At 36.7% G+C, this 72,089-nt stretch overlaps 1 protein-coding gene and 1 pseudogene across 1 annotated transcript; one reads left to right on the top strand and one right to left on the bottom strand.

The window, feature by feature from the left end:
* The first annotated feature begins 2,797 nt into the window (after nt 1-2,797).
* LOC138924527 (olfactory receptor 2W3-like) lies at nt 2,798-34,851 on the top strand. Its single transcript, XM_070269226.1, is given in 3 exon segments — nt 2,798-2,990; nt 4,551-4,704; nt 33,897-34,851. Coding segments are annotated over 3 exon segments (1,302 nt in total).
* A 29,556-nt stretch (nt 34,852-64,407) lies between these two features.
* Nucleotides 64,408-65,334, bottom strand: LOC138924528 (olfactory receptor 2T27-like; annotated as a pseudogene).
* Nucleotides 65,335-72,089: the final 6,755 nt, after the last annotated feature.

A 72,089-nucleotide genomic window follows, 5' to 3' on the forward strand; every position in this document is an offset into this window, starting at 1 on the left:
ATTATACCTAGTTACAGATAAGGAGGTCACATCAGTCTTTTCAGGGAGAAATATCATATAAATATGACTTAAAGAAGTCTTAAAAGAGCTACAAAGGTAAATAAGAGAGAACAATAGAAGCAAAATACGTTTGGCCTTTCTAAAGAAAATCAATAATAGCTTTTTCTAACTTTTCTCTTATGGAGATTAAACCATTGCAATTTTTCAATTTCTGACACGTTAAATGCTACATTGTAAAAGTCCTTACTAACAAGAAGGATATTTGACACTTCTTTCTGAGAAAAGTTTAGAAGTGGTTACAATACAGGCATATTTCAATTTCCGAGTTTCAAATACATCTTGTACTCTTGAAATAATTTCAAAGACCAATTACTGTATTCAACTTAATAACAGTCTCATGTTCTGGGGCACTGAAGCATTAGACAGCACTAAAAATGAATTTGATGTCAATATAAATATCCAACAAATCTGGGACACATAGCATTAAAAAAATATGAGCTTGTCAAATTCCACCCCCACTGGCAAATGAAAGCTGAACCCTTAAAAACAGTCCAATAAACACAAAACACACTTGCTGACTGGGTCTATGTTTGTTGTCATAGTGAAACAAGGGCCAGCACAGTGACTGGCACATGCATAGACCTCAAAGTTGTTTTGTGAATAAATGGAGGGGGAGCGGGAGGGCCGATGGGAATTCTGGGCAAATCTTTGTTGCATTTTGGTAAATAGCGGTGACTGTGATCAAGCCACACCAAATAGCCCACCTAGGACACAAGACAGACAAAGGAATACTGTGGACAAGGGAACTGGCCTCCCTGCTCACTCTTAGTCCCCTCTATCTAATTCCTTGAGTTTAATGTAAACAGCTTAGTGCATACTTAAGTTGAGGAATTATTAATAGTGAAGGTAGAAGAATATTGAATCTTTATTTGAAGCTGATAGCATCTCAGCAATTGTCCTATTGCTTTAGCACATTTTATCTTCCCCAAGAGCCTATGAGGTACGTACTCATCGTATTATGTGCCTTTACAGATAAAAACAAATGGGTTTCCAGGGCATCTGCCTACTATCACACAACTAGGCTGATGGAGAACCCATGTCTCAGCTCAAGTGTGGATCCAAGAGCCTGAAATGCTGCCTTAGCTCTCCAGGAACACAGTCCTCCCTGCACAGTCTACACTGTGGGTATTAGCCACTTACTCTCTGTTTCATCTGGAAAAGACAAATATGATTGAGACATTTATTTCAGTGTTCTGACTACCAGAAATAATCCCCACTCAAAATAAAATAAGACCCCCTTTTCCTGTAAAATTTCATTCTCAATAAAACAAAGTTATTGTCCAATAATATAAGAGGAATGTATATTCTTTTGCTCATAGACAATTGGAAATCAATAACTGATTTATGAATAAGTTGCAGAAAATAAGTGATATATAGAAGACTAAAAAAGTACAAATTTTTTTCACCCATAAAAATAGGTGGTAGGGAAAAGATCCGGGAAATATGGTCAAGAATTAATAGAATGTGTCAGAAGCAGAAGAGGAAAAAGCAATCATTACCATTTTGCTCCTGTGGTTCTGTCCTCCTACCTGATTGAACCCAGCATCAAGTGATGCCACAATCCTCATCTAGATGAGCTGCTGGAGTGTGGCTGTTATTAACTCTATCGAGAGAGTAAAGTGATGTCATCACTGGTTTTATTACGCCCATTAAAGGAGTGGATGAAAGTTTTCTGTTGATAAATCCCATATGGGACTTCAAAAATGAGTGCTATTAAGACAGCTGAAAAAGCTAGTAAACATGTCTGTTCCACTTTTGTGGTTTTCTTTTCATGTCTTTTTTCTTTCTCCTTTTATTGTACACTAGAAATATTAATCAATATTAACAATAATCTCAAATCTCACCTGACCAATAAAATCTTATCTATGAAATGTATCTTATTTTATAGATAGCCTTAGACTTTTTCACTTACAACATAGTTTTCTTGTATGCATGTATATATCCTCATTTAATCTTCAAAATTATTCTGTGAAGTATTGACATTGCTCTTCTCATCTTTCACAGATACAGACTCTAAAACTTTTAGTCTAATTGGTGCATCAAAGACAGCACCACTAATCAGTACTGTGGCTGAGACTAAAATTGAGGTGGTCTCCTTTACACCTTTGTCTGGATCACTCTTCATTAGGTTACTTATTTTCCTCTTTCTTCTGTCACTCAGTTAACAATCAATGTTGTCCTAACATTGCGTTGCATATTAGGGCACTTGTTTTTAATTTAAATGTTGAATGCTAATTGTAGAAAAATATAAACGCACAAAAGATTACTCCCTCAAAATTAAATCAACCATAATGCAATCACCCAGACAAAAATCATGCCTTAAATGTTATATCTTGCCTTCAAACTACAAATATTTATGGAGTGTATACCATGCACCAGGCAGTTGAGATAAACCCGGTAACAAAATAGAAGCAAACCCACCCTCATGGAACTTGCAGTCAAATTTCAGAGCCTTTTTTGTATGTGTGTTGTCGAACTATGTTGATCATTTTCTCATGCCATCCTTTGTTCATGATATCCTTTGTTCATGACATCCTTTGTCCAGGTTGTGACTTCTGTTTGTAAGGCCCACACTTGCAGTATGGAGCCTCCTGTGTCCTCCCGGTTTCAGCTGCAGATGGTTCATCCAGGCCCCTTCATCAATTGGTTTCCCATAAGTCTCTAAATGTACAGTCCTTTGGGAGCACTGAAGAGTGGGAGGAAGAAAGAAATTGCATCTTTTTTCCTGTTTCTGGCGATGGTCTCTGGCTGCTGCAACAGCTCTAGGCAGCTGAAGCCTGTGCAGCAGCTGTGGGATCCAGCACCCAAAGGCAGTTTCAGTGGCATTGGTGGGATGCAGGCATCTGGGTTGCAGCATGGGAGGGTCCCAGCAGTAGCCCCAAGAAGAGAGTCTCATTGGCTCAGCAGTGAGGGGGATGTGAGGCTCCAAGGTTGGCGAGGACTCTTTGTCCTTGGATGACAACACTCTCCTTCCTGCTTCCCCAACCTTCTCTCCAGCCTTTTGCCACCTCTGTAACCAAACTCCTGCATTAAACCTCTTCAGTTTGAAATGTGTAAAGTGTTTGCATATGATTGGACATTAAATAATGATGTTAATGTTCTATCAAATTAATTATACCTCAGTTACGATCCTCCCTAATATTGAATAATGACATTTCATTCAGATTTCTAAATTATAAGTTTTGCTAAAATAAAAGTGCTTATAAATAAAGCATTCTCTGAATGTAACTTTTCCTAAGACAATTCACTGGAGGGTACAAAAAGTTTCAAGTTTTTTCATACACAAAACTGAATTGCTTTCCCAAATCTTCTTCAAATTATGCTCTGACTTCAAAATTCACCTGCACTAGCATTAAATTGTATGTGCCTTTTCATCTCAGTTAATATGATAAGAAAATCCTTGTTTAATCTGCCTTTCTTGATTATTAATGTTTATATGGTGTTCATATGTTTACCCTTGTAACTACTTATGTGAAATATCCATTTATAGCTTTTGTACATTTTTCCTATTGAAAGCTTTTCCTTATACATATAAAAGTGTTTACATATTAATAATCATAACTCTTTGTGAGTTGTATGAATTATAATATTTTAATTTCAGTTTTAATTTTGATATTTTGTTCCATAAGATTTTAAAAAAATGTTTAGTCTAATACATTCACTTTAATGATTTCTTTCAGCACCTTTGTGTTTAGAAAGTCCTCACACATTTTCTGAGCATTAAAATTTTCATCTTTATGTATTTTTAAGAATGAGTTTGAGCATATTTTTGTAAATTTAACTTCTAACGCAGCAATAACTTATTGGAGATGTGATATGAAATAGGTTTCTAACATGATTGTTTGCAATTAGAGACTAATGTAAAGTGTTAAATGATCCTTTTTTCATTCATTCATTCCAAAAATATTTATTAGTATCAGTTATGTTCCAACCACTCTTCTAGGTTCATGATGGTGAAAACAATGATTCTGCCCTCATTCAGCTCATATTCTACTGATAAATGAAGACAATCAACTACTGAATACACGATATTATGCCAGGTATTAATAACTACAATGAATAAAATTAAAAGCAGGGTGAGAATCATGAGGGAATCTATTTTATACAGAATGTGAAATTTCATCAGACCCATCAATGAAACAATGGAGTCAGTGATTAAACATCTGGGCAGGGATGTTTAAGAAGAGGGAACCGGAAGTGTAAAGACCCTGAGACAGAATCTCACTTGCCATGTGTGATGAGCAACAAGAAGATCCGTTCCCACAGGTTATGGTGAGAAAGTTAGAGAAACATAGAAAATCAGGTTACACATGGAGCCAAGAGGCAGGTCCTCCAGGATTGTGAGGGGGCTCAGAAGGACCAGAGATGATCAAGATGTATTTAGGGAAATGGTTAACAAAAGACATGTATAAAACTCAAAAGAGTGTGCATTTAGAAAAGGAAAGAAAATCACAACCAATCAATGGTCTCTTTCTTCTATTATCTCTTAGGACTGTTTACTAGACATGCTCACACTGTCTTATGCTCCGACTGCAGTCTGGCTTGCCCTCACCACCACAACATGCTACAATTCCCAGCAACTGCCAGTACTCACCGAGCCTCACAGAGTGCAGAGCCTCAGAGCTTTGACTCTCCTGCCTCTTGGTAAATCCCACTCTGAGATGTGACTGGAGGATTTAGAGAGAGGAAAGGCATGATAGGACTTAGGTGCACAAGCATCACTGAAGGCTTTATGGAGAAAAAAGTCCAGGGATCAAGAATGCAGAGAGTGGTTTGAGTGAATCCTGGTGAGAGACGTGGTAGCTGAGTGAGGGGGTGGTGATGTTAGGTTGAAGTGCTATCGATGCACTCAGGACACTGGGGCTGGGCACGTTGGAGAGGAAACTTAGAACTGAGTTTGAGACTCAAATTTCCCAATAGACATGTGCATGGAGATGAGGCAAGGCCACTGGGTGCCTGAGTCAGGAGTTCAAAGGGGAGGACACACCTGAAGTCATGGTTTAGGGGATAAGCAATGTGTAGAAGAAGGAATTGGATTGCATGACTAGGGAGAGTGGGTGTCTTACACCAGAAACCAGTGTAGATGAGGTTAAATTTCCATCTCATCTCTTCTTTTCCAATCACCTAATGCCAAATGCCTTTAAAATAAACCACTGCACCACTGGCCCGGCCCCAAAGATCTAATAGAATTTTGATTAGAATGTAATTAAAAGAAATACTTAGGAAGGATTAATATTGTTAAACTGTTGAGGATTTTCATCTAGAAATATGCTTGTCTTCACAGGTTATTAAAATGGTTAGAAGCTAAACCTGACTTGTTAAAAATTTTTTCCTAAAGTTCTTCCCTAGTAATTGTTGAGATTATTCCAGATTATTTCAAGATGTTTGTTTCATTAGCAGTTTGAAAAGAATATTTTCCAATTTGTGAAAACTTAATAAGCACTAATAGTGACAGAATAGCTATTGATCTTTATGCGACTGCCTGGTTCTTCATTTTTAAAATCTGGTACTGATTCCAATATTTCATTTGAATATTTTCATTAGATATTTTAGTTCAGTCTCATGTATTAATGCAATGTAGTATACTGTGAAATCTGTATTTAACTGTGGCAATAAAAAAACAACCCTCTGTTCCAATTTTTAATGTTTTTCCTCATTTTATGTTTCTCTTTCTAGAAACATACAGGGTATTGATTTACCATGTTTTGTCTTTAAAAATGTAAAACAACAAAAAATATAGTAAGGTAACAGGATATAAAATAAAGATACTAAACTCACTGTCTTCACATACACAAGAAATAGTGCAGTAGAACATATAACGGAGAGAAAATCTCATTTATAAAAGGATCAAAAATGATAAAACATTTAGGAACTAAACTCAGTAAGAAATGTGTAAGACTTATATGAGGAAAATTTGAAGGTAATCCTGAAAGATACAAGCGCAGATATGAAGAAATGGAAAGTTACCTGCCCAGGGCTCAGGAGTGGAGCCATCATTTCTGTGGACAAAAAATTGTATCAAAGAGGATTATTGTTGTCTGAAAACCTAATGGAATTTACATGGCTAGGTTTCTGACTAACTTCAGTCTCATGACTCCTATTTTATTTCTGATTTCTCACTTTTAGAATGGGACTGTCTATCCTACATCTGTCTCCTTATTATGTTTTGGAAGTAGATAATGTGTTATCTGGTTTCAGAGGTTCATAGAGAGAGAGGAATTTTTCCCCAGGATGAATTATACCTGGAAACTCTCTCAGACCTGGATACTTGGATGAGACTTTGAACTTAGAGTTGATCCCAGAACAGATTAAGATTTTCAGGGGTATTGAGACGAGACTAACATATTTTGCTTATTAGAAGGGCATGAATTTGGGGGAACCAGAGAGAAAATTTTATGGGCCAAACTACATCACCTCAAAATTCCTGTGTTAAAATCCTATCCCTCAGTGCCTCAGAAGTGATCTTATTTGGAAATAGGTTTGTTGCAGATGTAATTAGGTAAGATGAAGTCACACTGGAGTAGGCTGAGCTTCTAATCCAATATGACTATTGTCCCTACAAAGAGGGGACACTTGAGCACAGACACACACAGAGAGAACACCATGTGAATATGGGAGCATTGCTCCATAAGCCAAGGAACTACCACAACCAGGAGAGAGGCCTGGGATGGAACTTTGTCTTGCTCCTTCACAGGGAGCATGGTCCTATTGACACCTTGATCTCAGACTTGCAGCTTCCAGAATTGTGATACAGGAAGTTTACGTTGTTCTAAGTCACCCAGTTGGTGGTACTTGGTCACAGAATCCATAGCAAGTTAATATAATTTATTTTCTTCTCAGGAAGGATAATTCAACATCAGGAAGATGTTAGTTCTCCATAAGTTAATATTAACTTGATGTTATTAAGTGACTCCACAGCCAAATCTATTTTAGCTCAGCAATGGTCACTTAACTCACTGGAAAAGGTAGGTTTAGATAATCACATATCCCTTGATTATTTACTTGCTGAGCAAAGAGGCATCCGAGTGGTAGCAAACACCTCCTGTTGCACATGGGTAAATGCCTTCAGGGAAGTAGAAACACAATTACATAATATTAAAGAGCAAGAACATTTGCTACAACAAATTTCACCACATAACCCATTGTCTTTTGATTTATTCAGCTGGTTACACTTAAGTCTGAGCCCTGGTTTAGAACCATCTTGTAAATTGGGTTTATAGTATTGCTCTTACTCTTACTATGTATACTTATTGTAAAGTTCTTTACTTATTGCCTGTTGAACCTCTGTAAAAATGACATGTCCAATAAGGTGATGCTGGCTCAGCACTTCCAGATGATCTCCAAAGACTACCACCTTGGAGAAATGTAGACTTTAGATGGGAAATGCCAGAGAGTTCTCCCTCTCCCTTGTTACTCAGACATAAACTAAATAATTTCTGAATACTGTGCACTTTCCCTCCCGTGTTGGTCATGACAACCAGGAAGGGTCCTCCTTGGCACTGGGGGACTAGATCACTACCTGCAGAGAACCTGACTATTGATAAGCAATGCTTTTGGAGAAAGATTTTGATCAAAACAGGAAAATGTGCCAATTAATAAAAGAAACCTTAACAAAATTAGAGTTGGGAAGGCCTGCAGGGGGAGCTCTCATGCCCTATCATATATTGTCAATTACACTAAACAGGAAGAGATATTACCTGCATCTTTGACAGGAAATAAAACTACATTATTCTTGAAGGAAGATTTCTCTCCCCATCAGGCAACAGCCCAGACAATGAGAAATGCTGGGGGTCAGTCAATGAGAAGCCATTGCTGCCCTGAACTGTTACTTTCCTCCAATGGACTTTTGTTTAGAACAGCCCTCCCTGATCCTCATTTTTCTCTTTAAAAGTAAGTGCCTCTCCTTTGTTTTCTGGATTTGTCTGTGACTAGCCATAGTATGTGCATTCTGAATTTCAATTCTTTTAGCTGTTCCTGAATAAACTCATTTTGAGGGTAAAATAATAAGTGAATTTGCTTTTTAAGTTGATATGCCTTGCCTCCAAGTCCATGGAAAAATGGGAACCCAAATCCACCAGTCTTTCTCAAACTCTGAGTTCGAAAATTCTACCAGGCCACTTCTCATCTGAGTGGGCTCTTATTTCTGCATGTTGTTAAAATGCACGCAATCAGTTCAGAGTGGAGATTACTCAGGACATTGCATTCTCCATCTTCACTGTCCTATACATGAAGGCAGAAGCCAGACCAGGCACTGTGGCCCCATCATTGATGATTTGATTTACTGCATCACTCAAGGAGAAAGTGGAAATGCAGGGGCAGCGGTTTAGGTTGGATTTGAGAAATATCATGGCTTCCTGGCCCAAAAGGAACAACTGCAGCTGAGGTGGCTGGAGGAGGGCGAGTGAGCCACTGGGCAGAGCCTGCTGGAGATGAGGGTATTCCAGCAGAGCAGGGCCCTAAAGGAGCTGGCCTAGGGACTGAAGGGGAGCTGCCAATACCTAGTCCTGGGTCTTCTGGAGGCAAGGCTTGGTGCCTGGTGGGGAAGGGAGTGGTGGATATGTGACCAAGGGGACAGACAGTGGCTTTTGGAGAAAAACTACTTTGGTATTTATGCTCTTTAGGAAAAAGGGTGTCCTAGAACTTACATGGGAAGCCTCTTAATTTTAAATCCTACCATTAGAATCAGAAGGGACACCAGAGAATCATAAAAAATAGGTCACATTAGGGGCTGGCCCCGTGGCCGAGGGGTTAAGTTTGCGTGCTCAGCGGCAGGCGGCCCAGTGTTTTGTTGTTTTGAATCCTGGGCGCGGACATGGCACTGCTCATCAAACCACACTGAGGCAGCATCCCACATCCCACAACTAGAAGGAACCACAACGAAGCATATACAACTATGCACTGGGGGGCTTTGGGGAGAAAAAGGAAAAAAATAAAATCTTTTAAAAAAAAGAAAAATATGCCACATTAAGGACAAAAACTTAAATATTTTTTCTAAAAATTAAACTTAATTTTTTGGCTTACATAAGTTTAAACAGAAAAAGAACAACCTACTCTATGCTGACTGAAAAACACTTAAAACCTCACAGTCAATCTTTAAATGACTAGATTGGTGTATTCAGTGACAGCCAATGAAAATCATCCTTAGTAACTCATTTGACTCAATAACCAAGCATATAAATAATGCTTACAATTGTTCAGCTTAGAATTTTCATGTTAAATTTTAAGGCAAATGCTAATTTCCTTCCCCATGTCACTTGCCTATTCCAGACACAGGGGGAAGGAATTACAAGGGCTCCATGCAGCATGCTCACAATCCACTGGAGACTACAGAGCAAACAAATAACAGGGAAAAGGAAACAATTTTTTTAATCCTCCAAGAATATACTAAATCTCAATTGAATTGGGAAAGTCATTATCAATGGGCTTATGTTGTCACAATAGAAACCATTGCAATAGAAATTTTCTGGGCACACTTTAATCTATCTCATTCCTAATGAATTATTCAGGGATTTCTGAGCTAACTAATTCACAGCCTCATACAAGTACAGTGACTAAACAGCCCTGGACACATAGTGGGGGTCACTAAGTGAAGGAATTTACAAAGTCTTTGTGTTTAATTTGTCCCATTTTGTCCTTATTATATCTATTTCAAAATAAACTATTTCTTCTTCTTCTTCTTCTTCTTCTTCTTCTTCTTCTTATTGCTATGCTTATTTCCTTGTGAACAAACTAAGGGTCAGAAAGAAACTAATTTTCTAAATTTCACACAGTAAATACGCAAAACATTTGCACTTTCAATAATAAGTGTGATCATCTTCTCTTACCATAACTCAAAGTATATTTAAATTGGGCATTTATGGGCTGGCTCAGTAGCATGGTGGTTAAGTACGTGCACCCCACTTCAGCAGCCCGGGGTTCACCAGTTTGAATTGCCAGTGTGGACCTACACCACTTATCAAGCCATGCTGTGGTGGTGACCCACATAGAAAAAATAGAGGAAGATTGGCACAGATGTTAGCTCAGAGTCAATCTTCCTCACCAAAAGCAATAATAATAATAATAATGATAATAATAATAATAATGAGCATTTATTAGCACAAAAGCAATTTTAAAATGAGTTATAATACAAATACTTTGGAGAATATACTCTCAAATAATTTATTTTCATTTTTATACCCACTTTTTCCTTTTTTCCCCAGTACCAATAAGATATATTTTACCCACAATGGTCAAGACTAAGGCCTGCCAATTCTATAAAAAATGAAAGTAATCATTTACCTACTTTTTAAAAAATAATTTGACAGGGGGCTATTTTTAGAGTGATAGGGGAAATATAATACAGATGATTGATTTAATAATCTACTCTGAGATAAAATTTTGCCAGATATTAATACCTTTCATTTTTATCCACTTAGGTAACCTACTCATATATGTTTCCAGAGCTACGGCCTGCTGGCTCAAAGAATGAAGAATTGGGGGTTTTCTTAGGGACATTTAGAATAATATTTTATGTCTGTACGTTCCACTGTTTTTCAAATAAATTTAGCAGATTATTTTTATTTTCCTTTTTCAAAAAATATTTTATTGAAGTCATATTGGCTTATAACATTGTGTAAATTTCAGGTGTATGTTATCATATTTCAGTTTCTGTATTGACTACATCATGTTCATCACCAATAGTCTAGTTTTTATACGTCACCATACATATGTGCCCCCTTACCACTTTTACCCTCCCCCACTACCTTCTCCTCTGATAAACACTAATCTCTTCTCCTTATCTATGTGCTTGTTTATCTTCCACACGAGTGAAATCATATAGTATTTGACCTTCTCTGACATTTCACTTAGCATAAGACCCTCAAGGTTCATCCATGTTGTTGCAAATGGCACAATTATATCTTTTTAATGGCTGAATAATATTCTATTGCATATATATACTACATCTCCTTTATTCATTCATCTTTTCTGGGCATTTGGGTTGTTTCCATGTCTTGGCTATTGTAAATAATGCTGCAATGAACATAGTGCTGCATAAGTCTTTGTGAATTATTGACTTTATGTTCTTTGGATAAATAACCAGTAGTGGAATAGCTGGATCATACAGCATTTATGTTTTTAATTTTTGAGAAATATCCATACTGTTTTCCATAGTGGCCGCTCCATTTTGTACTGTCATCAACAGTATATGATGGTTTACTTTTCTCCACATATTCTCCCACATTTATTTCTTTTCATTAATTATAGCCATTATGACAGATGTGAGGTGATATCTCATGGCAGTTTTGATTTCCATTTCCCTAATAATTAGGAAAGTTAAACATCTTTTCATGTACCTGTTGTCTATTTGTATATATTCTTTGGGAAAATGTCTGTTTATATCCTCTGCCCGTTATTGATTGAGTTGTTCATTTTTTTGTTATTGAGTTGTATGAGTTATTTATATATTTTGGAGATTAACCTCTTCTTGGGTATATGATTTGCAAATATTTTCTCTCAGTTGGTGGGTTGTCTTTTCTTTATTTTAATTTAATTTTTATTGAGTTAATGATAGGTGACAATCTTGTGAAATTTCAGTTGTACATTATAGTTTGACAGTCATGTTGTAGGTGCACCCCTTAACCCTTTGTGCCCAGCCCCCACCCCACTTTTCCCCTGGTAGCCACAAATCTGTTCTCTTTGACTGCATTTTTAAATTCCTCATATGAGTGGAGTCATACAAAGATACTCCTTCTCTATCTGGCTTATTTCACTTAACATAATTCCCTCTAGGTCCATCCATGTTGTTTCAAATGGGACAATTGTGTTCTTTTTTATGGCTGAATAGTATTCCATTGTGTATATATACACCACATCTTTACCCAATCACCAGTTGATGGGCATTAGGTTGCTTCCACGTCTTGGCTATTGTAAATAATGCTGCAATGAACATTGGGGTGCATGAGACTTTTAGAATTGCTGATTTCAAGCTCTTTGGAAGATACCCAGTACTGGGATAGCTGGATCATATGGTAGTTCTAGTTTTAATTTTTTGAGGAATCTCAATACTGTTTTCTATAGTGGCTGCACCTGTTTGCATTCCCACCAACAGTGTATGAGGGTTCCTTTTTCTCCATAACCTTTCTAACATTTGCTACTATTTGTTTTGGTTATTTTTGTCATTCTAATGGGTGTAAGGAGATATCTTAGTATGGTTTTGATTTGCATTTCCCTGATGATAAGTGATGATGAACATCTTTTCATATGCCTATTGGCCATCCATATATCTTCTTTGGAGAAATGCCCGTTCATGTCTCCTACCCATCTTTTGATCAGGTTTTTTGATTTTTTGTTAGTGAGTTGTGAGTGTTCTTTATATATTATGAATATTAACTCTTTGTTGGATGTATGACTTGCAAATATGTTTTCCCAGTTAGTGGGTTGGTTTTTTTGTTTCAATCTTGTTTTCCTTTGCCTTGAAGAAGCTGTTTAGTCTGATGAAGTCCCATTTGTTTATTCTTTCTATTGGTTCCCTTGTCTGAGAAGACATGGTTTCCAAAAAGATCCTTTTAATACTGATGTCAAAGAGTGTACTGCCTTCATTTTCTTTTAGAAGCTTTATGGTTTCAGGTCTTACCTTTAGGTTTTTTATCCATTCAGAGTTTATTGTTGTGAATGGTGGAAAAGAATGGTCAATTTTCATTCTTTTACATGTGGCTTTCCAGTATTCCAAGCACCATTTGTTGAAAAGACTTTCTTTTCTGCATTGTATACCCTCAGCTCCTTTGTCAAAGATTAACTGTCTGTAGATGTGTGGTTTTATTTATTGGCTTTCAATTCGGTTCCATTGATCCGTGCACCTGTTTTTGTACCAGTACCATGCTGTGTTGATTACTGTAGCTTTGTAGTATGTTTTGAAGTCAGGGATTATGACGCCTCCAGCTTTGTTCTTTTTTCTTAGGATTGCTTTAGCAATTCGGGGTCTTTTGTTCCCCATATGAATTTTAGGATTCTTTGTTCAATTTCTGTAAAGAATGTCATTGGGATTCTGATTTGGATTGCCTTGAATCTGTAGATTGCTTTAGGTAGGATGGACATTTTAACTATGTTTATTCTTCCAATCCATGTACATGGAATGACTTTCCATCTCTTTATGTCATCATCCATTTGTTTCAGAAAAGCCTTGTAGTTTTGTTGTATAGGTCTTTAACTTCCTTAGTTAAATTCCCCCGAAGTTATTTTATTCCCTGTGTTGCGATTGTGAATGGGATTGTGTACTTGAGTTCTTTTTCTGTTAGTTATTAGAGTATGGAAATGCTACTGGTTTATGTAAATTGATCCTATACCCTGCAACTTTGCTATAGTTGTTGATTATTTTTAAAAGTTTCCAATGGATTCTTTGGGGTTTTCGATATATAAGGTCATGTCATATGCAAACAGTGAGAGTTTCACTTCTTCCCTCCCTATTTGGATTCCTTTTTTTCCTTTTTCTGGCCTGATTGCTCTGGCCAGGACATCCAGTACTATGTTAAATAAGAGTGGTGATAGAGGGCATCCTTGTCTCATTCCTGTTTTCAGTGGGATGGTGCTCAGGTTTTGCAAATTGAGTATGATGTTGGCTATGAGTTTGGCATATATGGCCTTTATTATGTTGAGGTAGTTCCCTTCTATGCCCATTTTGTTCAGAGTTTTTCTCATAAATGGCTGTTCAATCTTGTAAAATGCTTTCTCTGCATATATTGAGATGATCATGTGGGTTTTATTCCTCAATTTTTTGATGTGGTGTATCACGTTGATTGATTTGCGGATGCTGAACCATCCCTGTGTCCCTGGTATGAATCCCTCTTGATCATGAGGTATGATCCTTTTTATGAATTGCTGAATTCAGGTTGCCAAAATTTTGTTTAGAATTTTTGCAGCTACATTCATCAGCGATATTGGACTGTAGTTCTCCTTTTTCGTGGTGTCCTTGTCAGGCTTTGGTATCAGAGTGATGTTGGCCTCGTAGAATGCGTTAGGAAGTATTCCATCCTCCCTAAATTTTTGGAACAGCTTGAAAAGGATAGGTATTAAATCCTGTCTGAAAGTTTGGTAGAATTCCCCAGGAAAGCCATCTGGTCCTGGGGTTTTATTCTTTTGGATGCTTCTGATTGTTGTTTCAATCTCTTTTCTTGTGTGGTCTGTTCAGATTGTCTGCTTCTTGACTAAGCTTTGGGAGTTTGTAGGAATCCAAGAATTTATCCATTTCCTCTAGGCTATCCGTTTTGTTGGCATATACTTTTTGGTAATATTCTCTTATAATCCACTGTATTTCTGTGCAGCGTGTTCTTATTTCTCCTCTTTCATTTCTGATTTTATTTGAGAATACTCTCTTTTTTTCCTTGTAATTCTGGCTAGAGGTTTGTCAATTTTATTTATCTTCTCAAAGAACGAGCTCTTTGTTTCATTGATCCTTTCTACTGCCTTTTTTGTTTCAACATAAATTATTTCTGCTCTGATTTTTATTATTTCTCTCCTTCTGTTCACTTTGGGCTTTGTTTGTTCTTCTTTCTCTCATATAGTTAGATGTGGTTTAAGATTGCTTATTTGGGATTTTTCTTTTTTGTTAGGATGTGCCTGTGTTCTGATGAATTTCCCTCTTAATTTAGTTTTTGCTGTATCACATATGAGCTGGTATGGCATGTTATCATTTTCATTTGTCTCCAGATATTTTTTGATGTCTTATTTAATTTCTTCAATGAGCCATCTCTTGTTCAATAGCGTATTGTTTAGTCTCCACATCTTTATGCCTTTATCAGCTTTCTTCTTGTGCTTAATTTCTACCTTTGTAGCATTATGATTGGAGAAGAGGCTTGTCATTAGTTCAATTTTTTTTTAAATTTGTAGAGGGTTGCCTTGTTTCCCAACATATGATCTATCCTTGAGAATGTTCCATGTGCACTTGAGAAGAATGTGTATTCTGTTGTTTTGGGGTGAAGTGTTCTATATATGTCTATTAAGTCCAACTGTTTTAGGTTTTTGTCCAGCTCCACTCTTTCCTTGTTGATTTTCTGTCCGGATGGTCTGTCCATTGATGTTAGTGGGATGTTGAGGTCCCCTATTATTATTGCATTATTTTTAATATCTACTTTTAGGTTTGTTAATCATTGCTTTATGAACTTTGGTGCTACTGTGTTGAGTGCATAGATATTTATAAGCATTATTTCTACTTGATGAAGTCTCCCTTTGATCATTATGTATTGGCCCTCCATGTCTCTCTTTACCTGCCTTATATTGAAATCTGTTTTGTCTGATTTAAGCATTGTGACACCTGCTTTCATTTGTTTGCTATTGGCTTGGAGTATTGTCTTCCACCCCTTCACTCTGAGCCTGTGTTTGTCCTTGGAGCTGAGGTGAGTTTCCTGGAGGCAACAAATTATTGTATCTTGTTCTTTAATCCATCATGCCACTCTGTGCCTTTTCATTGCCGAGTCCAATCCGTTTACATTGAGGGTGATTATTGATGCATGAAGGCTTAATGCTGTCATTTTGTCACTCATTTTCTGGTTTTCTTGTGATTTCTTTTTTCCTCCTCCGTTGTATTTTAGCCTACCCAGTGACCTCTGCAATTTAATATGCTGGGTTATTATCTTTTTCCTTAGTTATGTTTTGTGTCTCTGTTCTTTCTTTTAATTTAGTGGAACCCTGCAGTTTGTATTCAGAATCTCATGCATAACGTAGTCCATTTTCTGGTGGCCTGTTGCTTTCTTAGCCTAAACTGACTCAGTCCCTTTCCTCCTCCCCTCCTAAATTATTATTTTCATCTCTTATTCCAAGTTGTGTTGTGAGGTTGTGGTTAGAGTGATAAGATTATCTTTGCTTTGGTGATTTTCTTCCCTTTATCCTAATGCTGTAGTTGAATATTTGCTATCCTATTCTGGTTCTATCTATTTATCTCCCTAGTCTGTATTTTGAGATCCCTTTCTCCCTTTTTTCCTTTTTTCAGGTATGAGGGCCTTCTTGAGGATTTCTTCTATGGGTGGTCTTGTGGCCATGAAGTCCCTAGGCTTTTGTTGCCTGGAAAAGATTTACTTTCTCCCTCATATCTGTAGGATATTTTGGCTGAAGATAATATTCTTGGCTGAAGATTATTGACCTATAAAGGTTTGAATATGTCATTCCAATATCTCCTAGTTTGTAAGGTTTCTGTAGAGGAATCTGCTGAAAGTCTGATAGGGCTTCCTTTGTAGGTTATTTTCTTCTGCCTTGCTGCCATGAGTATTCATTCTTTGTCATTCATTTTTGCTATTTTTACTACTATATGCCTTGGAGTAGGTCTTTTTACATTGACAAATGTAGGACATCTGAAAACTTCCTCCACACACGTTTCTCCCTCAATCTCTAGATTTGGGAAGTTCTCTGCTATTATGTCATTGAGCACACTTTCTGCTCCATTTTACTTTTCCATGCCCTCAGGAATTCTGATGATTCTTAAGTTGCATTTTCTCATGGTGTCTGGTATTTCTTTGAGATTTTCTTCAGTTATTTTTTAATTCTTAGTTCTCTTTCTTCTTCTGTCTGGAGCCGTTCAACCTCTCTATCTTTGATTATGCTAATTTTCTCCTTTAAGTTGTCTACACAGGCATTCAGGAAATGCATATTCTGTTTTATCTGATCCATTTTATTTTTCATCTCTAGTATTTCTGATTGATTCTTCTTTATAGTTTTGATCTCTTTTGTGAAGTAACTCCAGAACTCGTTGATTTGTTTCTCTATATTTCCCTTTACCTCATTGAGTTTTTTGATGATAGCTATTCTGAATAGATTTTCTCTTAGTTTACCTATTTCCAAGTCCTCAGGACCTACTTCTGTGTTTTTATTGTTTTCCTTTTGGTCTGGAGTTATTATAAATTGCTGGATCATAGTGGAGCAGTTTTTTAGCATAATTCTATTGTTCGGTTGCAGTTACAGCCTGTCACCACTAGAACGACGTTGAGAGCACTGTGTCCTGACCCCTCCACCTTCAGCTGCTGTGGCAGCACACACCACGGGTTCGGGGAGGAAGGGCAACTTCTCCCATGTGCAGACCTGGACTCTGATCAACTTTCGCTCTCTGGTTTCTTGGGGCTTTGGTTTGATGGGGTCCCCCCACGTGGACATTTTCCCCCATTAGAGGGTTTCTGCTGCATGGGTCTGTGGGAGTCCTGGACAATCCTCCGGATGCATGGACCCTCCACCACTCCTTCCCTCACAGAGCCTCCTGCAGCAGTGATCCCAGTCTCTAGGGGAGGGAGCAAAGTTCTCTCTTACCCCATTCCAGCTCTTCCAAGGGCAGCTCCAGCCTCTCTACTCTCCATCGTTTGGCTGCTGTGGGTCTCTGACGATTTTTGTGTTATTGGGATTTCTTTGGTTGGAATGTAGTTGCTCCCCTTAGTTGTAATTTGGAGGGGAGAGAGTCCTGGGCGAGTTCACTCTGCCATGTCTCTGACGTCACTCTGGGTTGTCTTTACTTTTTATTCATGGTTTCCCTAGACATACAGCAGCTTTTTATTGTGATACATTTCCATTTATTTATTTTTTATTTTATTTCCTTTCTTGAGTAGACACAGTCTTCAAAAGGTACTCCTAAGATTGATGTCAAAGAGTCTACTGTCTATATTCTATTCTAGAAGTTTGATGGTTTTAGGTCTCAGTAGATGCAGAGAAAACATTTTACAAGAAACAACATAAATTTATGATTAAATTTCTCACTAAAATGAGTATAGAAGAAAAGTACTTCAACATAATAAAGACTGTATTTGAGAAACCCACATCCAATAACTTACTCAATGATGAAAAATTGATAGCTATTGCTCTGAGAACAGGAACAAGACAAGGATCCCCCTCTCAACACTCTTATTCTACCTAGTACTGGAAGTTTTAGCCAGAGAAACTAGGCAAGAAAAATAAATAAAAGGGATCCAATTTTGAAATGAATAAGTAAAACTGCTATTATTTGCTGATGATATGAATCTATAGATGGAAATTCCTAAACAATCCATCAAAAAACTGTTAGAAATAATCAATATTGTATATTTTCAGCATACAAAATCAACATACAAAAATCGGTTGCATTTCCGTATACTAATAACAAACTAGAAGAAAGAGAAATAAGGAATACACTCCCCCCATAAAATAGAAAATACCTTCAAATAAATTTAACCAAGGAGTTGATAGACTTATACTCTGAAAACTATACGATATGACATAAGATATCAATTTTTTTAAATATTGACACCTAAGCTAACATCTGTTATCTGTTGCCAATCTTTTTTTTTCCTTCTTCCTTTCCCCAAAACTTCGCAGTACATAGTTGTATATTCTAGCTGTGAGTGCCTCTGGTTGTGCTATCTGTAACATTGCCTCAGCATGGCTTGATAACTGGTGCCATATCCATGCCCAGGATCCCAACTGGCAAAAACCTGGGCCCCCAGAGGGAAACACATGAACTTAACCACTGAGCCTTGGGGATGGTCTCTGTAAGACATTATTGAAAGAAACCAAAGAAGCGATAAATAAATGAAAAGATACTCTATGCTCATGTATTGGAAGAATAAACAGTTAAAATGTCCATATTACCTAAAGTAACCTACAGTTTCAATGCAATCCCAGTCAGAATCCCATTAATATTCTTCATGGAAATAGACAAAAACGTCCTAAAATTTGTATGGAATGACAAAAGACCCTGAATAGACAAAGCAATCCTGAGGAAAAAAAGAAAGGTGGAGGTATCACATTTCCTGAATTCAAAATATACTGCAAAGTTATAGAAATCAAAACAGCATGGTACTGGCAGAAGAACAGACACAGAGATATATGGAACAGAATTGAGAGTCCAGAAGAAAACACACACACACATGTTAGGACAGCTCATCTTTGACTAAAGAGCCAAGAGTATGCAATGGAGAAAGGAAAATATATTCAATAGATCATCTTGGTGAAAATGGACAGGTGCATACCAAAGAATGAAAGTAGACCGTTATCTTACATCATACACAAAAATGAACACTAAATGGATTAAAGGCTTGAATGTAAGGACTGAAACCATAAAACTCCTGGAATATAACTTAGCAGATATTTAGGATTGTGATATTTGTGAGAGGTCTTATAGAATAACAGAGTCACTGACACCCATATAAGCTACATTTGGTTAGAACATAGGGCTTGACAGTGCAGTTCATCTCATCTTAGCTGTGATACAAACAACACTATTTTCATTAAATCTCCATTTCCTCATTTATAAAATGTTTAATAACATATTGTTTGGAGGACTAAATGAACCATTTTTCAAAACAGAAAACAATCATTGATATCAAAGAATTATAGAGTATCAAATTATAATGGATTTTGTTTACTTTATCATACGTTAATTTGATGAGTTTCTTAAATTAGAGAATCAATAAAGCCAAAAATACTGAATCAATTACTTCTATGTAGGAACTAATGTAGTGTCATAAGTTACTTTGTTTGGTCTGATTTTATTCTTAAGACAGTTTATTCTCAATATTTTAAAATTTCTTTAATCCAATTTATACCAGAAACTGAAAACAGAATTTGGCTAAATAATGGTTTCACTACTTACAGGGAAACAGCTTTGTCCCATAATGAGAAAACCCATATTAGCTGTCCTTTTCAATGATTTAATCCATGTTCTGAAGGGCAGATGAAAGTATACCAGTTGTGTGAATTATTGCAAGTAATTCACTCTCAGAATCACTGTCCTCATATTTCCATTTCATTCCACTGAATTAAATAATTAATCAATTCAACAAATATTTTCTATTTTATGCCAGTCACTTTTCTAAGTGTTGGAATATATCACTGAGCAACAAGAACAAATTCCTACAAATCTATAGCTTTATTTTGCAAATATTTACTTAAATTATACAAAATGCACAGAATATTAGATGATACAGAACATTGAAAAAAGAAGAAAGTTAAGCATGACTAGAAATTTCAAGGGTAGGGCATCTAATTTTTAATTGATGATCAAGAGAGACCTCACACAGTAGAGGATGAGACAGCAAATATCTGATCTGGAGGAGGGCATTCTAGGCAACAGAAATGATGAGTACCAAGGCCTGAGATGGAAGGATGGAAGATGTGTTCTAGGAGCTATGAGGAGGACTGTGCAGCTGCAGCAGAGTGAGTGAGAAGAGAGTCAATAGTGCAGGAGCCTAGAGGCATGCCACTGTGAGTGTGATTATTCTAAGAGAAGTGGGAAAACAAAAAAGTTGTAAATGGAGGAATAAGATTGGATTAAGGTTTTGTGGGGATCTCTTTGTATGTTTTATTGAGAACAAGCTAGAGATGGTCGAGCCTTGAAGTAGGGAGTAGATAAGAGACTTTCCAATAATTCAATCAGAGATGATTGTGATAGTACTAAACGTGCTGAGAAATGGACAGACTCTTAGTATGTTTTGAAAGCAGTCCTGGCAAGATTTCCTGTTGGATTAGATATCCAGTGTCAGAGAAAGAGAAAAGTCATGAATGATTCCAAGGTTTAAATCTCCAGAGTTGGCATAATGAGATTGCCATTTATATTCAGGGGCAAAGCTGCAGGTGGCACAGAATGTAAGGAGTTGGGTTTTGGACAAATCAATGTTGTGATGAATGTTAAATATCTGAGTGTTGATATTTGATAGATTAATTTACAAATATGGAGTTTCAGGAGAAAAGTGTAGGCTAGAGATATGCAGTTGGAATCAAAGCAAATGAATGTAATTTAATTACAGTAATGAGCCAGCCAGCCCAAGAACACTTTGGGAGTGAGCTGAGGAAGAGGGAACAGTTCCAGGTCCTGGGACCATTGATTTCTCCAATGGGAGTGGTGAAGGAGAACAGGAGAAAGCAGCAAAAGAGTCCCAACAGGGTGGCAAGTAGACAGGGAGGGAAAACATGATGATTGGTTTCTTCAGGAAAGAGAAAGGAGGTTCTCAGTGGCATCAAATGCTAGAGAAAAACCTTTTAATGTGAACTCTAATGACTGTCCATTTTTCAGTGTGGAGGTCACTGGGAATATAGGCATGAGCAGTTTGGTTAAGGTATTGTTCTATCATGGTGAGCAATTGAGTTTAAGAGAGAAGGTATAAGGAGAGGAACAGGAGACAGACCTTATTAAAAGCCACTTCACAGATTTCTTATAAATGAAATAAAGGAGTGTGCTGGAGCAAGAATGGTGTTTAAAGACATAACATATGTTAAATATCCCTGACAATTCCTTGGATACCCACCTTTCAATCCCTGTTATTTAAAATTTCTAGAGTTTTGCAAAATCACATAAACTCCTTGACCCAGAATATATTCATCCAGAATGTGGCAATGATAATGACCATCTTGACTGTAGCTACACAGATTAGCATAGATGATGGACTATGTATGTGAGTCAGACACATTTGAATATCAATAAAACATCACTAGAAGTGCTTTAAAGACTAATAATAATAATTGTAGTAGTAGTACTTGTTATTATAATATTAAAAATCAAACTATGTAAATGAAATTTACTTTTTAAAAATATTTATGAAGAGAAGACACTGAATATTTCACATCCTCCCTTCTTTACTAGGGGGATTTAGACATCTATTAATTATGTCTACAAGTAGAATTTCACATCAATCTCCCTAGGAGGGAGATTGCATCAGTATCAGTATTAGATTTCTATTGCTGTGTAACAAGTTACCACAGATTTAGCTAATTAAAACCACATCTATTTATTAAATCATAATTCTGCTGATCATATGTCTAGGTGGGATCAGCTGGCTTCTCTGATTAGGGATTCACAAGATAAAAATCAAGATGTTGGCCAGGCTGGGCTCCTCTTAGCAGTCTTGGGAGGAATCCAATTCCAAACTTATTCAGTTTCTTGGAATAAAGCACTTGTGCTTGTAGGCTTGAAATCCCCATTTCCTTCCTGGCTATCTATTAGAGGTCACTTGTCTTTCTCATGTGACCCACTTCAACATCAAAGCCAGCAATGACACATCCAATCTGAATCTCTCTGACTTTCCCTTCTGCCACCAGCCCAATAGCCATAAAATCTTTTCTGATTCTAAAGGACCCATGTGATTATGTTAGAAGCACCCAGTCTCTCTCTTGTCATAAAATATAACACAGTCATGAGAGTAACTCAAGTCTGAAGATGATGGGGTCCATCTCAGAATTCTGTCTACCACAGTAACCCACTTTTGAAAGTGGTAAATTTCATATTAAAGAAATTTCCCTGTAGAATTTAAGAAGAAAAATTACATCCTGAGGGAGTTGTAAATTTTATTTTAACTGCAGAAGATCTTCCTAAGAGCACCTAAGTGCACTGAATGTAGATGAAAGGAACCTAAATGGTTATGCACTCAGTTTGTCATACCATCAATGGTCATGTTTTAATTGGTGTGAGAATGAGTGCTGAATTATGCAGAGGTAGCAGTGAAATGAACCCCAAAATAGTGAAGAATATACTTACTGGCTTTTAAGATGAAATACTTATTTTGTTTTCTCCAGGAATTATTAGAGAAAAATGAGGAACAGTGTGACTGTCTCCTCAATATAATGGCTTCCTAAGTTTTTACCAGTATATTCTGTGCTTTCAAGTGTCCTACAAAATTCTTTTCACAGTTGATATAAAGCTTGTCCCTGCCACAGCACATGATAGCCTCCTCTTTCTGCTGAACTGTGCAGTATGCAGGATGGGGAACTGTGAAGGAATGTCCCTGGCAACCCCAAGTGATTTGACACATGGCCCTGTATCCTGGGTTTGTATAACTTTTTATCAGAGATGCGTTCCTGGGAAGTCATGGTGGCAGAGAGAGCCGAGTAGGGTTTACATCTCTGTCAAGACCTAAATCGAGAAAGGGAGAAACTATACTCTCTCCCAAGAATGGGGTATGGGCCATGTGGTTCTGGAAATGGAGTGAGTACATGGTCCTTGCCTGCCCATCAGGAGCTCTCCTCCACCTTGGATGGCCTTGCTGTGTTGGTATTTTCTTGGACTATGAAGCAGATGAAATCTTTTATAACATCAAAAATGAATCTATACATCCAACCAACTGTTCTCTGGTCTCCTCCGACCTTATTTCTTTATCTGTGACATGATTCTTTTCATCTTGCCAGCTATGACAGAAGTGGATCAAGAAACTCGACATACATGGGTCATCTTGACTCTGATTATAATGTTAAGAATTATCATTCCTAATATTCTCTTCCTAACAATTTGAAGTCTAGTAAAGGTTCCTGGAGTGGAGAAGAGGATAGAAATACTCTAAGCCTCAACAAATCACAACTTTAATCTTTCTTGCTGTGGAAATTTTCCCATAGGGAAAAAACAGAAAATGCGAAATATTCACATTTGGAGGAGGATAGTGGAGCATAATAATTTTAGAAATTGAGCAATCTCATCAGTCTTCTTCCAGGTATCTCCACACAATTTCTTAATGAGTCTGTTTTCAAATGAATGGGCCTTGTATTAAACAAAGATTTTTACACATTTATAATTATTTCTTTTAATATATTTTCATTCCCAGATTTCATATGTTAAGAATTTGAAATGACAATACTTAAATTGGCTCAGAATTGTCCAATATTGTTGCAGCATCAGATCCATAATTGTGTTTCTCTTCCTTCTTATTTTCCTTGTTTTCTCTTGTTTCTGTTTGTCTCTGCTTCTGAGTCTTTCTCTTTTTCAATCTTTCTCTTTCTCTCTTTTTTGATCCATCCTTTCTTCTTTGATTTACACCACTTATTGTTTAACCTTCCATTTCCTTCTAAATTAATATACTCAAAGCCATTCCTTTATGTATTCATGATTCCTAAAGACCATACTCAACTATTTTTTAAATTCTCTTTATTCTGGCACTGATTTTGTAGGATTATGAAATTCATTCCTCTGAATCTAATATCACTGATTCCCACACAATACCCCTCTGGAGTTATAACATTTTCCTTCTCTTTGGATATATATTTTTTTAGAGTAGAAGTTTCTCAGAATTTTCATTCAACTAATTCTTTGACGTAGCCATTTACTTGTAAAACTTTAAACAAATAACCTCTCTCTCTGTCAGTATCAGCTACTTAATATGTTTCCTATCTATGGAATAATGATATTCATCTAAATGTTATGGTAAATATTTAAGGTCATGATTGGTATTATTTGTTTAAATTCAACTTTACTACTAAAATACAACTTAAAGATGTAGATGATGTTGACAAAATAGTAATGATATTTGCCTTATTTTTAAAGTATATTCTGCACTTTCCCAATAAAATTCTTGTCATTCAAGGCTAACCTTTCTGCCAGCTTAGTCTTTATCTGCATTTAATAAGTAAGTGGTAGCCAAATGCTAAAATGCTTAAATGTTAAACAATTATTAATTAATCGCAAATTTAGTTAATATTATCCTGCTAATAAACTAGCAAATCTTTAATCTTCTTCTTTATCTCTACCTTGAATTTTGAGGTGTTTTAATCTTCTTGGGAGATTTCTTTGACGGACATCTTTCACTCACTTTGCAATAATATTTTTGATGTCTCCTTCTTTCTAGACTTTTAAACATTTTTATTTCTAGACTTTTTGCATTAGAAGGAAGGTTATGGAATATCACAATTTTAGAAATGGAAAAATTTCAAACTCTGTTTCCAGATGGGTCTACATATCTTATTGATAAGTCCATATATTAAAGAAAGATTTCTATATATTCATGTTTGATACATTTATCCTTGATCATAAGCAAAGAGTTCTCCTTCCATCTCTCATTTACAAGCAAAAGTAATCGTAAAATATCCCCCCATCCCTCTTTTTGATATCTTACAGAACTTTCAGGCCCTAGGCCTCTTCCATGTATGATCTGAGTAGGGAAGATGTTCATGCTGTGGATCTCAGCTCATGACTCCCCATCATCAGAAGCTAAGCGGGGGCTGGAAACTCAGTGTAACACCTAAGTGTTTGTGTCACTGCAAGGCCAGCACTCTGTGACAGAAGTCGTGACAGAGGACATACACTCAGAGCAGCAGAGCCCCTTCCCCATGGGGATCAGGAGGGACAGAGTCACTGGTACTAGGTCATGCATCCCCAGAGGGATCAACACTTTTACCAGAACTAGGAAGCCCAGTGGGTGAAAGGAAACAACCACACAGGCTCAGAGCTTTGACCCTCCTCAAGAGGTGAACAAGGAGTTCCAGGAACACCTCCTCCCTATGTAGAAAGGTAACATCCTGGTCTCCTCTGGCTCCTTTGGATTCAGTCATCTCATTGTGCATTTTATCATGATTTAAATCAGTCATTAAACCAAGTTGAGTATTTCTTCATCCTTTGCATTCCAAGATTCACAAAACTTTGTGCACCTCCTAGTATGATCCCTTTTTTTCCCCTTCCCAATTCTTAAAAAGTGTCTACTACTCTTTCTGGAATTTTGGTTCTCTGACAGTAAAATCCTCCAAATCCACACCTATTCTGACTTCCCCTTTACTTTCTTCCTTATCTTTTCTCTTGAATGCTAGACTTGTATATTCAACTGTCCACTTGACATCAAAATACGCATTTTAAACTCAACATACCTAAACTTAGCCTTAACTTTCCACTAATCAACACACACACACACACATACACACACACAGACATGAGCACATGCACACACAGACTTCTCCATCTCTATGTATAGTAACTCTATTCAGTTACTCAGGTCAAAAATCTGGTTGATTCTTCTCTTTCTTTTTTTGAGGAAGACTAGCCCTGAGTTACCATCTGCCAACCCTCCTCCTTTTTCTGAGGAGGACTGGCCCTGAGCTAACAGTTATGCCCATCTTCCTCTACTTTATATGTGGGACGCCTACCACAGCATGACTTGCAAAGTGGTGACATGGCTTTCCAAGTAGTGCCATGTCCACATCTGGGATCTGGTTGGTGAACCCCGGGCTGCCAAAGCAGAACATGAGCACTTTACTGCCATGCCACCAGGCAGGGCCCTGGTTCCTCTCTTGATTTCACTACCCCACATCTAGTCCATTAGCACACCTTATTGGCTCTGCCTTCAGAATACATCTAGAGTTCAGTCAGCCCTAACTATTCCACTTCTATAAACCCAGGGAGAGCTTCCATCCTCTCCCTTTGGATCTCTACGTTGATTTCTTAACAGGTATCACGGTTGTACTCTGGTATCTCCCATATGCATTCTCAATGTGGCAGCTGAACTGATCCTTTTAGCATCCAAGATGGTAACACCACTGAAATGACCTATCATTCAACCTAAATTTAAAGACAAAAACTTTACAATGAACCCTCAGACCCTAAGGATGTAGACAACAGTTCCTTCTCTGATTCTGACTTCTTCTCCTTACTTCTCTTTTCATCCTTCTCCCTCTATCATGGCTTCCTGGCTGGGTAATTTCCACCATGGGGTCCTTATCAAAGATGTGCCCTCTACATACAAATCTCCTTCCCCAGGTGTCTCCTCTATTCATTCCCTTTCCTCCTTTAAGCCTGCTCAAATCCAGCTTCTCAATGAGGACTATACAACACTGCATACCTCAGATTCTACTCAGAATACCTTCGCCCAGTCCTTTTCTCCAAGGGCAATGAAGGGTGTTTTTTCCGATATAGTATTTATCAGTTTCTAATGTGTTATATTGCCATCTTATTTATTAAATTTATTCCATTTCTTTGCTTTTGCCTTTTCTTGGTAGAAATCAAGCACTATGTGGGGAGGGATATTTTCCTATTGATAACAGTTTGTTCAACATAGCTCAAGAATCTCAGACCTTTGTAAATGGTTATCACTGAGTGCATATTTGTTGAATGAATGTGTCATTGACTTTTAAGGGAGTGGAATTAAAATATGGATTTGAAAGTGTTTTGTGGAATGTGATATATTCTAGTGGCAATATTATTATTATTATTTATAGTTAGATAATCACTGACCAATGAAGTCCAATGTCAAGTGCTAAACGAGTGAAATCAATTTTTATGTATAGAGAAAATTTGAATAGAGGGATAAGTTTGTAATGGTGATGAATTCCAGTGACACAATGACTTACCATGCCCCGGAGTAGTCTCATTGAGCCTCTTGTAGCTTTGATTCCCTATGACATCACAATGACACATTTGAATCATGAATTACCTCATACTCACTCTATACACCACCTCTCAAAATGTCGTAGTCACCAGGAATGTGGGGGATGTTCTATAAAACTATGTGGACTAAAAACTTTTTTTTTAATTGACTGTTTTGTGCTTTATGTGCTCCTCTTCATCTGCTGTACAGGAGAGCCACTTTCTCTACCTGTGAGATATCCTGGGTCTGCTCTCCTCCCCATCACTTCCCTACTACTGTGCATCCCTCTGTTATTATACATCGGAGTTTTTTCTAGCCCAAAACATTATAGTAGTTATAATCATAAATAATGATTAAAAAGTCAGCCCCCTACATTAGATTCTAGTTTTTCTGAAGCTGTAACTCTCTAGAGCTATATCTACAGTTCAGCTGAATACTGGATGATTTATTCAAATAACTAATTTGGTCATTTCCCCCACCCCCCAGTAAGGTGACTGGTTTGTCAAGTAAATTAATAAGTAAATAATCTAATTATTGTAGCATGTTGGGAAGTCCCTGAATGAAGGGAACCAAAAGGAGGGTGATGTTTGGAGCTGGGAGAGAGCAGGAAGTAAAATAGCTTCATCAGCAGGAAGAAAGTGCTAAGAAAATTCAAAGTGGCGATTTCAACTGTTACTCTCCCAAAGGGCAGTGAAATTTGGAACACTGGGATTTATTAAACCCATCTGCTCTCCAAACACCATTCACATTTTTGTGTCCTTCTGGGGCCCTCTGAGGCTCTGCTCTCTCATTATGTGGGGAAGAGGGAAGCATGGATGTGGTCTGCATACGAATAGAACATATATTCTACAAGTGTACAAGTTCTACACATTCACCTATATGGAGTATTCTCTTTACTCTCTGATTCTCTGACTATATCTACTCAAAAGTATGCAAATAATAATTTTGACTAATTCCTTAGTAAATTGACTTAAAATAGTCTTATTTTTCTCTGATATTACCTGACTGATTCTAGGGACTCTATTTCTATTAATTTATTTACTTATTATTTTTAAAAGTTTAAGTTCTGTGGTATCAGTTTTGCTTCTACAAAAGCATTAAAATGTGATGGTCATATACACAATCTAATAAATCAGGATTTCATGATGCTTGCTCAATTTCCCTCTTAACTAGAGGGAAAAACTAACTGTTTTTGAAACTAAAATATAAATCCAGGTCTGCTAACATCTTCTTTGAAAATCCAAAAACAAAAGAAATAAAGGTAAATAAGTAGTTCACACTTTTAGCTCTTTTAACTTTCTATTAAATGATGTACCTGTGAATTTATTCTACTACATAGGATAATGGGTTTATTTTTCATTCATAAAATTCTTAGTTAAAAATTATCAAATTACTTTTGCCTTATTTTCAGTAGATTTAAGAAAAAAAACAGCATGATCCTGTTCCAGGTGGGATGGGACTGATTATGCCTCAATTCTTTCTTAGACACATGAGAATTCTTGGAAATGGGGAAAGAGCACATGACCATCTGTGTTTATGTTTTTATAAAAACAATGGATTGAGTCCCCTATTTTATGTAACATGATATAATAAATTATTTCCATAGCAAGGGACAAGTTCTCATGGTCCTCATTTTCTGTGTTGACCCTATGTGAGATTGGAGAGTTTGATGCATGCCTACAGCACACTTCCATGTAAGTACTAATAGCGCCGTGGGTTCAGAAGATTCCCCAGAACTTGGAGCTGTTGATGAACCCAGACCACCATCAGCATCCCTCTCTAGTCTATCCTTGAGAGAGTTGCATCATGTTGTCATTGCCATAAGAACTGCCGCAAAAATATCATGGTCCATTACATTTATAGAGGAATGGGCCAAGCCCAGGAGTGACACTTTCATTTCCTCCCACATCTAGAATTGTACCTGGCTGGAGCACCTGTGTGCACTCAGGAGGAGAGAAGACATTTCCCATTCCTGCCAAGGTCCTTCAACTAAATCTGCACCTTCTGGTTTTTGAACTTCAATGGTTTCTTGTAGCTTACAAATAAAAATGGTGAATAGATTTATAGATTTAGAAGCTCACCACAGAAGTCTGTACTTTTCTGTTGGCTTGTTAAATATAAAAAGCCATATGGAGTTCCTCAAAGGGAAAGAAAAAAAGAAAATGAGGAAATTTCTCCTTGATCTTGGAAAGTTTATGGATGATGACAGAAATACTAAGACAGAAATCTACACACAAGCACATACATCATGACTCATGCTATTTACTTTTAACACAGCAATAAATTTATCAATGCGAAATGATGTTTAAAAGATGAAATATAGGGGCTGGCCCCGTGGCCAAGTGGTTAAGTTTGCGCACTCTGCTGCAGGTGGCCCAATGTTTCGTTGGTTCGAATCCTGGGCGCGGACGTGGCACTGCTCATCAAACCACGCTGAGGCAGCATCCCACATGCCACAACTAGAAGGACCTACAAGGAAGAATATATAACTATGTACCTGCGGGCTTTGGGGAGAAAAAGGAAAAGAATAAAATCTTAAAAAAAAAAGATGAAACATAAAAGTGCTGAGGAAACAAAACATGAAGAAACACAAAATACAAAGTTTTTTTTTTTATGTTGACACAGGTGTTTGTTAAGAGCGACTGAGATTTGTCAGGCAGATGTAAGAAAATGCAATCAGCAATGTGAGTTTCATTTTGAAAAAATAGCATTGAAAAGGGTATTATCGGTCTCATGGAGGGAGATGGGAAAATGTTAGCTCTTGACTGAGGTGATCTAGGCCTGCTCCCTGGTCTGAAAACATTGATTCCATTTCATATCATCTGCAATTGCTGCCAGACTTTTTGCGAGTTTAAAACTCTTTAATCTTCAAGAATAAAAATGTTTTGGGAGTGAACTAAAATCTTTAACCATATGACCACTCACCCTCTAGGAACTGAAAAAAGGACATTTTGTTGACTTGTGGTTTGAGCGTGGGCATGTCTGAGGCGGCAGGTGCATTTGGGGGCAATAGTGTTCACATTCTTTGACCAGAACCTACAGGGAAGCATATATTTTACCCTGCTGCACACTGGCAGCACACTTACTTCCAAATACACACATTGAACAAATGTTTTACAAAGCAATACTCCCCTTAATACAAGTGAGATGCTCTGCCATCTCCAATTCCAGACAAAATCATGCCTGAAAAACCATGAGTTGTCAATCATTGGTTTCATTCCCTGAACTTTCCATGTGTCACTACACACTTGTGTGTGAGGAGAGCTCAGGTCTCTCCAGTTTAGTACTTGAGAACACTTTTCAGTTTTTCTAGATTTGAGCAATGACAAGTAAATGCTTCCCTAAGGTAGGAAAGACTTGAACTGCCACATTAGCAATTAAGTATTCATTCTTCGAGATGCTACACTGAGTCCATGTATAAAAGATAAAAGAATGCCTATTGCCCTATCTCGCCTCTCACCAGGAGAGTGGTGTTGAGTTCACATGACATACCATGAAATTTGCTGTGTGCAAGAACAAGTGAACAATTAGGTTAAATATGAAGATATTCGCAATGGCTGTGGAAGGTGCTTATAAAGTATAAATTGCAAGTGGAAAGGTGGGGAGAGTGGGAGGCTGTTAATACTGGACCAGTATGCTCAGAAGGACATCTAAACAGAGAAAAGCAAACATTATATTCCTGCTACAGTTTAAATTTAAAGGGAGAAAATATTTGTCCCTTCTTAGAACCATTCAGAAAGTGAAGGCCCTCTGTTTTCCACGTGAGAGATCTGTTTCTTCCATGGAAAGAGGTGTGTGTTAGCGGCAGGGCTGGTTGCAAGACAAGTGCTCCTGTCTTGTTCCAAGAGGAGGAAAGGGCAGCATCCTGTTTAAGAGCTGGAAAGATATGAGGTATTAACAAGAATATGCTCTTTCAATTTTTGGAAATCTTCCTATAAAGAAGCCCTTCTTCCCTCTACATCAAAATTGAGAAAACCCATTCAGAAGCAGGTTGGAGCTCAAGTTATCATGAAAACCAAACTCTTGCCCTTTCACTGAGTTTGCCTTATTTTCAGATCCCCATTTTCACTTTTCTCTTATTTCAAAGGGTTCTCAATTTTAGGACCATGAAATGGTGCAGCAGTTTGTTGTGAAAAACTGGCTTTATTATGCTGATTTAAAATTTGTTTCAGTCTGTTTTCCTTCCTAACTTCCTGTACTCCTTTCTGCTTTCATTCCTTTTCTAGCTTATTAATTACAAAACATATATTTTTATGAGGAATGGCACAATATCTCTGTAAAAGAATCATGACAAAGTTAAAATGATAGATTAACAGATTAAAAGCATTATTTATAAGGAAATTTTCTAAATAATATATTATACTATATACATGCATATGCATTTTTAAAATTTCATAATAATTCAATTATTAGTTAATTATTTAAGAAATAAAGGATCATGTAAAAATGAAAATCTACCTTAAACCCCTTCTCAATCTCTAGAAGTGAGTCTTTTTTAAAAATTCAATGTACGCTTCCAGATATTGTTTCAATTTTAATATAAATATACATATCTAGAGAGAGTTTTTGACCGAAAAAATGGGATCACACTTCATATAATCTCACTAAACATTATATGTTGCCCTCCACTTATTTGAAATTAATGGGACTTTTGGAAAAAATATTAGGGAAGTCGCATACATATACTTATTTCAATTTAGTAGTGGTTTTTTTCTAGTTCTTAAAGTTGTTATTTATTAAAATCATCTCAATAACTTTAAACATATACATTGTTTCTGAGTATTATCCATTTCAATCAATGCTATAGTGGAGATTCTTGAGGAGGTGCAATCACATGTTTCAGGTTAATAAATGAAGGACAGATTCCTAGATGCAACTTAGTGGGTCATAAAAAACATTTAATTCTAAATTTTATGGAATGCAAATGTTTCTCTTGTTAAAATAACAGGTACAATGTCAAAATATATGTGCATTTTAATTAATGATGTTTTTTTAAGATCCCTCCAAAGATACTAGGCCAATTTAAATTCCTATCAAGAGTCAATGGGCTCATTTCCCTACACTTTTCCTAGCTCTGTATATACCACATTTTTAAATACTTACCAATCTAGAAAGAAAATATTTTTATACTTATATTCTAAATTTACACCCTTCATCATCAGTGGGAATAATTTAATGCTTTTAAGTCATGTTTTTGTAAATCTTATGTCTGTGAACTGCTTCTTCAAATCATTGCCTATTTCTTGTTACATGTTCTCTTGCCAATTTCTTGAAATAATTATTAAACATGATAGCTTTTCACTTGTTATGTTGAATTTCTCTAGGATAATAATTATTCTTTACATTTTGTTGTATTTCTTACAGTGTAGACTTTTTTAAAAATATGCAAATTTATCTATATTTTGCTTCAGAGCTTTTGAGAATTGCAAGTTGCCTAGTGAGATCAACCTAAATCCAAGATAACCAGGAAAAACAAATAAATAGAACAACTATTACACTTTCTTCTAGTAGTTGTATTTTTTCAATGTTTACATTTTTGAATTGTTGCTAGTTTGAGTGAATGGAGTTAATGAAGGATTAACATTCCCCTCACCCAAAATGCCTGGTCAGTGATTATGTTTCAATGATGATATTTTCAAAGCATCTTTGGATATATATTAAGGATAGTTTCTCCTCATTATAATTTCTTTTTTTTTTTCAGAGTTTCCCTGACTACTCTCAGGAGCTTATTTTCCCATTCCCTGTTTGTATGATACATAGGCTTGATGTAACATACATATACACTTTCATATTTACCAACTGTCTTTCATATTAAAAAAAATCTCAAAACACATCTGTAAAACAAACAATGTAGTTTGATTAGTACCATTTTAGATGAGAAAACTATGAAAAGGTAAATGAGCGTTCCAAGATCTCATAATGGTATCTGTTGGCTAAGGGATTATAACAGGGGAGATTGGGGTTGTAGTCCAAACGTTCTAAATCCGTTCCTCTATATCAGTCTGTAAGACTTGTGGTTTATGTCCTCAGACATGCTTTGCTTTGAATGTCATACATTCTTCGAATTGCAATTTGAAAGAAGTTTCTGCACATATATGTGAATTGTGGCATTAAAGTTTTACTATCTGTTGCAAAGATTTGTGATTGTTTTCTCCTCAAGTTGTATATAGTACTTGGAAAGAAAACAAACAAACAAAAGACTCTATTTCTTTAATACCTGACCCAAGAGAGAAAGAAAGCGAGATTATTTTTGTGTGTATGTTGCTTTAATAATATTCTACTGCCTCACATGTTATTTATTTACTTAGGTAGTTTACCTCAAGAATAGTGATCAAATGAGTGAGGTGTGTCTTTTGGATAAGGAGTAAATGAAGCATTCTCCATATAATGAATCTTTCCTAAATACCATTAACTGATGACACAGGGACTCTCTTTTGGGCTTTGAGGTTTTAGGAGGAGGTTAGGAACTTGTGTCTTGAGAAGAATCAGTGGTTGAGTCATGGCAGGATTTGTCCTTCCTGTCATTGGAATTAGAGGCAGTACCAGCAGTGAATGGTGAAGACTCTAACCCTAATTTCCTGGGTTCAGAATCACTTCTGCCCCTTTCTATAACATAATTTGCTTAACACACATCTGCCTCAGTTTCCTTTTCTGTAAGCCAGGGGTAATAAGAGTGCCAACTTCTTATCACTGTGGTTGGGGTTAAATGAATAAATAAATGTAAACAGCATAGAACACCTAGCTCATAGTAAGTGCTCCCTTATACATACTGTCACCATTATTAGTATCCATATTTCTCTTCAGTTGCAGTAGAGGTGATAGAACCAATGACAACACCCAGGGAAATTTCATCCTTTTGGGGTATTCTGATCGTCCTCATCTGGAGAGAATCCACTTTGTGGTCATCTCGATTGCATATCTCCTGACACTTGTGGGCAATACTACCATAATCCTGGTGTTCCAGCTGGACTTCCACCTCCACACTCCCATGTACTTCTTTCTCACGCACCTCTACTTCCTGGACCTCAGTTTTAGCACCAGCTCCATCCCCCAGCTTCTCTGTAACCTGAGTGGAGGTGACAAGACCATCAGCTACACTGGCTGTGCTGTCCAGCTCTTCCTATTCCTGGGTCTGGGTGATGTGGAGTGTCTGCTCCTGGCAGTCATGGCATATGACTGCTTTGTTGCAGTCTGCAAGCCCCTTCACTCCATGGTGATCATGAATCCATGCCTCTGCATGGCCTTGGTGTTGGTGGCTTGGGGCTGTGGGATGGCCAACTCCTTGGCCATGTCCCCAGTTACCCTGCTCTTACCACATTGTGGGAACCACCATGTGGACCACTTCCTGTGTGAGATGCCCACCCTGATCAGGATGGCCTGTGTCAATACAGCTGCTATTGAGGGCACTGCCTTTGTCCTGGCATTGGGCATTGTGCTGCCACCTCTGGTACTTATCCTGGTCTCCTATGGCTACATCATGAGGGCAGTGTTACAAATTCAGTCAGTGTCAGGGAGGCAAAAGGCTTTCAACACCTGTGGCTCCCATCTCACGGTGATCTCACTTGTCTATGGAAACATCATGTACATGTGCACGCAACCTGGGAACAGCTCTTCCTAAGACCAGGGCAAGTTCCTCACCCTCTTCTACAACATCATCACCCCTCTCCTGATCTCCCTCATCTACACCCTCAGAAACAAAGAGGCGAATGGGGCACTGAGGAGGCTGATGCTGGGTGACAGAGAGGTAGGAAAGAAGTAGGGAAAAGGGAAAAGACAGGCCTTACCAAGCTGGTTGTCATTTCAGTCAGGGACCAGTGATGGAATCTGGAGCTGTTGGGCCAGATCTGGGCCTGTCGTGGGCTTCCAAACTTATGTCTTTATCTAGACTACCATATGACTGTTTCAGTTACAACATCAAATGTTCTGAGGAGTGAGCTGCACAACACACGTCATCCAAAAACTCCTTTATATGATCTGTAAAGCATACCAAAAGGACAAAGCTGGATAAGTGTGTGATTATAAAGATAAGTTCCCATAACGTGTACCAGAGTGCCAAGGAGGAAACGACTTTTCTCCAACAGACTTTGTTTCTGTACTTGTTTGCTGTCAATTCATTAACAACTTTCTTGGGATTTCAGACAGAATGATCACAATCAACCACTTCTCTTGGCTGACAGCCATCAAATAGGGGAGGTCAGCATGGCTGGTTGTTTTATATTTCCTAAATTCCCATCAAAAGGCTTTAATCAAATTATGTTGTTTTTCTGCCTTTTTCCCAACATTTGGCATTTTCCATAAAGTCTGGTGAAGATTCTGATAAACCAGGAAGTTAAACTATAACAATGATGCATGTGTACTTTAAACTTTAAAGCATCACTATTTCTCAGGTATGTTTTTATTAATAAGCAGGACCTAGTGTTTATTAAGTTCCTGCTCTGAGTCAGGTGCTCATAATTCATCTACTCCTCTCTGCATTTGTGTGAGGTCAGTATGATGCTCTCTGTCCCTGTTTTCCCCATGTGGTACTTGAGGCTTGGAGATTAAATCATTTGCTCAAAGAGAACTGAACCAGAGATGTACTCCAAGTTCTGTGACTGTCAATTCCTGTTGTTTCTATAGCTCCATGAATTTTTTTTAATTTTTATTTTTTTCAGACATACATCATATTTCAAATTCTGTATATATCATATCATGTTCATCACCTGAAAACTAATTATAGTGCATCCCCTCACATGTGACCCTAATCACCCGTTTTGCCCTCCCCCCTACCCCCTTCCCCAATGGTAACCACCAGTCCAGTCTCCAATGCTATGTGGGGTTTTTTTTTGTCATTTTTATCTTCTACGTATGAGTGAGATCATATGGTATTTGACTTTCTCCCTCTGACTTATTTCACTCAAGGTCCATCCATGTTGTCACAAATGGCCGGATTTCATCATTTCTTATGGCTGAGTAGTAGTCCATCGTGTATAAATACCACATCTTCTTTATCCATTTGTCCCTTGATGGGCACCTAGATTGCTTCCAAGTCTTGGCTATTGTGTATAATGCCGCAATGAACATAGGGGTGCAAGTATCTTTATGCCTTTGTGTTTTCAAGTTCTTTGGACAAATACCCAGCAGTGGAATACCTGGATCATATGGTAGATCTATCCTTAATTTTCTGAGGATACTCCAAACTGCTTTCCATAGTGGCTGTACCAGTTTGCACTGCCACCAGCAGTGAACAAGTGTCCCTTCTCTCCACACCCTCTCCAACATTTGTTGTTTCCTGTCTTGTTAATTATAGCCATTCTGGCCAGAGTGAGGTGATACCTCACTGTAGTTTTGATTTGCATTTCCCTGATAGCTAATGATGTTGAGCATCTTTTCATATGCCTGTTGGCCATCTGTCTATCTTCCTTGGAGAAATCTCTGTTCAGATCTTTTTCCCATTTTCTAATTGGATTGTTGGTTTTTTTGTTGTTGAGCTGTATGAGTTCTTTGTATATTTTGGATATTAACCCCTTATCTCATATGCGGTTTGCAAACATCTTCTCCCAATTGTTAGGTTGTCTTTTCATTTTGTTGATGGTTTCCTTTGCTGTGCAGAAACTTTTTAGTTGGATGTAGTCCCATTTGTTCATTTTTTCTTTTGTTTCCCTTGCCTGGTCAGACACGGGACTTGAAAATGTGCTGCTCAGACCAATGTCATAGAGCATACAGCCTATGTTTTCTTCTAGAAGTTTCATGGTTTTGGGTCTTACATTCAAGTCTTTAATCCATTTTGCATTGATTTTTGTGCATGGTGTAAGGGAATGGTCTACTTTCATTCTTTTGTATGTGGCTGTCCAGTTTTCCCAACAACATTTAGTGAAGAGACTCTCCTTTCTCCATCGTAAGCTCTTGGCTCCCTCGTTGAATATTAGCTGTCCATAAACGTGTGGGTATACTTCTGGGCTCTCAATTTTGTTCCATTGATTGGTGTGTCTGTGTTCGTGCCAGGACCATGCTGTTTTGGTTACTATGGCTTTGTAGTATAATTTGAAATTGGGGAGTGTGATACCTCCAGCTTTGTTATTTTTTTCTCAGGAGTCCTTTGGCTATTCGGGGTCTTTTGTAGTTCCATATAAATTTTAGAATTCTTTGTTCTATTTATGTGAAAAATGTTGTTGGAACTTTGATAGGGATTGCATTAAATCTATAGATTGCTTTAGGAAGTATGGACATTTTAACAATGTTAATTCTTCCAATCCAAGAGCACAGAATACCTTTCCATTTCTTTGTGTCTTCTTCGGTTTCTTTCAACAATGTTTTATAGTTTTCAGTGTACAGATCTTTCACCTCTTTCGTTAAGTTTCTTCCTAGGTATTTTATTCTTTTTGTTGCAATTGTAAATGGGATTGTATTCTTAATTTCTCTTTCTGCTACTTCGTTGTTAGTGTATAGAAACACAACCGATTTTTGTACATTGATTTTGTATCCTGCAACTTGACTGTATGCCTTTATTATTTCTAAAAGTTTTTTAGTGGACTTTTTAGGGTTTTCTAGATACAAAATCATGTTGTCTGCAAAGAGTGACAGTTTCACTTCTTCTTTTCCACTGTGGATCCGCTTTATTTCTTTTTCTTGCCTGATTGCTCTAGCTAGGACTTCCAATACTATGTTAAATAAGAGTGGTGACAGTGGGCATCCTTGACTGGTTCTTGTTCCTAGAGGGATAGTTTTCTGTTTTTCTCTATTGAGAATGATATTTCCTGTGGGTTTGTCATATATGGCCTTTATTATGTTGAGGTATTTTCCTTCTATGCTCATTTTATTTAGAGTTTTTATCATAAATGGATGCTGTATCTTAAATGCTTTCTCCGCATCTATTGAGATGATCATGTGATTTTTATTCTTCATTTTGTTAATGTGGTGTATCACGTTGATAGATTTGCGGATGTTTAACCATCTCTGCATCACCGGAATGAAACCTACTTGATCATGATGTATGATCTTTTTAATGTATTGTTGTATTCAATTTGCTAGAATTTTCTTGAGGATTTTTGCATCGATGTTCATAAGTGACATTGGCCTATAATTTTCTTTTTTTGTGATGTCCTTCTCTGGTTTTGGTATCAGGATAATGTTTGCTTTGTAGAAGGAGTTGGGAAGCCTCCGCTCTTCTTCAATTCTTTGGAAGAGTTTGACAAGGATAGGTATTAAGTCTTCTTTGAATGTTTGGTAGAATTCACCAGGAAAGCCACCTGGTCCTGGACTTTTATTTTTCGGGAGGTTTTTAATTGCTGTTTCGATCTCCTGACTGGTGATCAGTCTATTCAAATTTTCTATATCTTCTTGGTCCACTTTTGGAAGGTTGTATGTTTCTAAGAATTTATCCATTTCTTCTAGATTATCCAATTTGTTGGCGTATAGCTTTCCATAGTATTCTCTTATTATCTTTTGTATTTCTGAGGTGTGCGTTGTAATCTCTCCTCTTTCATTTCTGATTTTATTTATTTGTGCCTTCTCTCTTTTTTCCTTGGTGAGTCTAGCCAAGGGTTTGTCAATTTTGTTTATCTTTTCAAAGAACCAGCTCTTGGCTTCATTAATTTTTTCTATTGTTTTTTTAGTCTCTATTTCATTTATTTCTGCTCTGGTTTTTATTATTTCCTTCCTTCTGCTGATTTTTGGCTTTGTTTGTTGTTCTTTTTCCAGTACCTTTAGGTGCACTTTTAGATTGTCTATTTGGGATTTTTCTTCTTTGTTGAGGTAGGCCTGAATTGCTATCAACTTCCCTCGTAGAACTGCTTTTGCTGCATCCCACAGATTTTGGCATGTCGTGTTTTCATTTTCATTTGTCTCCAGGAGTTTTTTAATTTCTTCTTTGATTTCTTCATTGACCCAATCATTGTTCAGTAGCATTTTGTTCAATCTTCACATTTTTGTGGCTTTTCTGGTCTTCTTTCTGTAGTTGATTTTCAGTTTCATACCTTTGTGGTCAGAAAAGATGCATGGTATTATTTTGATCTTCTTAAGTTTATTGAAACTTGTTTTGTGGCCTAATATGTGATCAATCCTGGAGAATGTTCCATGGGCATTTGCAAAGAATGTATAGTCTGTGGTTTTTGGATGCAATGTTCTGTATATATTTACAAAGTCCATCTGGTCTAATGCGACCTTGTAGGTGAGTGTTTCCTTATTGATCTTCTGTTTGGATGATCTATGCATTGGTGTAAGTGGAGTGTTAAAGTCCCCTACTATTATTGGGTTATTGTCTATTTCTCCTCTTACGTCTGTTAATAATTGCTTTATATGTTTAATTGCTCCTATATTGGGTGTGTAGATATTTGCAAGTGTTATATTTTCTTGTTGGATTGTTCCCTTTATCATTATGTAGTGCCCGTCTTTGTCTTCTATTACAGTTTTTGATTTAAAGTCTGTTTTGTCTGATATAAGTATTGCTACCCCCACTTTCTTTTCTTTGCCATTTGCATGGAATATGTTTTTCCATCCTTTCACTTTCACTTTGTGAGTGTCTTTAGGTCTGAAGTGTGTCTCTTGTATGCAGCATATACATGGGTCTTGTTCTTTCATCCAGTTGGCCACCCTATGGCATTTGATTGGAGCATTCAGTCCATTGACATTTAAAGTAGCTATGGATAAATACGTATTTATTGCCATTTTGTCACTTTCTTTTTTCCTGGGTGTTTTAGTGATTCTTCTCTGTTCCTTTCTTTTTATCTTGCTCTCTTCCCTTGTGGTTTGATGGCTATCTTTAGTAAGATGTTTTATTTCTTTTTTCTTACGTTTTTTCCTGCTTGTTATAGGTTTCTGGTTACCATGAGGATCCTATTTAATATACTATGCATAGAACAGTCTATATTGAGTAGATAGACTCTTTAGCTTGACCTCTTTCTACAAGCTCTACTTTTTTACTCCCATCCTCCCACATTATATGCTTTAGACATCATATATTGTTTCTGTTTAGCGTGTGTCTATTCATTACCCTCTTATCATTGAAATAGGTGATTATAGTACATTTGTCTTTTAACCTTCATATTATCTTCACAGGTAGTTGATCCGCTGCCTTTACTATAATTTTACCTTACAAGTGATTTTATTGCCTGTTTTTTTTGTTGTTGTTTTGGGTTTTTTGGATAATTTTTTTTATCTCTATTTGTGGTTATTGCTTTCCCACTTAAATAAGTCCCTTCAGCATTTCTTGCAGAACTGGTTTCTGGTGATAAACTCCTTTAATTTTTGCTTGTCTGGGAAGCTCTTTATCTCTCCTTCCATTCTGAATGACAAGCTTGATGGATAGAGTATTCTTGGCTATAGATTTTTCCTTTTATCATTTCAAATATGTCATGCCATTCTCTTCTCGCCTGCAGGGTCTCGACCGAGAAGTCTGCTGATAGCCTGATGGGCTTCCCTTTATATGTCACTTGTGGCTTTTCTCTTGCTACTTTTAGGATTCCTTCTTTGTCTTTAATTTTGTAAATTTTGATTATGATATGTCTTGGTGTGGGCCTCTTTGAATTTATCTTGTTTGGAGCTCTCTGTGCTTCCTGAACTCGGATGTCTGTTTCCTTCCTCAGATTAGGAAAAATTTTCCTCTATTATTTCTTCAAATAAATTTTCTGCCCCTTTGTCTCTCTCTTCTCCTTCTGGGACAGCTATAATCTGAATGTTAGCACACTTGATATTGTCCCAGAGTTCCCTTAGACTGTTCTTATTCTGTCTAATTCTTTGTTCTCATTTCTGTTCTGCTTGGATGATTTCCTCTAGTCTTTCGTCTACCTTGCTGATCCATTCTTCTACTTCCTCTACTCTGCTATTGAATCGCTCTAGTGATTTTCTCAAGTCAAGTATTGTATTCTTCATTTCTGATTTTTTTAACATCTTCCACTTCTTTGCTGACATGTTCACTGTGTCCATACATTGTTCTCCGCATATCTGTGAGCATCCTCATGACATTTTGTTTGAACTCCTTATCGAGTAGGTCACTAGTTTCTGTTTCACTTAGTCCTTTTTCTTGGGTTTTGTACTGTTTTCTTGCTTGGAAAGTATTCCTTTGCCTCTTCATTATGCCTCTTTCTCTGTGCTATTTTCTTTGTACTAGGTGAGTTGACTAAGTCTCCTGATATTGCAGAAGTGGCCTTACGTATGAGATGCCTTATGGGGCCCAACAATGTGCTTCCTTCTCATCACCAGTCCATGAGAACCAGGAGTGACCCCTTTGTGGACTATGTGTGTCCTTATGCTGTGGCAGGGTTGCTCACACTGCGGGTAGCTAGGGAGTCGAATCTTTCCTTCCCTGGCCAGCTGTTTGTATGTCCGCTTCTGGGACCCTCAGCACTGGTGGCTACAAAGACTATCAGCACTCTCTTATTGCAGTTTTCCTCTTAATTGGGTTGGTACCCAGTGTAGCTGGTTGCTAGGCTTAGGGGCATAGAGTTGTGATAGGTCTCAGGCCAACACGGTTATTGTCACTTCTCTTAGGAGTGAAGCTGAGTGGGGCTAGCCCTTGGCATGGAGGCACGCAATTGTTTCAGTCTTTGGAAGCTGGGGCTGATCCTTTTTATGGCTATTTGTGAAGCACACGTCTTCTGCTGCTGAGAAGCCTTGCTCCCCACAGGACCACATACAATTCAACACAGTCCAGGCCCATGCATGCTTCTCAACCCCCTGGAGCATACCCCAGTGCCACACTGCAAGACCTCCACCTCTCCACCAATGCCCCCCACCGTTCACCTGGTCCTCACACAAGCCCTGCCCCACAGAGGCAGACACCCTTGTCTGCCTGTAGATGATCAAGGCACTCAGTCAATGCAGGCTGAAAAGTAGCCTGTGGGCTTGCTGTTAGGTGGGGCCAGTCCCCAGGGTGGGTTGCCTTCACAGGCTGAACTGGATTAAATCTGTGTTCTAGGGACATGGCAGACCACTAGCCTAACAGGCCAAGAGATGAACCTCAATGGCCCCCACCAGTGTCCGTATCAGCATGCCTGGACCAGCTCAGAACAATGGCCCCCACCAATGTCTCAGTCTCCAGAGAGGTCCCTCCTCTCACTAAGATGCCCCCAGAGCCAACCAGGTGAGTCTCGTTTCACCAAAGGACAGTCAGCCTTCTCTCTGATGATTTTAGGTTGCTGCAATGAGTGAGTTTGTGTGTGGGCTCTTTAAGACCAGGGTCTTTTTGGCTTTCGGTTGATAGCTCTTCCGGGGGTGTCCCTGCTGCTGTCAATGGCCAGAAAAGCCAGACGGGAAGACCCCCATCTCAGTTGGGCTGAGTGTGAAGGATGCTTATAACAGTATCACCTCCTCTCCAGACATCCCTCATCCAGAGAGGGCTGCGTTCCTTATGGTGTCTCCCATGTGGCCAGCTGAGAAGCTCCACTGCTCCCAAAGGAGGCTTTTTTCCTCTCCAGCAGGAAGTACTGCCTCTTCTGCCTTTGTCAGGACTGTCCCTTGTCACGGGGGTTCTTCTTATCCAGTTTTCAGTTTTCAATCCAGGGTAATTCTTCCAAAAATTGTTGTAACCTGGTTGTGTTCATGGGAGCAGATGAGTTCAACATCTGCTCACATCACCATCTTGACTAGATCTGAGACTTGTGACTTCTGAACTTTAAGTGTTTCCAGAACTAGGAAATTTGTGAATCAGTCCCTCAGGTAGCAAGTATAAAAGTTGAGGAACTTGATGTGTATGCAAGCTCCTTCCAGTGAGAAGTACAAGACTGGGTTTTATCATTAGAGGGAGCCAGCAGGGGAATATCAGTGAAGTGTCCAACGCCCCTTCAATCTCCTAAAGTACTACTAATATCTGCTCTCTCTCTTCTCTCAGATACTGAATAACTAGAGGCTTTCCCCTCAAGTAGAAGCTTGTAGAGTATTCTGTCCAGCTTCTTCTAGAGAGAAACTGCATGCTGTGCATTTCCACTCACACTCTCTGCACTAAGCAAGGGTTGAGAGATGTAGGAAGTGTTCATGAACATCTATTTTAAGACACATCTTTGTTTTCTGTTGTCTGAAGTAAATCACAAATGCTGAGTGTCACTGTTTCCCAGGACTCAGTGATGTGGCAGGCAATCCATTGGGTGGCAGCCATAAACATTTGGTACTAGATGTGTGACCTATCTACTCTAAGGAAGTAGATTTTTTGGAGCCTTGATTTTTTCATTGGAGAATGTTAGAGAAAGGAGCCACAGAATTTCCCATAAGCCCTTCAGGCCCCCAGAGGAGCCCCATCAGCTTACAGACACAGAACAGCAGCTAGGAAAGTATGCAGTAAAACCCTTTCCAGGGAGAAACTGGGAGCTGAGTCTTTTTCTCTGCTCCCTCTGCACTAAGCCTGGAGAAATAGCCATAGGAAGTGCTTGCACATCTGTGTAAAACTTCTTCTTTGTTATTTGTGGCCCAAGGAGACTCATAAATGCTGAGGCCATTGGCTATGACCCCATAAATAACTCTAGAAACCAAAGCTTAAGCTAGATTTCTTCATTGAAAATACTCCTTACATGTCGTTATCCACTGTTTTTGGGAAAAGTAAGTGCTACTAACACAAATACATTGGAGGAACACAACCTGAAGTTTGCATCTAAAACTCTCCTGGAATCTGTCCACATGCTTCTTCTTTTTGCTGAATTCAATCTGCATCTTTACATTGTAATAACCTGTAATAATGGGTGTAACTTTTTTCTTAATTCTATGAATTCTTCAGTTGAATAATTGAACCTAAGCATAGCCCTGAGTAACTGTCAAACTTACAGTTGATGTCAGAAGTGGTATTTGCTAGCCCATATCTAACTTAATGAAACATGACAAAAAAATCTTAGGAAACGGAAAGATGAAAGTGAGGAGTTTACAGCATTTGATTCTTATAAGGCCAGCAGATAACCCATCATATGAAATGCCGCCAAGCTCTGAACAGTTAATGGATGAAAATGTAACCAGTAAAATTTAGAAATGATAGACCTGACTCTGAAGAAGTTAGGTCACTGGGCACATAATGGAATGCAAAATAACCAATAAACAAATACGGTAGAATCCTTGTTTATTGCTATATACAGCAGGTAAGTGAAAGTAAAGGAGAGTGTTGGCAAAGATCTTCATGCCAGACAAATCAGATTTGACCAGTATGAGCTACATCTGCTATCCTTAAAGCCACTACCAAAGGAAAAAATATGCCCAAATAACATATAGATTACAATATTAGACTAATTTTTAAGACAATGAGAAAATACTGTATGGGGAGTCAAAGGACTCATCCCAGCAAAAAATAAACCTTTAAACATTTGTTTAGGAATTGGATCAATAAAGTGGATGCTGATTTAGTCAAAATATCTACTGTAGCTATGCAAGTTTGAAGGAATTAAGAATAAAAACTGGAAGGCAAAGGTAATGAGAATTCTAATCTTGGATCATGAGGGCAATAATTCTGCAAAAAATATAGGGTAACAATTGATAAGAGGGCCAATGACACTTGGGCTGATCACTGGCTGGACTCACGGCCATATACATGTGTAGGTAAAATAGCACAGAGGTGGAAATAAAACTTTGCTGAGACTTCATACCATGAGAGCTGTGTGTACCGTGGCTCCACTACCTACTAGTGAAATACTAACCATGACTTCAATAGGTTGAGAGGCTATGGTAATAGAACAGTTCACAGAATTAAAGTGAAAATTTGGATAAAATTGAAATATTTGAAAAGATTTTATGTTAAATCATTATGTCTCTTTGACCTAAATGTATTTTGGAAATGAATATAGTGTTTGGAAAAATATTATTTAAATAGTCTTGTACAATGGAAGGCTTGTAAACTGACTTCTCTGCTCATATTAACTATAAATGCTAAATGGAACCCCTAGCACTTCAAGAGCACACAAAGATCATTATAATGAATATGTAAAAAATATCTGGTAGAGAAATGGATATTTCAGAATTAGTGACATATGATAAATCCATTGTCTAGTTAGTTTTTAAAAGTTGCACAATATGTATTAAACATCTGGGGATATTACCAGCTACTATTGAAACAACAGCCGCCTAAGAAGGCCACACTTGAAATGTAATCAAAACAAAGCCTGTACCTGAATGGCAAAAAGTGATGTCTCTCTTTTTAACATTGCAATTCTACGATCCACGGAGAGATACAATTTTGGAAGTGTCTTGATTGAATCTTCTAATAAAAGCTTACAAGTAATATTCAGCAGATATCCCTGAGGGTTGACACCAGAAAATTTCCATTTGAGAGATGATTGCTAAGTTAGTTTTGGGCTTTAAGACTGTCCTATGGCAAAAGAATATTAAAAAACTTCTTGAAAGTTGAAATTGACAGAAAGACTAGAGTGATGTTGGAGAAATGCTGTAAATGAAAAGGAACTGTCTAGATGGATTTCATAATAAAATGGAATCAGAATATTTGAGAACATGTTACCACAGAAAGCACGGAGGAACTCATTATTTCTACAAGCAGATGGCAGCTATTCCTCTGGGGTTCATGTTGGAACCACCCTAGGGCTGCTGGATCTTATTATCACAAAGATTGTGCCCTCTGAGAAGTTCTCTATTGACCAAAACGTTTTGGACTGGGTTATAATGAAAACTCCAAGGTGAATCAACAGCATCCTTATTGGAAGGCTGACACTCAGTTTGGAGAAGGTAAAATTAAATTATCTGTGTGAGCTGAATTGTGTTCTGTTCCCACTTTGTTTCTGCTTCAGCTGGTTGAGTATGACTCATAGTCTGTAGCCATAAGGTCAGCCAAATAAGCAATGGAAAACTGGACTATTCTTGGAATTTCCATATGGAACATGGCTTATGGAAATCACAATGGGAATTTAAGAGGTGCCTTTAAGTTGGAAATGTCAAAGCCCATCAGAAGAGCCCTTTTTAATATTAGAAACTGTGAGTGCTTACCCTGGTGCTTTTATTTGGCACAGTCTTCTGGATCCTTACAATGTGTGGAATGGGAAGCTGCAGCAATGACGACGAGGATACAGGTCAAAATATTTCTCTAGCACCCTCGGGAGCATAAAGTGCCAACAATATTTTTCTGTATGTCAGCCATAAAGAAAGAAAAAGTATAGATAGCATAGGAAAGAGTCTGCACACAGCTGGAATGTTGGACTAATGTTGGCAGTCCATAGAGATTATGAATCTTTCCTGACAGGATGAGAAACTTACTCTAGACTGAACTTGCATACCCAGTTATAGAGGTAAGTGTTTATAATACTATAAAAGACCCTGACAAAAAGATACTCTTTCCACATTGAGACAGACACATGACATGAAATGAACACATTAGAGTGTATTCCACTGTAGGGGTGGGGAAAATCCCCTTGGATCCAAATCCATGAACCCAAGCCACCAAAGCAGATCATGCTGAACATAACCACTATGCCACCGGGCCAGCCATAAATTTCATTTTTCACGCTATTGCAAATGATTTTTCTAAAGTTCCAACTTTTCATTCTTCTTGCTTGTTTATGGAAATTATTGATGTTTTGGTTGAAATTTTACTATGCAATCTTGCTAAAGTCACTTAGTGGTTCCCATAGTTCCTTTGTCAACAGATTATTTCATCTGTAGATAAAGAAAATTATTTCTTCTTTTCCAGTCTAAATGTCTTTTATTTTGTCTGACTGCACTGATCACAACCTCTAGTGCAATGCTGAATACTAATGGTGTCAGTAGATATTCTGGACATACTCCTGATATTAGAAATCAATCGGTCTTTACCACTAAATAAAATATTAGTTATAGGTTTCTTGTAGATGTTCTTTGTGAAGTAGAGAGAACTCCCTTGTAGTTCTCCTTTGCTGAAAGGTTTCTTTTTTTAACTTTACAGCAGTTTTAAAGTTCACAGCAAAAGTGCAGGGGGGAGGTACAGAGATTTCCCATAATCCCCCTGCTGCACAAATGCATAGCCTCCCTTATTATCAACTTTCCCCACAAGAGTGCTATATTTGTTCCTGTGGAAGGATGACTTGTTACAACTACCCAAAGTAGCTATTATACATTACTGTTCATTCGTGGTGTTGCACGATCTGTGAATTTGGGCAAATATTTATTAACATGTATCTATCTTTGTGGTATTATACAGTGCATTTTAACTGTCCTAATGATCCCCTTTGTGTCACTTATTTGTCCCCACATACACGCATGCACAAGTCCTGGCAACCACTGCAATTTTATTATCTCCATAGTTTGCCTTTTTCCAGAATGTGATATGGTTGGAATCATACAATATGTGGCCTTTTCAGATTGGTTTGTTTCAGTTAATGATATGTATTTAAGTTTTCTTTGTGTCTTTTCATTCTTTTTAGTTTTCTATATATTTGTCAGCATCACTAAAGTATAATGGACAAATAAAGAGTATATATATGTAGAGTGTATAACTTGATGCTTTGATATGTGTTTACATTGTAAAACAATCCCCACAATGAAGCTAATTATGATACACACTGTCTCACATCGTTACCATTTCTTGCTCCTATGGTCAGAACACTTAGGATCTAACCATTTAGAAAATTTCAAGTAGGCAATATAGTATCATTAACTACAGTCACCATGCCATATGTAGGATCTCCAGAAATTCTTCGTCTTGCATAATGAAGCATAATGAATCTCTGTACCCTTTGACAAACATTTCCTCTGACTTCAACCCTCCCCTTGAAATCATCATTCTACTCTCCAGTTTTTGAAACAAATGATTTTGGATTACACACATAAATGAGATCTTACAGAATTTGTCTTTATGCATCTAAATGTATTTCACTTGGCATAAGATTCTCCAGCTTAATTCATTTGGTCACAAAAGGCAGACTTTTTTAAAGGCTGAACAATATTCCATATGTTTTCTTTCTTCATCCATTAAAGGATATTTAGTTTCTTTCCATATTTTGGCCATTGTGAATGCTGCTGCAATGAAGATTGTGATGCAGATATCTCCACGAGATGATGATTTTATTTGCTTTGGATACACAGCCAGAAATAGGATTGCTGAATATTATGGTAGTTCTTTTTTAATTTATTGAGGAAGTTTTACACTTTTTCCATAGCAGCCGGACAAATTTACATTTCTACCCACAGTGTACAGTGTTCCCTTTTTCTCTACATTCTTGCAAAAACTGTTTCTGATAATAACCATTTAAAAGTGTGTGAGGTCATATCTCATTGAGGTTTTGTTGCATTTCCCTGATGATTAGTGACATTGAGCACTTGTTCATTTTAATTGCTTGTCTTCTTTTGAGAAATGCTTATTCGGATTCTTTGCCAATTTTTATTTGATTATTCATTTCTTTTCTTTTTTATTAAGTTACGTTAAGAGCAGATTTTATTTCACAACAAAACTGAGGGGCAATTAAACCAATTTGAAATATACACCTTGCCCCATACAGGCATAGTCTCTCCCATTATCAAAATTTCCTTCACAGTGATACATTTGTTACACTGCTGAGACTACATTGACCCAATATAATCACATAAATTCCATAGATTGCATTACAGTACACCATGTTATACATTCTATGAATTTGGACAAATGTTTAAAGAAATATATCCATCATGATGGTATCACACAGCATATCTTCACAGTCCTGAAAACCTCTGTACTCTGTCTATTTAATCCCCCACTCACCTCCTGGCAAACCCTCATCATGTTAATGCCACCATAACTTTGCCTTTTCTGGCATGCCATATAGTTGGAATCACACAGTATGTAGCCTTCTCAGATTGCCTTCTTTCATTTAGTATTAAACAATTAAGTTTCCTCCTTGTCTTTTAATGGTTTGATAGTACATTTCTATTTAGTGCAGAATAATATTCCACTCTCTGGATGCATTGCTTTTTTTTATCCATTCACTTAAAGAAGAATATCTTGGTTGTTTCAAAATTTTGGCCGTTATGCATAAAACTGCTATATTTTCCATTTGCAGATTTTTGTGAAGACACAAATTTTCAACAATTTTGAGTAAATACCAAGAAGCATGATTACTGCATCATATGGTAACAATATGTTTATTTTTGTATTAAGAAACCACCAAAATGTCTTCCAAAGTGGTCTTATCATTTTGCCTTCCCATCAGCAAAGAATGAGAGTTCCTGCTGCTCAACATTCTTTCCAGTATTTTTTATTTTTATTGGTCCAGATTTTGGCCATTCTACTATGTGTGTAGTGACATGTTGTTGTTTTAGTTTGCATTTCTCTGATAACCTGTGATGTGGAGCACCTTTTAGTTTGCTCAATTTTAATATAAATGTCTTCTTTGATGAGGTGTCTGTTAAGATATTTAGCCCATTTTTAATCTAATTGTTGGTTTGCTCATGGTTGAATTTTAAGAAAACTTTGTATATCTTGAATATTTTATAAAAGTCCTTATCAAACATGACTTTTGCAAATATTTTTTCCCAGCTGGTGGCTTATTCTCTCATTCTCTTGACATTTTCTTTTGTATAGCAGAACTTTTAAACTTTAACAGAGTCCTGCTTATCAATCATTTCTTTCATGACTGATGTATTTCATGTTGTATCTAAAATGACATCAACATACCCAAGTGAAGCTAGATTTTCTCCAACATGTATTCTAGGAGATTTATAGTTCTGCATTTTATACTTGAGATTGTGATATATTTTGAATTAATTTTTGTGAAGAATGTAAGTTCTGTGTTTAACTCCTTTTCTTTTTTTTTTTTTTGGTATGTAGAGCTCCAGCCCTTTCAGGACTGTGTGTTGGAAAGACTATACTTGCTCCACTGGATACTCTTTGTTATTTTTTAAAAGTTGACTATATTTATGGGAATGTACTTCTTGGCTTTCTATTCTGTTTAATTGATATGTTTGTCTGTTGTTTGACCAATATGGCACTGTATTGATTAGCTTCATAGCAAGTCTTAAAATCAGGCAAGTGTCAGTTCCAAAAATTTGTTCTTCTCCTATTACATTATATTGACTATTTGGGGTTTTTGCATCTCCATATAGACTTTAGAATAAATTCCCGATATCCACAAAACCACTTCCTGAGAGATAGATTAGGATTGCTTTGATTCTGTAGATCAATTTGAGGAAAACTGACATCTTGAAAATATCGAGTATTTTTATTTTTATTAATTTTATTTCTTTATTTTTATTTTGTTTTGAGGAAGATTAACCCTGAGCTAACATCTGCTGCCAATTCTCCTCTTTTGGCTGAGGAAGACTGGCCCTGAGCTAAAATTCGTGCCCATCTTCCTCTATTTTATATTTGGGATGCCTACTACAGCTTGCCAAGAGGTGCCATGTCCACACCTGGGATCCTAACTGGCGAACCCCATGCAGCCGAAGCAGAACGTGGGCACTTAACCACTGCACCATCAGGCCGGCCCCTTCCTATTTATTAACATGGAATATTTTCCCATTTATTTTGTTTTTCATTTATTTCATTCTTTTGAGTTTTGCAGTTTCCCCCGTATTAATCTTGTACATATTTTGTTAACTTTATATCTATGTATTTCATTATTTGGATTCTAATTTAAATGATATTTGTGTTTGTAATTTCAAAGCCCACTTGTTCATTGTTAGTGTATGTAGAAAAGTGATTAACTTTTGTATATTAACCTTCCATCATACAACCTTGCTCTAATTACTTAATAATACCCAAGAATTATTACGTTTTTTTTTCTTTTTGCTATTGAGTTGCACGAGTTTCTTATATGTTTTGGATATTAACTCCTTAAAAATACATTGTTTTCAAATATTTTCTCACATTTCATAGTTTTTCTTCTCTCTGTTGATTGTTTCCTTTGCTGTACAGTAGCTTTGCACTTTGATTTAATTCCACGTGTGCATTTTTAATTTTGTTTCCTGTGCTTTTGTTGTCATAATTTTAAAATTGTTTCCAGGGCAAATGTTAAGGAAACTTTTTTTCCACTACATCCTCTTCTAGTAGTTTTAGAGATTTAGGTCTTATTTTATAAGTTGATTTTTATAAATGGTGTGTGAAGGATCCAAAGTCATTATCTGGATGTGAATATCTAGTTTTCCCAACACCATTTACTCAAAAGACTAGCCTTTCCCCATTGAGTGCCCTTGATGCCCTCATTAAAAAGCAGTTGACTGTAAACATGTGGATTTGTTTCTGAGCTTTTTATTCTATTCCATTGGTTTAATTGCATGTTTCTATGCAAGTACAATACTGTTTAAATTACTGTAGCCCTGAAGTATAGTCTGAAATCAGAAAGTGTGATGCCTTCAGCTTTGTTCTTCTTGCTGAGGAATGTTTTGGCTATTCAGGATCTTTTAGCATTTCATGCAAATTTTGTTTTTTTTTTATTTTTGGGAAAAATGTCATTGGAATTTTGATAAGGATTGCATTGAGTCTTAGATTACTATGGGTAATGTGGACATTTTAAAATATGAACACAGTATGCTTTTTTCATTTATGTGTCTTTTAAAATTTTCTTTATCAGTGTTTCATAATTTTCAGCAATATCGCTCCTTCACTTTTTGGTTAAGTTTATTCCTAAGTATCATATTATCTAATTTCTATTATAAATGTGACTGGTTTCTTAATTTCTTTTTTACATATTTCATTGTTACTGCGTACAAACACCACAGCTTTGTTATCCTGATACTTTAATAAATTTACTTATCACTTCTTACAGTTTTTTGTTGATTAACGAGAATTTTCTACCTAAATGATAGTTATATTGTAAAGAGATAATTTTAATTTTTCTTTTAGAATCTGATGTCCTTTATGTATTTTTTCTTATCTAATTTCTCTGGCTAAGACTTGCAGTACTATGTTGAACAGAAATGGTGAGAGCAGGCATCCTTGCTTTGTACTACATCTAAGAGAAAAAGCTTTCAGTTTTCTCCAACTGATTATGTTAGCAGTGGGAGTTTCCTATATGGCATTTACAGTGCCATAAGGTAAGTTTCTTCTATACTTATTTTGTTGAGAATTTTTATCAAAAATTAATGTTCTTAAAAATGATTTTTATGCAACTGTTGAGATAATCATATGTTTTTAACCTTGCTTTTATTAATGTGGTCTATCACATTGCTTGATTTTTAAATGTTGAACTAACCTTGAATCCCTGGATAAGTCCTACTTGATTATGCTGTAGTATTCTCTTAATGTGTTACTGAATTCAGTTTTCTAACATTTAGTTGAGAATTTTTGCATTTTTGTTAAGCAGGAATATTAGCCTGTAATTTTCTTTTCTTGTACTATATTTGACTTCTTTTGTTATTAGGGTAATGCTGGCCTCACAAAATGAGTTTGGAAATGTTCTTTCTTCTTCTTTCTTTAGGAAGAGTTTGGGAAGGATTGATATTAATTATTCTTTAAATGTTTGGTAGTAGAATTCACCAGTAAAGTTGCCTGGTACTGGACTTTTGCTGTAAGGTTTGTGATTACGGATTCAATCTCCTTGCTACTAATTGGTCTGTTGAGATTTTCTATCTCTTTATGATTCAGTCTTGGTATATTATATATCCAATCTCCATATATTTGTGAATTTTTCCATTTTCTTCTTGTAATTGATTTTTAGTACCACACTGTAGTGCTTTGAAATGATGCTTGATATGACTTCAATCTTCTTAAATTTATTAACGTTTGTTTTGCAACCTGACATATGATGTATCCTAGATAATTTTTTGTGCACTTGAGAAAAATGTGTATGATGTTTCTTTTATTTTTCTTCTTTTTTAAAGATTTTATTTTTTCCTTTTTCTCCCCAAAGCCCCCTGGTACATAGTTGTATATTCTTCGTTGTGGGTCCTTCTAGTTGTGGAATGTGGGACGCTGCCTCAGCGTGGTTTGATGAGCAGTGCCATGTCCTTGACCAGGTTTCGAACCAAGGAAACACTGGGCCGCCTGCAGCGGAGCACGTGAACTTAACCACTTGGCCACTGGGCCAGCCCCTCTTTTATTTTTCTTAAAGACTGGCACCTGAGCTAACATCTGTTGCCAATCTTCCTTTTTTTTCTTTCTTCTCCCCGAATCCCCCCAGTACATAGTTCTATATTCTAGTTTTAGGTCCTTTTGGCTCTACTATGTGGGACGCTGCCTCAGCATGGCCTGACGAGCTGTGCTAGGCCTGTGCCCAGCATCCAAACCGATGAAACCCAAGGCTGCTGAAGCAGAGCAGGCAAACTTAACAGCTCAGCTAGGAGGCCAGCCCCTATGATGTTGCTGTTGAATGGAATGTTCAGTTTATGTTTATAGGTCTATTAAGTCCTAGTCTAACATGCTGTTTAAAGACATTGTTTCCTTATTGATTACCTATCTGGATTATGTATTCATTGGTGAAAGTGTGGTGCTGGTGGTTCCTATAAATATTCTGTTGCAATTTGTTTCTCCATTTAGGTCTGATAATATTGAGTTTATATTCTTAAATGCTCCCATGTTGGGTGCGTATATATTAACAAATATTATCCCCTTTTGTTAGATTGACCCATTTAGCTTTATATAATGATATACTTTGCCCCCTATTGTGGTCTTTTGTCTTAAAATCTATTTTCTCTGGTGTAAATATAGCTAGCAGTTTTCTTTTGGTTTCCATTTGCTTGGGAAGATAGTCCATGGAAATGAAATTGAAAAGAGTCTATATTTTAAGGTGACTTAAACAATAATAAAAATCATCTTATATTCTAACCTATGTAGTTACTATTACTGGTATTCTTGATTCTTTTCTCTATACCAATGTATCACTCTTGTATCATTTCCCTTTTACTTGAAGGTTTCCTTTAATATCTGTTGTTGCATATTTCTGTTGGTGATTACTTATTTCATTATGTATATATCTCAAAACTGTTTATTTTACCTTACTTTTCAAAAACTGTTTCTGGGAAAGTTTCATTTATTCATTTTTAGTTTGAACATGATGCTACTCTGTCTTTTGATTGTATATTTTTTATTGATATAAACTTGCTGGTGACCTGAAGTTTTATCTCTTTTTACACTGTGTCTTGTTTTCCTCTGGTTGTTTTTAAAAAATTATCTTTATTGCTGATTTTGAGTAATTTGTGCCTTGGTAAACTTTCTATCTTTATCATACTATGAATTGTTGAGCTTCCTGCATTTGTGGATTTATCATTACCATCACATTTGTAAATTTATATAATTTGGGGAGTTACGTAAAAAGTATCATATCTTTCTTCTCGTCTTATTCCTCTCTTTTGTCGTGTCTATCATATGTATATTAGGCTGTCTTAAATTGTCTCACAATTCATTCTTCTTCTTTTATATTTTAATATTATTTTTCTTTGTGTGTTTCATTTTGTATAATTTCTATTGGCATCTTCAAGTTTATTAATATTTTCTTCTATGATGTCTCATCTGTCATTTTCCTTATCCATTATATGTTTTTATTTGTGACACGTTAGTTTTCATGTCTAGAAGTATTTTTTTTGTATTCTAACTAAACTATAGACTTCATTTTTGTTTTCCCAGTTTTTCTAGTAACGTCTTTTTGTGTTACAATCTAGGATCCAGTCTTCAGTCTTCATATCTGTTCACTAGATACAACTCAGGATATCATATTGCATTTTTTATTATTTTATGTTTCCTTTTCTTTTCTTCTGAGTGAGGAAGCTTCACTGTGAGCTAACATCTGTTGCCAATTTCCTCTTTTTGCTTGAGGAAGATTTTCCCTGAGCTAACATCTGTGCCAATTGTCCTCTGTTTTGTATGTCGGATACCACCACAGTATGTCCAGTGATGAGTGGTATAGGTCTGCACCCAGGAATCAAACCCAGGTCACCAAAGCAAAGCACACTGAACTTATCCACTAGGGCATGGGGCAGCCCCCTCATTGTTTTCTTAACATCCTCTGTGATAGACTCTGTTTTTCAAGAGATTATTTTTAAATGGTACTGGTCTGTTATTTTATAGAATGTTCCTCAATATGAGTTTGTCTTATGTTTTCTCATAAAGATATTGGGACTTTAGGATTTAGAAAGAATACCACCGAATTAGGGCACACTTCACATTGCATCAAATTATCGTGTACAGTACATCAATATGACTTCACACTGGTTGTGTGAACATTACTTATTTGGTTAAGGCTTGTGTTTGTCCATTGTAAAGTTATTTTTTTTCTTTCTGTAGTTTAGTGTTAGAACCTCATCAATGCATCCAGTCAACAATGAAGGGAAGTAGAATTAATCTGCTGAGAGAAGCACAGCAAAGAAATATTAATGAACTTGTGGATATATTTTAAAACCACAACAGTAATTAACAAATAACTTAAGGAAGTGCTTTGAGAATGCACAGATAAAAATTGGCTTACAAATTCAAAATTTGGAAGTATTTCATAAATTTTGCCTACAAAAATTATTAGAATCATTTATGCAGTGAATTTGTTTTCTTATTCCATCTATATTTATTAATTGGGATGCTTGTCTAAGAAAGAGCTATCACTTCTCTTCATTTTTTCCAAAAAGTAATCATTTATTTAAGTAAGTACTAGTTTATGGCTCTCTTTTATTATAATAAAACACTAAGATAATTCATTTTTATAATAAATTAAAGCAAAAGAAAGAGCATATCTATTAGTTACCACCACAAAATCCATCCATCTAATTACACTTGTATATACACACATTCATCTTTCATCTATTATGAGAGGTGAGGGCTCCAATGTCTTTTGCCTATCATAACTTTTATTTTTATTGGATAATTCCTCCAGTATAGTAACATGCAGATATTTCTGGTATCCAAAAAAGATCTCCTAACTTCACAGTCATTCCAAGCTAATACATCATAACTCACATGACTTTTATTATAAAATTCCTCAAAATAATATCTCATAATTTTACACTTTCCAGTGCTGCTTCTCTCAATCTTTCATAAGGTTGCTCCATCTGAGTTTTTTCTGCATATATAAAAAACCTGAGAGTAAGGTCATTTATTATCTACATTATTCTTGCACCAATAGTCAAATTTAGGAGCACCATTGGATAAGGTGAATATACTCTTCTATTAAAAACATTATATTCTGGACTACAGAAAAAAGCCTCCAGTGTTCCTATCTAATAAGGTATTCTTTTTCTGTTCTTTCATTTGTCTTTCAGAATGTAGAATTCTAAGTTACCACCTTAGGATTGGTGGCCTTCTCCATATAACTCACTTCCCTATGCTGTCACAATTTCCTTATATATTATATATTGATATATATTTACATATATTAACTTTTATAAAAAATATATATATATTAATATATATCTCTGATCTGTTTTTTTTTCTGGACAGCATTAATTCATCTATTTGCCTAAATATATATTGATTGAGTGATACTAAGTTCTAGTACTGATCTAGGCATTTTGCAACATAAATGAAAGTGACGTAAATAAAAATTTCAGCCTTGTAGAGCTCACATGTTTGTGTGTGTGTGTGTGAGGAAGATTGGCCCTGAGCTAACAATTGTTGCCACTTCTCTTCTTTTTGCTTGAGGAACATTCTCACTGAGCTAACGTTTGCCAACCTTCCACTATTTTGTGCGGGATGCTGCCACAGTGTTGCTTGATGAACAGTGCTAGGTCTACATCTGGGATCCAAACCTACAAACCCTGGGCTGCCAAAGTGGAGTGAACGACCTTAACCACTACACCACCAGGCAGGCCCTTGAAGCTTATATTCTTTAATGGATGAATTCTAAAAGTAAGAAACAAATGCATAAATCATTAATATTTTAGAAGAAGAAAGGGGAGACAGAAACAGGTCGGAGTGGCCAGATGCATGAAAGACTGAGGGTTGGCTAATAGAAAATTAATTTCTATTGTTTTGTGATGGGACACAGGGAAATATAATATAATAATAAATATAATATTTAAGCTAAGTCCTGAAAAAGTGAAGGTGATGACCTTATAAATATCTGGGAGAGGAATGACTCTGAAAAAGAGTCATAGTGCAAATGCCCAACTGGGTTGGATTTTAATACTTTTTTATAAAGTGAGTGCAGATAGAAATGAAATAAGATGAAACATGAGTTAGTAATTGTTGATATGATTTGAACCAACTTTCAGCTTCTCACATATCCTCTCTTAGCAAAATTCAAAACATTCAAATATCTTTCCCTCCCTCGCTCTGCTCTCCTTAGTGTTAGCCAATAGTGAGTTTCTCTCTTCTCTGAAAAGAGAGTTAAAAAGCTGATTTAAGTAATTGTAGATGGTGACAGGTGCTGGAGATAGAAGCAGCAACTTTTAGCAAGTGCTACTGGGAGGAGAAAAATATTATGTATTTTAACTGAGAAGGAGGGTCTCAACAACGTGAAATTTCATGAGATGGAGAGGTGGTGCTAAGGTTAAATATGGATGACTTCTAACTTTGCACCTGTAGCTATTGCCCTCAGGTAAGACAAATATACTTTAACTACTGGATTGAGAGAGGTATGGTAATGCCCAATGGGTCTTTGGTTCCCATCATAATTCTGAGCTTAAATGCCAAGAGTTTGACTGACTCTTTCATGTAAAATAATTAAAGTATATATGTATTTATTATAATTCAGAATAGCATAATTTGAAGGTTTTGAATAGTGGCCTTGGTTTTCCACTGGGATATAGGACTTATATAATGTATTTTCTATATCTATCTCCAATGCTTTCCACTAATCCTGAAGTTTCTTTCTGAATGGGTTAGCAGTGTTGGAAGGACTGAGAAGAAAGAAATAATTTATCAAGGACACAGGCAAAGTAGTAGACCAAGAATGTTTTCAATTGCTGAGTCACAACGGTGAGATCTTTATATTCCTCCTAGCAAAAGTCGTGGAAAAGTGAGGGGCTTGCTTTTAGGAGATCATATTAAGCAGAAATGTGTGCTGAGTTTCCTAGGCAGATGGAGGTCACTGGTTTTACTCTGCAGATGGGCAGAGCCAAATGTCTGGGTTCTCTGCTTATGTGACAAAATAAATGGCTCCAATATGGTCTACATAGTTTTCCATGTACTCTCATTAAATTTCTTGGTTAAGCGTGTCTGAAGGCTGTATTCAGCAGTGGGCAGGGCCCCAAGGTTGGAAAGTGTCATTATTTTGGGACTAAATAAGGCAGAACTTCACATGCAGCTCCCTGACCCTGATCCCTGGTCACTGATTATCCCTGTACAGAGACAGAGTGACTGCCTAGGATCACTGCTTAAGAGCTTCTGGGATATGCAGCTTTCTGGGTGCTCTGGCCAAGTTTCCTAGTCAGGCAAGGCTGAGAGTAATGCTCAGCAGCAAGCGTGATTATGAATTAACTTCCCTGCCCAAGTACAGTAGCAGAACAGGCTCCAAGGCTAGAAATTCCCATTTTTTATGGTCCTGCATGAAGTATAACTGTGAACCAATTGCCCTGGTCAGATGGGGCATTATATTGTGTCTATAGATGGGCAGAGCTGCTGGTGGGGATTTATAGTCTGTTGTTGCTTAGGGTAGATCCTCAGTCTGTCAAGAATTGACTGCCAGTTGCTGTAAGGCCAACTCTCCTTCTCTGTCATAATCTAATCTCCAGTGTACAGCTCTGTAGAATCCCTGATAATTCTTGTGAGCTAAGACCTCAACAGGCCTCCCAGGAAGCAACTTACATCCTGGGGAGCTTGATGTTCACCTTGGGCTCTCTTTTTCCCACTGGAGTAACCATTAGCCAAGGGAGGCCTTCTCAGTGGGAAGCTTTGTTAGTCTATGGGAGGGGCAATGCTGTCAGAGTGTAGCTCTTTCCTTTATACTTCTAATGAAGCCCTTCTTAGTCTCTGTGGTCCAAAGGGGTGCTTCAGGCTCTTGCCTGTGCTCAAGGGTCTTCACAGTGGTGTCTTGTCTATAGATAGTTGCTAGTGATTCTTTCTCCAATGGAGGCTGAATTTGAGAATGACTTATATCATCATCTTGATGATGTCAGTCTTCTCTAGCACATAATTATCTCTAGTTTCTTAGAAAAACTAAATTTATTTGAATGATTAAACCTTTACATACTCTTACTTTATCCCTGTCGATAGTCTCTTGTGGGGTTAATCAAGGTGTTAAGCATGACTATCACAAAGGTAATGTTTTTCAATGAATCAGAAATGCATATTAATTAATATTTCTCTTATATTTGTGTTATAAGTAATTATCACTTTAATGTAATATTCATACATTCATTACTCAAGAGGATAATGAAAGCATTATACTTTATTATTTTTGTTGAAAGTTTATCTTATTAAGGAACATTTTAACAAGACAATATAAAAAGTCATATGAGTTTTGCAATGATTCTAAGATGTGGCAGATTACACTCTCCAAGTGCAAGTACAAAATTATTTTCCATCCTACATGCTGTATTAGAGTCGGCTACTTTTCCAAGAAGAGGTGAAGCCTATGTTCTCACAATTAAAGTACAGTTGATTTTTTGACTGTCTTGACCGTTAAAGTATGGCAGAAATTATTCTGAAACTAGTATTTCTGATTTGTATTCTTAGGATAATTGCACTTTTATCCCAACCACCATTCTGTGAGGAAGTCCAACTAGTCCAAAGGGAGACCCAAATGGAGAGGTATTAACATCCCAAGCCTCCAGCTCCAACTGAGCTTCAAGTCGACAGCCAGCACCAACCTGCCAGCCATGTAAGTGAGCCATCTTGTAACTGGAACTTCTAGACTCCAGTCAAGTTGTCCCATCTGATATCAGGTCACATCTGACAAGAGCCACCTACGCTAAGCCCTGTCCAAATTTCACATTTATAAACAAAATAAATAATTATTGTTTTACTTCACCAATTTTTATTAGTTTGTTTCACAGCAATAGATAACTGAATCTAATTTTGTACCAGAAATGGGAAGATGCTGAGATAAGACTAAAACCTGTATCACTGGCTATTGAATTGGGTTGTGGGAAGAACCTGTAAGAGCCCCAAGGAAACTGTTAGTTAAAGCTTAAAAACCTTGAGAAAAGTATTAATATTAGCTCAAAGGGCCTCAAGGAGATTTTTGATTAGAGCCTAAAGAAAAACAAAGTCAAAGTTACTGGAAGCCAGAAGAAAGTAGACTCCTATTATGTAGCGATGCACTATCCTTTTTATGTGGTAACACAGAAAATGGGGGTTATACTGAGTAAAACTGATGATCAAGCTAATGGAATTTTCATGCACAATATTGAGAGTGCTACGTGACTTCTTGCTACCTGTGATGAACCAATGGAGAGAATTTGAAAATGAACTACTAAATATGTGAGTCAAGGTTTTACAGGTTCAAAAATAAGTTTCTTGCTTCTCAAGATGGCAAACGATTCTCAAATAAGAAAAGATCTCAAACCAAAAGACAAATACATAGGTCAATTGGAACATAGAAACATATATAAAAAAAGGCCCTCTAGAGAGTTATGCCTTGTAGATCTTTTCTTTAGGAGAATTTCTATAAATCTTAAGGGCATATTTTCCATAGCAGCTTCACAGGGAGCCCAAGCTAAAGAAGAGTTTATCCTAAAGAGATTTGTCATTGTGTCCTTGATATAATGGAGCGGATCCCTATGATATTAGTAGAAAATCCACCTAAATTTTAAGAGAATAGTTATAGTTCCCAGGTTGGTCCAAAAATGACAGAGAGAACACTAAATTAAAAGAAATCTTTGGGTTTCAACATTTTGTGTGCAAGAAGACTGAGGAAGCTATGTAGTTGCAAACTGTGTTATTATAAAAAAAGGAAGGAAGATCTTGGCTGGGACCAAAATCACAGAAGCTGAACCAAGAGTTAAATTGATGGAGCCAAGAGTTTTGGAAAAATTTTCCTGAGAGCAGTACTAGACCCTAATAAGAAGACTAGCAATTTATGTTAAGTTGGATTGCAGAATTTATATGTGTATTAACCATATGTTTTTTTTTCTATCTTCTGATGCTTTGACATCTAGGCCCTCCCTGACCATGGAACCCCTCCCAGGGTTTGCTAATTTCCAGAGACAGAAAACAGCTCACCTGTGAATGCATCACTTATATGCAAACAAACAAATAAAGAACCCATACACCCAGTCACCTTCTTTATTGGGCTTTCATACTCCAGGCCACTACTCACTTGCCCTAAATACCCCAGGCCCAGTTACCAGACAACTAAACACAACGTTACATCTTGGAGCTTACTGAAATTATCCAAATTAGACAATGCTAAGCCTACTTAGCCTGAGTTGTCCTTTCCTTTCCAATGAAACACAATAAAGGCTTTTGCCCATGTTTTCTCCTCATTCCCTTTGCCACCTAATTGACTTTGCTACTTCCTCATGTGGCCCTCATGGAATGTCATGCCCCTTTCTCTTGTTGTCTGTGAGCATAACACATTACCTTTTCCATGGCAGACATCTCCTGATCTTTGCTTCACCATACCTGAATAATAATAAATCCATATTTTAAAATATTGTGGACCAAACTACCACTTTGCCTCCTGTTTACCCTCTTTTTGAATAGAAGTGTCTATTGTGGTCACCCTACAACCAATCCCACTGTGGATTGAATATGTGTGTCAAGAGAGGGGATGGGTCACCTTCCCACTCTCTAATTTTCAGCCAATATAGCTAGAAGTTTATCAATTTGATTGACATTTTCAACAACCAACTTTTAGTTTTATTGACATTTTTGTCTATTTTTCCATGTTAAGTTCTGTCTTTCTGTGAATGAGACTATAAAATTCAATTACCTTGTTCACAGTCAAAGCCTGTTGTTAAAATTCCTTTTCTTCCAAAGATGATAAAATAGAGTAAAACAAAATTACAAAATAATATATAAATCATCATAAGATAGATTGATGTCCAGAGCAAAAATAAATAAAACTCACCTAAACAAAAGGAAAGGGGTGAATATGAATGACTTCAGTGAATTTCCATAATTAGCTATAAGAGTCATAAAGAATCACTTTCCATCTGCATTATTTTACTCAAGGATGAATATTTTTTAATGTCTGCAGAAAAAATGTGCAGTACATGGGGGCCATCCTGGTGTTGCATCAGTTAAGTTCATTCTGCTTTGGCAGATGAGGGTTCACTGGTTAGAATCCCAGTCATGGACCTAGACATTGCTTAACAAGCCATGCTATGGCAAGTGTCCCACATCCAATGTAGAGGAAGATGGGCATGGATATTAGCTCAGGGTCAATCTTTGTCAGCAAAAAAGAGGAGGTTGGGTGGTGGATGTTAGCTCAGGACTAATCTTCCTCCAAAAAAAAAAAAATGTGCTGGTCGTTTAGGAACAGTGGCCGACATAAGGGTTCTATGAGGGTTATTATCCTAAAAACTCCATATGCATTCCCTTTGTATTCAACCACTTAGTCCTCTCCAAATTCCAGGAAATTGCTGATATGTTATCAATGGCTATCAATTTGCCTTTCCTATGTCATATAAGTGGAACCATGCAATATACACTTTTTTGAGTCTGGCTTTTTTACTTTGCATAATGCATTCAACATTCATGCTTCTTGTTACATGAATGAATAGCTCATTTTTTTGTTGTTGATGAATGTTATTCCATCTTATGACTGCAGTAAATTCTGTCTACCCATGCATCTGTTGGAAGACAATTTGGTCACTTCCAACTATGGACAATTATGAATAAAGCTACAATAAATATTTGTGTCAAAGTTTAAATTTAATTATTTGACTTAAGTGCTTAGTTTTAATAGCCTGCTTGTTTGAGTAATTGATGTCTAGGTTCATATGATGGACTAGATGGGACAGTCGAAAAGTCTATTCAGCAAGTGAAAGGATAAATTATTTGGAGAAAGATTAAATTCTGTGGAGTCTCTATGGGTTTTGGTAAACAATAACCAGAATTCAACTGTAAATTATTACATATACGAAGTCATATATGATTTAAAACTAAGGAAAAAACAGACTTTAAAAACTAGATCACGGGTAACTCAGATACTGAAGTAAAAAATATAAGGACTTCAAAAACCTTCCAATCGGTAATAAGTTCAAGAAAATAGAGACAGAAATACTCTTAAACAAAGAAAAATTTCATTAAAGAATGAGATTCTATAAAAAATAAATAAATTGATATTCTAAAATTGTAAACTAAAGTATCGGAAATTGAATTCTTTGGGTGTGTTTAAGGAAACATGCAAACTTCTGTAAAGTATTTTCTATGGGATGGAGATAATCTGTTGCTTTGAGGTTTATTAGAACTTAATGTAAGCTAATATGAATATCATGCCATTCCAATTTAAGATTTTTTAATACCAAATCAATATTCTTTATAATTATTTATAAACGTAATGTCTGTTACCTAAAAACACAGTTTAAATTAAACTACTCACACAGTAAAAGCCGTCACCTTGTGTGTATAATCTGGTAAATGATTACTTGTTGTCATACACCATCGTAACAACATATAAGCAACCTTAAGCATGATGCATTATGAATCCAGGAAAGTGATGAGTGCTGGAGAAGAGGGAAAGGAATGAGATAAGCAGGGATCTCTTTGGCTTTTCAATTCTATCAGTTGGATTTTCCTTTACAAAAAAATAGTACCTCAAGCATGGTAAAATGTTAATATTTTATAAACTGCTTTGTACTATTTTTATATTTATGAACAAAATAACGTTTAATTTTTAAATTGTTAAATTTATAAGTATGTTCAGGAAGGCATCAGTTAACTGTAATTATATAAAATTACAGTCTCAGAAGCCACACTGAATAGAATTATAAAATTATAATGTTGGGCTAATTCATTAGCTTGAAAAATAGAAATATTAATGTACCAAAAATTAAAAATGGTAAAAATTACTAGGAACAAAGAAAAATATTTATCTTATATCTTAAAAATTACATGAATTCTTCTTATTTCTATTCACCTATGGATATCTATAGTCGTTAATTTAGAAGAAAAAATAATATAGCTACATAAATTGTATGTACTAAATATAAAAATAATATATGAGATTGGACAAAGGAGGATTGTACGTTAAGATTTCCTGGAACAAGTCATCTTTGATCTTTTGGACAATTGAGAGTTAGTAAGGGACATTAAGAGTAAATAGACAAATGAAAGCAAATGCAGATATGATGATTTTTAAAGAAAAAACATCTATCAAGGTGTTAGCTGTAGGATGACAATAAGTTTTGTACCATACCCCAATACACCGGAGCTGTCCAAGAAGATGGAGATCATTTATGTCTGTACAGATGTTATCGTCAAAATCCATGTAATTTCTCTAAAGACTAATGATAAGTAACATATTATTGTTGTACTCAACTGAAGTCACCACTATGGAAGAACGACTCCATTCCAACAAACAAATGTCAATCGACGTCAGTCCTAATACCTACCTGCTCTCTTATGTGGTTACATTTTCAGTACAGCAGTCCAGTGACCATGGCAGCATTTAATATAGAGGATGGAGCATTTCAGAAAGTGACACCATAGAAACAGGGCATTTTCTCACTTGCAACACCTTCCCATGCACTTCTTCAGAGCCCCCATCACTTCTTTGTTCCTCAGGCTGTAGATGAGTGGATTAAGCATAAGAGTCACTATGGTGCCAAGCACAGTTCCAATCTGGTCTTGCTCAGGTGTATGGGAAGAGGTGGGTGTCATGTATATAAAGATGGCCTGACCAAAGTAGAGACTCACCACTGTCAGGTGGGAGGAACATGTGGCCAGGGCTTTGTTCTTGCCTTTGCAAGTGTTCATTCTGAGGACACAGAGGAAGATGAGAGTGTAGGAGGCCAGGATGAGAATAAATGGGACCAGGAGAAATACAATGGTTGACACAAATTTCACCATCTCATAGGCTGATATGTCCACAAAAGACATTCTCAGGATGGCTGGCATCTCACAAAAGTAATGATTAATCTCCCTAGAGCCACAGATAGGAAAATTCATTGGATAGATAGTGTGTACAAGGGCAGCAAGGGCTCCCCCAATCCAAGCTACAGCAGCCATCTGGAGACAGAACTTGGGGCTCATGAGGACTGTGTAACTCAGGGGATTACATTAGCGGTCATAGGCCATGAGAGTCAGCAGGATGCATTCAGCAAGGCCAAGGGTTAGGAAGAAAAAGAGCTGAGTGGCACAGGCAAAATAAGAAATGTTCTTCCTCCCTGTGAAATAGTTGGTGACCATCTTGGGGACTGTGCTAGAGATGTAAGCCAGGCCTATGAGGGAGAGCTGGCTGAGCAGGAAGTACATGGGGGTGTGGAGGCAAGAGTCCAGCCAGATGAGCATGATTAGTATGGAGTTTCCAGTAAAGGCAATAGTGTAGATGAAGAGGGTGATGAGGATGAGGAGATAGGGATATCTGAACCAGGGAAAGAGCCCTAGGAGGATGAAGTCTGTTGCTGTTTCATTCTTCTGGTCCAGGCCCATATTTTTATTCAAATGCTCTATTCATACTGAAATATTTGCAGAAGGAAAATAATATAACAAGAGTTGTAATGCTTTGATAAAATAATTTAATCTCTTGGTCAGCACCATTATCTCTGTATATGTATGGCTAGGTCTCTATAACAGTATATTCTCATAAAAGAGAAATTAAAAACTCCATCAAATCAAAATTCCTTTACCTAGGAATTATCAATGTCATATCCTACAGTTGGTTTGATTTGGGTAAATGAGTATGTAGTCCCTTTTACAGATAGTGATAACTAACTTGACCATTAGTTTCCGCATATATTTGAATTTTTTAATGAACTCTGGGCTGTTGACATTCTTTTGTCTTGCATGTTGCTTTTCTTAAATTCTTATTCTACCCACCTCCACCCCAGAGGATCTCTTGAACTTCTCCTGAGGCCCTCTCACAGCTGTACTCAAGAAGTTATAGCTGTCAACCAAATGAAATAGGCTGTTCATTCTATTTTACTTACTCACCTTGATAATTCTTATTTTATTCAATTTCTCCTTTTGTTCTTCGTTCTTAAATTAGTTTTAAACTGTATATTTGCATTTCAATAATTTTCTTATTCAATTAACAACCTAAAAGACATTACTCATATTCCTCTATCCATTAATCTTTCAGTTACTGTTCATTGTCCGTGGAATAGAAACTCCTTCAAAATACACTTAACATGTTGATTAAAGTCCTGCAAATCAATTCTAAGGTCTCATGTTTGTAGGAGAGGTATCTTTCCACTGATGACAAATGAAGACATGTATTTTCATTTATGTGATGACAAATATCAAATAGTAACTCAGTCTTGAGATCAATGAGTTGATTTCCGTTGCGAACCCTGATGATTCACATGCAATGCTTCCTCTCTTTTCGAGCAACAGCAACCAGAAATTTTGCTTTCATTATCAATTATATACGTGAAATACTATGTTGTATCAAATCATATATCCTCATGCCTTACTTTATTTAAGATAATGAAATCTAAGAACCACTCTAAAATAATTTTTCTAAGAATGGAAAAAGGCTGACCCTGGTAAAAGAGTGTGAACAGATTGCTTCCATCCATAACTCACTCTATTCTTATAAATGCCTTTATATACTTCTTCTGGAGAAAATTTTCAAGGAAAGGAGCACAGTTTTCATGATTCAGGATCCATGTAATGCTTCTCCCAGCCTAACATGAAGTAATCCCAAAAGATGTACTGCTGGAGGACAAGATTGTCTCCCCTCATGTCTGTATAGTGGAGGAAATACTAACAATAATGATAATTACAATAACAGTAGTTAACACTTATGGTGGGCTTACTAAATGCCAGGGTGATTTGCATGCAGTAACTAAGTGGCACTTCATATGGGCCATATGTGCAATCTTGAGGAACTGAGACAGAGAGGGATATAACAATGTGCCCTATGTCCCTTGTCAGGCAATGGCTGAAGACATGAGGACTCAGGCAGTTTAAAACAGAGCTTCCCTCCATCAAGACGTTATTCTATCTCTCTAGTGATTTATATATTTATCTAAACCACTGAAAATTTATTGTTTAATTCCTACCTCTTCTAATTGTCAAGTAAATGTACTCACTGTGAGAAGCAATCTTCCTTTTCACGTGGTCTAAACTTACCTGTTCTTGCTTTTCAAAGATTTCTGCCTGAATTTTTGATGTGGAGGCTGGATGAAAACAAGATTTAACCTCCTGCATACAAGCCAATTGTTTTATTAATGGATAAAATCATTTTCCCTCCCCTACCTCCAGTTCCCTAGTCACTGGTGCCTGGAGAACTTCAAGTAGCTCTGCCACTCATTTTGCCCCATGGCTTTTTTGCATTCACTTAGTCAGTTCTTGTCCTGAGAAATTATAGCTTTGTAATAAGGTTTGAAGTCAGGAATTTTGAGGCCTAAGTTTTTGTTTTTCTCAGAAGGACTTTGGAAATTCAGGGTCTTTGTGGTTCCATACAAATTTTAGCATTTTATTTTATCTTTCCATGAAAAGTGCCATTGGAATTTGATATTACATTGACTCTTTAGATGATTTTGAGTAGTATGGGCATTTTAACATAATTAATTTTTCTGATTCATGCATATGAGATATCTTAATTTATTTGTGTATTCAATTTATTTTATCAATGTCTATTAATTTTCAGAGTACAGATCTTGCACCTTGTTGTTCAAATTTGTTTCTAAGTGTTTTATGCATTTTAATGCTATTGTATATGGAATTGTTTCATTCATTTATTTTTTACATGGTTTATTGTTAATGTATAGAAACACAACTGATTTTTTCATGTGACACTGTATTTCACAACTTTACTGAATTTATTAGTTCTACGAGGTTTTTACTAACTCTTTAGGGTTTTCTATTTATAAGATCATACTATCAGCAAACAGTCAATTTTACTTTTTTCTTTCCAATTGGATGCTTCATTTCTTCTTCTTGACTAGTTACTGTGACTAAATCTTTCTGTATTATGTTGAATAAGAGTAGTAAGAGTGGATTCCCTTATCGTGTTCTTAATCTTTGTGGGAAAGATTTCGACTTTTCACTCTTGAGTATCACGTTAGCTGTGGGTTTGTCATATATGGCCTTTATTATATTGAGGTACATTCCTTCTGTACCCAGTGTGTTGGGTCATTACTATGGAAGTGTTTTGTCAAACATGTTCATACATTTATTGAGATGATCATATGATATCTTTTATCTTTCATTCTAATAAGACATTTATTTATTTGTGTATGTTGACTCATCCTTGCAATCGAAGGATGAATCCCACTTGTTCATGGTGTGTGATCCTTTAAATGTGCTTTTGAATTTGGTTTGCTATTTTTTTTGAGAAATTTTACATCTATAGTCATCAGGAATATTGGTCTGTATTTTCTTTTCTTTTAGTATTCTTATCTGGCTTTCATATCATGCCAATTCTCACCTCATAAAATGAATTTGGAAGTGTTCCCTACTCTTCAGGTTGTTTTTAAGAGTTTGAGAAGCATTGGCATCAATTCTTCTTTAGCTGTTAGGTAGCATTAACCAGTCAAGCCACCTGGTTCTGGGCTTTTTTTATTGTTGGGAAGTATATGGTTACTATTTCAATCTTCTTACTTGTTATTGGTCTGAACAGATTTTCTATTTCTTCATTATTTGGTCTGGGCAGGTTATATGTTCTGAGGAATTCATCCATTTCTTCAAGTTGATCCAGTTTGTTGGCATATAATTGTTCACAGTATTCTCTTATGATTGTCAGTGTTTCTATGGTTTCAGTTTTAACATGCTATGGCAAACCACAAGCAAATCCAGAAAACTTTAGTTAAAATTTCTTTAAATCTCCACATTTCCCCTTTTGATCAGGATCTTTCTGTGAAAGCAATGTTGATCAACAGTCAGGTTCCCTGTGCATAGTGCTCTTGTCCCTCAGTGCCAGGAAGCACCTTTCTTGATTGACTTGTCCCATGTTGCAGGGAAAGTATAAAGTGGGTTGGAAACCACTTAGGCCACATTGGAGTAACAAGAATGATTAAGAGGCAGAATTATCAGACATTTTCCATCTAAAGTCTGTATTTCTTAAGGTTGTAGGTATTGGAGATCATATCAAATTGCTCAACCACCATTACCCCATAGGGCACATCATTTTTTACAGAGGTACAACAGGCAATAGGTACACAAGTTCACGATAAGTATACAGAATAAGATGAAGAGAAATATTGCACCTCTGGGTTGCAGGATGATTTTAAACTTGAAGGTAACCACTTGAACAAATCAAAACACAGTGGATTGATAGGTGCAATTTGTTGTAGCCAATGCACTTACTCTTTAATCTTATGTAATACTGTTTCTACTTCCCCAGATGTATTTATCCATGTGCAGCAGGAGGTGTTTGCCAATGCACTGATACCTCCTTACTCAGCAAGTAATCAAGAGGTATACATTTACCCAAAACTACCTTGACCTGACCACATTTATCCAAAACTATCTGAGTTAAGTGACCATTACTGAGCTGAAATTGCTTTGACTATGGAGTCAGCCAACGCTTCGAGAGTTAGGGAGAGATTCCTGATCATTTGTTCACAGGCACTCACTCTGATCCACAGGAAGGAAGCTCTTCCCATGGAGGCAAACCTAGAGTCACATACACCTCCAGGAAGTTCTCATTTAGCATGACTATGGAGATTCAGTGGGAGAGACCAATGAGAGTTCATTGTTTAGTGATGCAGATAGAACAGGACAGTGAATGCAGCAATTGTACACTGTCCTTGTGTTCAGCACCTGTCAAGGCAATGAGTTGCCCAATTATTGAGGACATTCCTGAAGCCTCCACCAATAAAAACATAACCAGGGGGTTTACAGAAGGCAACCACATAAGTGATATCACCCATAGACTTGTTCATTGACATAGAGGTGCTAGCATTTTATAACCAAGGTTCAGATGCTATGTTGTTACATACCAAAAGTTGCCTGAATAAATGGGTATATCAAGAAAGTTATAGATGGCCTGGGTTACACTGGCAGCCCAACAGAATTTTTCACAGAAATATTCAAAAGACCTTGTTTTTTTCCTCCCATGTATGAGTTAAATTAAAGCAAGGAATGAGTTTAGGTGGGCCTAGCTTCCTGAGTTAGTAGAATGGGTCTGCATATCAATTGAGACAAACAGTGGCATCTGGAATCTCAATGAAATTATTCCCAGTGTGAACTAAGGAGCCATTACTCTCTGGAACAGACTGAGGTTTCTGATGGTAAATCCAGCAGAGAGGCCTCCCTCTTTTGCAAGGGATTAGGAAACATGGTGAAGGGCCTTCTCCTTCAGGAAAGAGAGAGAGAAAACAAAGTAGGAAGCAGTGGAAAGACGGTATAGAGGCTTGTTCCAGTCACCGTGGAAAAGCTATCTGCCTCAAATTGAGCTGCTTCTCTTCCTAGTCAATTTGCTTTGGAGGTCTCCAGCATTTGTAAAAGAACTTGATGTCAGGTAGAGTCTTCTTTAGCTGTGAGAACTGTAACCAAGTCTCAAGTCCCTGAAGTTTGGTTGCCATCTCAGTAGTGAGGAGGGACTTGCATAGTCATCTCTGAGGAGATTTCAAGGGTGATAAAATTGCCAATGTCAGTTTGGAGTATCATGTTCAGACTTAAGCAAAATAGAAGAATTTAGGATCCACTACAACTTACAGGTATAGCACAACATTAAAGACACTAGGGCTAGAATTTAATGTCTACAAAGGTGCAAACATAATTTCTTTTGCCACAATAACACCCATTTTTAATAAAGATAATCATAGCATGACTAATTTGTGTGTTAAATTTGACTGATTATTTATATATATGCAGCAAAAATAGTGACTGACTATACAAGCTCTTTATTAAAATTGCTTGCTGGAATCTGCTAAGCAACTAACTAGGCTGATTTTTCAAGCAGTTCCTTAAAACTGTCTGGTCATATCTGAGTCTGTGTATATCTCTCTCAAATATGATATTCTAGTCAAAGCTTTGGTAATGTAGCCAATATTTCCAATTGTGTCCTGTTACAAGGAGAAAAGACCTTCACTGAACCCATGCATATACAAATATTGTCATGAAAAGAATACTTGAGAATTTCCAAATTCTGAAAGAATCAGGAAGAGAATAAAACAAGAACTGTCTGTAAGTGACAAAAAACTTCTTTTTTAAAGGCAATGGGTAAATACAATTGACAGGAAAATTTGGGTATTTTTGTGGCATACATTTTAGATAGTCACTACAATTACAGGTAATAACATTATATCAGGAAATCTGATTTTTAGATATTTTAAACAATTTCTAGAACACTTTTTACTAACATTAACTCGTACAATATAACCTAAAAAGTCTTATTATTGCTCAATCAACCCTACATCTCATGTAATTTGACATACCAGATAAGCCTAATAGGGGCAATATCTTTCTTTTCATAAGAAGGAAGAGTAAATCATTTGAGATATTCCACTGCTTTCTGGAAAATTCCGAAGTTACATCCAGGTAATTTAGAATTTGAATATTTTGGGAAGATTGTCAAAAATGCCAAAAGACTTGGACACAGATCATTATGAAATAATACTTAGGTATCTATTTGACCAAAGAAACAATAACATGTTTCAAAAGCGAATACAAAAGGTGACATAGTTGCAAGCCAAACTTAAGTCCTTCAATCCTAAGAAAACTCAACTTTTCTAAGAAATTAAAGATTTGATAGAGAAAAAAAGAACACAGAAAATTATTTTGATAAAACATGAAACCTCCATTTTCTAATCATATTGCTTAAAGGTGAAAAAGCCCTCGCAGCCTGTATTGCCATAAGTCTTATATCCCAAGAAACATTGTCATGTAAACAGAAAAAGAGCCAAATTTTAATTTTACATTAACTTATTTTGATATTAAAATTCACTCATTCTAATCTTAGGTAGTCTTCACTCTTCATAAAATTATTTTCCAAAAATTTCTTTCCATAAACCTTCTACAACTTTCTTTTTACATTCAGATTTTGTCCTATGTCTTCTTGTTTACTATTTTGTAATAATTAGCCTTTCTTTAAGACAAAATTACTTTCCTCTCCCTCAACAGAACGCATTTCCATTCCTCATACTTTCTCTTACTGAAACTCACATCCTACTTTCTTGCATACAAAGATGTTTCCCTGTTTGTTTCTAACAGCTCTGATCATGTATATTAGAATTCTTAACCCTTGGTATCCCTTATTCCTAGTGAACACTAAGTAAGCATTCATGAACTGCCTG

Source organism: Equus caballus, chromosome 6 (genome assembly GCF_041296265.1).
Source record: "Equus caballus isolate H_3958 breed thoroughbred chromosome 6, TB-T2T, whole genome shotgun sequence".
NCBI lineage: Eukaryota > Metazoa > Chordata > Mammalia > Perissodactyla > Equidae > Equus > Equus caballus.